This window comes from Scyliorhinus torazame, chromosome 11 (assembly GCF_047496885.1).
Source record: "Scyliorhinus torazame isolate Kashiwa2021f chromosome 11, sScyTor2.1, whole genome shotgun sequence".
Classification (NCBI taxonomy): domain Eukaryota; kingdom Metazoa; phylum Chordata; class Chondrichthyes; order Carcharhiniformes; family Scyliorhinidae; genus Scyliorhinus; species Scyliorhinus torazame.
Genome location: NC_092717.1, coordinates 893,261 through 964,684, shown reverse-complemented (window position 1 = coordinate 964,684; position 71,424 = coordinate 893,261). Strand labels below are relative to the sequence as shown.

The window sequence follows — 71,424 nt, the reverse complement described above, 5'->3', positions numbered from 1 at the left end:
ATAAAAGTTAACACACCGTACGCCTTCTTAACAACCCTCTCAACCTGGGTGGCAACGTTCAGGGATCTATGTACATCGACACTGAGATCTCTATGCTCATCCACACTGCCAAGAATCTTACCATTAGCCCAGTACTCTGTCTTCCTGTTATTCCTTCCAAAATGAATCACCTCACACTTTTCTGCATTAAACACCATTTGCCACCTCTCAGCCCAGTGCTGCAGCTTATCTATGTCCCTCTGTAACTTGTAACATCCTTCCGCACTGTCCACAACCCCACCGACTTTAGTGTCATCTGCAAATTTACTCACCCATCCTTCTACGCCATCCTCCAGGTCATTTATAAAAATGACAAACAGCAGTGGCCCCAAAACAGATCCTTGTGGTACACCACTAGAAACTGGACTCCAGTCTGAACATTTCCCATCAACCACCACCCTTTGTCTTCTTCCAGCTAGCCAATTTCTGACCCAAACTGCTAAATCACCCTGAATCCCATGCCTCTGCATTTTCTGCAGTAGCCTACCGTGGGGAACCTTATCAAACGCTTTACTGAAATCCATATACACCACATCAACTGCTTTACCTTCAGCCACCTATTTGGTCACCTTCTCAAAGAACTCAATAAGGTTTGTGAGGCACGACCTACCCTTCACAAAACCGTGTTGACTATCTCCAATCAAATTATTCCTTTCCAGATGATTATACATCCTATCTCTTATAAACCTTTCCAAGATTTTGCCCACAACAGAAGTAAGGCTCAGTGGTCTACAGTTACCTGGGTTGTCTCTACTCCCCTTCTTGAACAAGGGGACAACATTTGCTATCCTCCAGTCTTCTGGCACTATTCCTGCAGACAAAGATGACTTAAAGATCAAAGCCAAAGGTTCAGCATTCTCCTCCCTAGCTTCCCAGAGAATCCTAGGATAAATCCCATCCGGCCCAGGGGACTTATCTATTTTCACACTTTCCAGAATTGCTAACACCTCCTCCTTATGAACCTTAAACCCTTCTAGTCTAGTAGCCTGAATCTCCGTATTCTCCTCGACAACATTGTCTTTTTCCTGTGTGAATACTGACGAAAAATATTCATTTAGCACCTCTCCTATCTCCTCGGACTCCAAGCACAACTTCCCACTACTGTCCTTGACTGGCCATACTCTTACCCTCGTCATTCGTTTATTCCTGACATAACTATAGAAAGCTTTAGGGTTATCCTTGATCCTACCTGCCAAAGACTTCTCATGTCCCCTCCTGGCTCTTCGTAGCTCTCTCTTTAGGTCCTTCCTAGCTAACTTGTAACTCTTGAGCGCCCTAACTGAACCTTCATGTCTCATCTTTACATAAGCCTCCTTCTTCCTCTTGACAAGTGTTTCAACTGCTTTAGTGAACCACGGTTCCCTTGCTCGACCACCTCCTCCCTGCCTGACAGGTCCATACTTGTCAAGGACACGCAGTAGCTGTTCCTTGAACAAGCTCCACATTTCCATTGTGCCCATCCCCTGCAGTTTTCCTCTCCATCCGATGCATCCTAAGTCTTGCCTCATCGCATCATAATTGCATTTCCCCCAGATATAACTCTTGCCCTGCGGTATATACCTATCCCTTTCCATCACTAAAGTAAACGTAATTGAATTGTGGTCACTATCACCAAAGTGCTCACCTACCTCCAAATCTAACACCTGTCCTGTTAACACATTTATCTCTACTTTCATGTGGGTGGGTCAGAGTCCCAGAATCCTCAGGGTTCTGCTCCAGAGAGATGGATGGCTGAGAGGCTCGGCTCTTCCAAATGTTTTGTGTTACTATTGGGCTGCTAACATCCAAAACATTGTGCCGTGGATTAGTTGGGGGAGAATTCTTGATTAATAAGGGATCAGGGGTTATGGGGAGAAGGCAGGAGAATGGGGATGAGAAAAATATCAGCCATGATTGAATGGCGGAGCAGACTCGATGGGCCGAGTGGCCTAATTCTGCTCCTATGTCTTATGGTCTTATGGAGAATGCAGGATCGCTCGTGCCCTACCTCTACTCGGCACAATAGCACAATGGTTAGCACTGTTGCTTCACAGCGCCAGTGTCCCAGGTTCAATTCCCGGCTTGGGTCACTGTCTGTGCGGAGTCTACATGTTCTCCCCATGTCTGCGTGGGTTTCCTCCGGGTGCTCTGGTTTCCTCCCACAAGTCCCGAAAGACGTGCTGTTAGGGAATTTGGACATTCTGAATTCTCCCTCTGTGAACCCCAACAGGCGCCGGAGTGTGGCGACTGGGGGCTTTTCACAGTAACTTCATTGCAGTGTTAATGTGAACCTGCTTGTGACAATAAAGATTATTATTACTCTTCGTGCCATAATTACTGCGTCATTTAGCCACCTGGGTTGGCCACTTCCCGACTTTAAAATGGAGATCCGCTAAGAATGCTGGGAAATTCAGCCAACGCAGGAGAAACAAGCAGTTGCAAAGTTTCCTGTATTAGAACTTGCAGGAACCCAGACAGCACTGAAACTCACAGCCATCTACATGTTGATGAGCGATCCCCAGGAACAATTATAAACATTTAAGGTGAATAAGGCCAAGCCAGACTCCTCGGCGCCAGCAGGAACCAAGACAAAGGAAGGACAACGGACACTCAGGGACCGCCCAGCGATCAGGGAACGGCTCCAGTATTGGAGAAATCGATCCAAGTGATCAGAACGCAGTCCAATTACTTGGAACCAGGTACGGGGTCCGCCCCGAACGGCGCGAAGCCCCTGGGGTATATAAAATCGAGCCCCCAAGTTCAATTTGTCCTTCTTGGCAGGGTCACTCAGCAGCTCGAATCAACTTGACTGTAACCTGCCTAGTAGCTACACCAACCAAGTAAGTCTCCAGTCAACGCACGCTACGAGATAGGCGCTCCTAGCTACCAGTCGATACCAGCTTTGAAGCCTGCAGACTCAGAATCGAACGAAAGGCCATTTGTTCCCCTGACCTGGTGGGCCAGTTCCGAAGCTAAGTACAGGCCTTTTAGTGTTAGAGATAGTCTAGTAAGTAGAGTTTTATGCATGAGTAGTGATTGACTGTGTATAATAAATGTGTTTTGATTTGAAACGTACTAACTGGTGGATTGAGTTATTGATCAGCACCTGAACTTGAACCTCGTGGTGGTATCATAAAGATACCTGTCGAATCCAGAGCAAAGGTTATAGAAACAGAGCAAATTAAGTAAAGACACAACGAGCAACATTAAGAGCCACCAAAAGTTAGCAACATTTACTGGCGAACTCTGACGGGACCCGACTTAGAAGTGGCCTAACCACTCCGGGAGAACCCAAAATTTGAATTGAGAGTCCAATTGGGAACAGAAAAATTCACAAGTGTTCAAGCAGTTCTGATCAATCCTCATAATTCGGAAGTGTGTTAATGCATGCGTCACTAACAGGGCTATGAGGTAAAACTGATAGATTTTGTTGCGAAAAACTGTCAGGAGTTTGTATTCCAGAAAGTAGCGAATGCCATACCCGTGTTTACAGCACCGCCTTAGTACCCCCTCGTTCCAAATTTTAAAAGAGAGCATTCAGATAGGAAAAGTGGCAATGAAGGCAATGGAACGCCTCATGAACCCTCAAGAATTCGTGGTCGCAGTGACCAGCAGCAGAGTACGGGGAGTTTGGGGCAGCACGGTAGCCTTGTGGATAGCACAATTGCTTCACAGCTCCAGGGTCCCAGGTTCGATTCTGGCTTGGGTCACTGTCTGTGCGGAGTCTGCACATCCTCCCCGTGTGTGCGTGGGTTTCCTTCGGGTGCTCCGGTTTCCTCCCACAGTCCAAAGATGTGAAGGTTAGGTGGATTGACCATGATAAATTGCCCTTAGTGTCCAAAATTGCCCTTAGTGTTGGGTGGGGTTACTGGGTTATGGGGATAGGGTGGCGGTGTTGACCTTGGGTAGGGTGCTCTTTCCAAGAGCCGGTGCAGACTCGATGGGCTGAATGGCCTCCTTCTGCTCTGTAAATTCTATGAGTAGGTCAGTGTCCCGTTTGGGAAGTTGAGATTAGAAGGTGCCTCAAAGGGAAAGGATGGCCCCTTTGGAGTGACTTTTGTTCAAATGAGGAAACAGGTCCCGGGAGTATAGGACATACTTGGTGGGAGAACCTGAGCGAAATCCATAAGAAGAGCTTAGGGAAAGCTCACAAGCCAATGGCAATCGTGTCCTGTCTGGCACAATTGCGAAGCACAGAGGAGGCCGTTCAGACGCTCCGCCAAGAGGTAGAAGAGAGACATCGAATGAGCAAGGTCGATGTTCGTGAGATCGAGAGAGAGAATATAGAATTAAGAAGGAAGTTGGCAGCAAAGGACGGAGAGGTGGATGACGCCAAGAGGGCACACCAGTCTTGTCTAGCGCATCTGAGCAGCTTCCAAACCCAATACGATAAGGCCTATCAGGACACACAACGTGCAGTCCTGGTTAGAGAAGAGACAGAGAAACAGGGAGAGGCATTGCAAAGGCAGTGCAGCGATCTAAAAGCAGCGTTGGCACTCCATGCTGCCACCACGGAGCACAGACAAAGCTCAGTGGATCATGCAAAATGCCGGAAGCAGATTGTGGAACTGCAGTCTTTGCTTTCAGTGCAAAATGGGTTTCAAAGCACCTTTGGATCCCAATTAGATGAAGAAGACGGCCCTGATTGGCAAGCACTAAACAAAACCGCGCATAGGTATGTACAGGGAACATGTGCGCAAGGAAAGCCCCAAAGGAGAAAAGCACCCCAAACCCCACAGAGCAGATAGATCAGGCACCCATGAATCCAGTCACTACCCACCGCACAGTCACATCGGAAGGAGACGCGGAATTCCTTTACACCACCCCCTTAACCGTGACCCAATTACGGGACGCGTGCGAAAAGATCACACCGTTCCTCCCCACCTCAGACCCCCACCACTTCTTTGCTAAAGTGAAGCAGCAGGCGACCATGTACGGCCTGGATGAGCGTGAGCAAGTGAAGCTCACAGTTTTAAACTTTGACCCTTCTGTTGTAGCAGTCCTTCCCGACCCACAGAATGTAGGAGGAGGCACCCTTGCAGAGATGCACACGGCGATCCTAGATATGATCGGTAATAACGGAGTTGACCCAGTAGAAGGCCTGAATAAGTGCAGGCAGAAGAAAACAGAACACCTCACAGCGTTTGCTGGACACCTGTGGATCCATTTTACAGCCGTTTTCGGAAACTTAGACCGCGCCCATTTGTCCCCAGACAACATGGCTAAATGGACCCGCACCCTTATCTCCCATGCCACAGAGGCAGGACAAAAAGCTTGTACTAACTATGACCCCTCGGAAGAAGCGCTCAACTAAAAGTGGGTTTTAAAAATGTTGTCCCGCACCTGGGAGCAATCTGTCCACAACAAACCCGCGATTAGAAAACCCGAAGAACAGCAGGCAGAGGCAGATATTCAAGCAGTTAAAGTGCACCAGAATCCCGCATGGGTGAACGAAGGCAGGAACAGCCCCCCACAGAAACCACAGGAGTGTTACAACTGTGGACAATTAGGTCACTTTGCACGAGGGTGCAATGTCCCACGAAAGCCACAGAGAGCCCAGCAGGCAGGCACTCTGAATGGAAGCAGGACAAAGCCCATACATAGTGTGTGCACCTGTTCAGACCAGACAGACATGAACAGAACTGACTGACGGTGTTCGGGCTTCCCCACTTGGGTCTGCGACACCCTTTGGGATAGGTCCGGCCGACCAGTCGTTGCAGCGAAAGTACGGGGACAGCCCCTCGAATTTCTCTGGGACACAGGAGGGTCCCACACCACAATTAATTCCTCCACCATGTTCCAAAAAGACACGTGGCCCACTACAGCCACAATCACCCTCAGCGGCTTCACAGGCCACTCACAACAGGGACACATCACAGCCCCTGTACCCATTCAAATTGGCAACATTACAACAAAACACCCCATCGTTTTGGTCGATCTGCCCCACACAGCAGAACACATTTTGGGCATCGATTTCATGAACCCCTACAACCTGTCCTTTGACCCAGTAAATCAATGTGTCTGGAAAATGACAAAGTCAGCAACGCTCACAGTAGGTGAGTATGCGAATAAGATTAGCGCAGTCAACAATGGTTTGACCCGACCACGATTAGTGCAGACAAACAGGTTCGGGCAGTTCTTCAGAAAAACAGGACTGCGTTTGCAAGTCATAAACATGACTGCGGCAGGATAGCTGGTTCAGTTCAAATAGCAGGACCTGACCCTAGACCCCAGAAGCAATATGGGTTTCCCCAAGAGGCAGAGGGAGAAATCTCAAAAGTCATTGACAGTTTATTAGAACAAGGCGTACTTAGATCGGTAGCCTCTACTAATAATGCCTCGATTTGGCCAGTGAGAAAGCCCGATGGATCATGGCGACTGACCATCCATTACCAGGAACTCAACAAAGTCACCCCTGCAGCAGCCCCCACGGTAGCCACAAGTCCCGAGACCATGCTCAAACAGGGACTCAACTCACGATATTTTACGGTTTTGGACATCAGTAACGGATTCTGGTCCATTCCACTGGCAAAGCGTGCCAGTACAAATTTGCCTTCACTTTTAAAGGTCAGCAGTACACGTGGACATGCCTTCCACAAGGATTCCACAACTCCCCCTCCATTTTACACCGACAGATGGCCAATAGTTTATCAAAATGTTCTCGCCCCGAATGTCTGGTCCAGTATGTAGACGACCTATTACTGCAGAGCCAAGGCAGAGCACATCGCGCTTCTGTCCGAACTCCTGGAACTCCTACAGCGAATTGGATGTAAAGTGAACCCCAAGAAGGCCCAAAACAAAGAGATGGTCTAGTAAGTAGAGTTTTATGCATGAGTAGTGATTGACTGTGTATAATAAATGTGTTTTGATTTGAAACGTACTAACTGGTGTATTGAGTTATTGATCAGCACTTGAACTTGAACCTCGTGGTGGTATCATAAAGATACCTGTCGAATCCAGAGCAAAGGTTATAGAAACAGAGCAAATTAAATAAAGACACAACGAGCAACATTAAGAGCCACCAAAAGTTAGCAACAGTCACTGCCGCTCTCTTCCGCTACCTTTTCCTCAAACCCAGTGGTGATATCCTTCCTCAGGATTTGGAAACAGTTTCAGCAGCAATTTAAGCTTCTTTCCCTGTCTCCATTAGCCCCTATTTGTAACAATCACCTCTTCTTGCCTTCTGGTTAGGACCCTTCATTTAAATCTTGGAAGGCAAAGGGACTTGAGCATTTTGGGAAGCTATTTGTCGAGGGGAGATTTGCCAGTTTTAGGGAGCTAGCTGACAGATTTCACTTGCCCAATTCCAGCCTCTTAGTTTCAGATTTGTGACTTGTCCCGTAAGGATTTCCCTTCCTTTCCTATGGCCCCACCCCCCTCCTTGCTGAAGAAGGTTTTATCCTTGGCTCAACCTGGTGAGGGATCTAATTCACACCTACACGGCTATGTTCTCTCGTCAGATCCCGCCGAATTGGATGGGTTGAGGGCAAGATGGGAGAGGGAGCTGGGTCCTGTGCTTACTGATGTGACTTGGAGCGGATCTCTCCACAGGGTCAACTCGACGTGCTCCTGTGCCTGGCTGAGTTTAATCCAGGTTAAAGTGTTACACGGGATGCACTTGACCAAGATAAGGATGAGTAGGTTCTTCCCAAACGTGGAGGACAAATGATGATTGATCACTTGCCGCACGTTTGTGTCTTGCCCCAAACTTGCCAACTTCTGGGTTTTCTTTTTTAACACTATATCGGAGATTTTCTGGTTGGTTCTGGAGCCATGTCCATCGGTCGCCATATTTGGGGTCTCAGACTCACCGGCGTTTCACTCTGGGGTGGGGGCGGATGTTGTCTTTGCCTCACTGGCAGCCCAGAGGTAAATATTGCTGGAGGTCTCCGTTCTGCCCGGTGCTACTCCTGGGGAAGTTCTGAGATGATAATTGTTCATCTCCTTTTTTAAGGAGCTAGACACTGTTGGCCGTTAGAGGGGTTAGTTATCGTGTTTAGGTTTTAGTTTGTGTTTTTTATTGGGGATTAGTTTGTAACCTTTCAACTTTGTACCTTTACATCTTTCGTGGTTGATTTTTTGTTATCTTGTTATTATCTTCAATAAATATACTTGAAACAAAAATGTATGTGCATGCATTTTAGCAACTCTTTGCGTTTTAGTAGCTAATAAACTCACTTTTTTTAAAGAAAACTTGGTTAAATTGGCTCTTTTTAAAACAGAAATACATTCGGACTGAGAAAGAATTTCACAGGGAAAGAGATCCTTTTGAAGCAATCCTGATGCACCAACTGAGGGGGTTGAAGAAAGACAGGGGGCAGTTCACCTTCCCCACTGAGGTGCAACAATTTGGGAGAATCCCTTCCAAAACATAATAGATTGGGGCTTGTGCAAATATATTTCCCACAGCGGCTATGGGGTGGGTGATAAATTTGTGAACCTCACCCAGGGACCGATCAGAACACATATCATGGCTAAAAAGGGTGGGGGTTTACTTTTGTGCAAAGTATATTCAAATTGGGAGCTGAAAAAATCTTTTACACTTTGATCTACAGTGTATATTTAGGTTTGTATTTTAGGTATTTTCTCAGTTTTCGATGCCCCACGATCTAGAATCCCGACACTGGCAGGGCTGGCCGAGGGTGGAGAGTGTGACAGAGGGGACAGGCCGTGGGGCCGGGGTGACCCTCATGGGACTGAGACAGGGTCCAGGCATGGACCACCATTGCTGCAGCCCCAGTCCCATGTGGACACCCTTGGCAGCAGGCACAGGTGCCAGGGGCAGTGGCCACCAAGGGACCAGGCAGCAGGTTTTGCAGCCATTGCGGAGATCCCCTGGGTCCAGGGATGATCAATGAGATGTATGAGCACCTGCAGATGACAGGCCGATCATAAAATCAAAAAGGTTTCCACTCGATGAACATGCAGCTGGAGCATGCACGTCTGCGCCTGATACCGACAGTGCGCATAAAACCTTCACCCTGGCACACTCACGGTTCCTGGCCTCTTGAGGTGCACTCCCAACTGTCGGATTGGCTCCTAAGTGACAGGGGCTATCCGCTGCGGCCATGGCTGATTACGCCTATCTGGGGGCCACTGATCAACATGGAGACCCACTACAACGATGCCCCTGCAACAACCAGGGATGTGATCGAAAGGTGCTTTGGCCTCCTGAAGATGCGGTTCAGGTGCCTGGGCCACTCTGCAGGTGCCCTCCAGTATGGCGCTGGGAGGATAACCCACATCGTGGTGGCCTGCTGGGTCCTCCACAACATCGCACAGGAGAGGGAGAAGATGAACCCCAATCATCGTCTGATGAAGAGGATGCGTGGGAGGGTGTGGATGGGCAGGACATGGGACCTGAACAGGCACAGGAGGCCACACACCAGGTTCACCGACTTGGGGGGGGGGGGGAGAAGAGGAGAGAGGGGGATTGGCCAGGGGCACGGACATCACAACCCCTTCTGTGATACATATCTGCAGCACTACAGGATGCGGGCCCTGTGTCTGGTCTATGGGATACAGGATGATGACCCGCTCTGCGATGAGCTCTGGTGCTCCACATCGTGTGTCAACGTCTGGCCCCTGCCCACGGTAGCATTTCCCACCGTCCACCTTGGTGATTCCTGCATGCGAGCTGCTCATTCCGTCAGAGGATACCACAGGTGTTTATTGTGAAAACATATATACAGATTTGTGCCCTAGCCCCTAACACTACACTGTGTCCTGCACCCGTGCCAACTTAACTGGTGTCTAATTTTCTGGCCTTACAGGTACCAACGTCCAGGTAGATCCTCAGACAGTATATCAGGAATGGAGGCGGCCTGCTGTGATTCCCACCCTGTGACCTGGGTCCCCGGTGGCGACTGGGCCTGGATGGGCCCGGATACTGCTCTGCTGTCCCAAGAGTGCTGCCCTGTTCTTCTTTGGAATATCCCTTAAAATGTCTGCCACTGAACCTCTGTTAATCGACCCCTTAAGCAATTTGCCAGCTCAGCTTTCTAAATAGCTAATAACCAAATACTAACCTTAGAGCCACTCTTTTCTCCCTTCAGTCATGTTCCGGTAACTTGCACAGTGGCAATCGCGGGCTCATTGTCTCGCCCACACTGGGGTTCCTCAGCTTCCGTCTTGTCCAACCTTCCTCACTCAACAAAACTGGTGCGGAGAGCAGAGGGGCAAGAAATACTTCTTTTATGACTAGTTAGGGACAATTAGATGGCAAGTGGTTTAGACAACAGACAGGTGGGGTCCGTGTGAGGATGTTTTTGTTTTATATAAATTGTTACTCTGGCCCTAAGAAGTCAATTTTTTGCCCCTCAACTCATTCCCAGTAAAATTCACAGAACCATCTGAAGTTAGCTATTTAAAATCACTTCTTTTCGATGGCCCAGCCCAGTGCAGTCGTCCAGAAGATGTTAGTCCTTCTAATTTCCAAATAAATCTTGAAATCTTTTACATGGTCACTGCTACCTAGCAGTGTCTTCACCTAAGAGGTTATCAATTAATCCTGTCTCATATCACAACACCCATGTCTAATGTAGCCTTCCCCACACCACTTACCTGCTCTTCTTTTCGTTGAGAACGGTCAGTGTGACATTGACCGTCTCTGCGCCTCGCAACCACTCGAACCCGTCTCCTTCTGAACTTGCAACTTTCCACTCTCAGACCTAACCTACCACTAAGCATCAAGTCATTGTTACCAGTACTGGGTATCAGCCCTCTACAGCTTCCAACCTCACTACCAACCCTTGATGACCCATTTTTACCTCCTCCCCAAAATCCACAAACTGGACAGGTAGGCCCATCATGTCAGCATGTTCCTGCCCCACCAAACTCAATTCTTCCCATCATGACTCCATACTCTCTCCTTGTGTTCAGTCCCTTCCCACCTACATCTGCGATTCCTCTGATGTTCTACGTCATATTAACAACTTTGTTCCCCAGCCCTGACCACCACCTCTTCACCATGTCCAATATTTCCACACCTCATTCCACCGGATGCTCCGAGGGCTCTCCACTTCTTCCTGGAACAGAGGCCTGAACCATCCCCATCCACCACCACTCCTCTGTCTGGCTGAACTTGTCCTCTGAACAATTTTTCCTCTAACATGCCTTGGCATGGCTATGGGTCCCCATATGAGCCCCAGTTTTGCACCCCCCCCCCTTCTCTTCATTCTTCCTTAATCACCACTGGTGGTTAACAGGGCTCTCTACCTTGTCCATCCTACCTCCTGCACCTCTTCTCACTCCTACCTCCCAGAACCAGGATAGGATCCCCCTCGTCCTCATTTTACATCCCACCAGGCTCCACATTCAAAGGGTCATCCTTCACCAGTTCCGCCAACTCCAGCATTATGCCACCAGCAAACGCTCTCACTCCCCCATCAACATTCCATAGGGACTGTTCCATCTGGGATACCCTGGTCCACTCCTCCATCACCACCAAAAGCTCCTCCATTTTCCTACACACCTTCCCATGCAAATCGCAGAAAGTGCAACACCTGCCCCATCACATCCTCCTTGCTCACCATCCAAGGGCCTAGATTTTCAGGTGAGGCAGCGTTTCACATGCACCTCCTTCAATCTGGTCTATTGCATTTGTTGCTCCCAGCGTGGTCGACTCTACACTGGAGAGACTAAACAGAATGAACGACCGCTTTGCAGAACATCCCCGGTCCGTCTGCAACACAGGAGCAGAATTAGACCATTCGGCCCATCAAGTCTGCGCCACCATTCAATTATGAACTCTAACCCTCTACACCCCTGCTGAACGTATTGCTACTGCAATTCACCACTGTATTGTATTGATGCCCCTGTGGGCTCCGCCAGTAGCTCCACCCCTCGGAGGTGGTATATAAACCTGCAGCCTGTAGGCAGCACTCATAGAACATACCCTTCGGCCCTGGATGTTGCGCCGACCTGTGAAACTATTCTAAAGCCCATCTACACTATTCCCTTATCGTCCATATGTCTATCAAAGACCATTTGAATGCCCTTAATGTTGGTGAGTCCACTACTGTTGCAGGCAGGGCATTCCACGCCCTTACTACTCTCTGTGTAAAGAACCTACCTCTGACATCTGCCTTATATCTATCTCTCCTCAATTTAAAGCTATGTCCCCTCGTGCTAGACATCACCATCCGAGGAAAAAGGCTCTCACTGTCCACCCTATCCAATCATCTTGTATGCCTCAATTAAGTCACCTCTTAACCGTCTTCTCTCGAATGAAAACAGCCTCAAGTCCCTCAGCCTTCCCTCATAAGATCTTCCCTCCATACCAGGCAATATTCTGGTACAGCTGCAACATGACCTCATGGCTCCGAAACTCAATCCCTCTACCAATAAAAGCGAACACACCGTACGCCTTCTTAACAACCCTCTCAACCAGAGTGGCAACTTTCAGGGATCTATGTACATGGACACCGAGATCTCTCTGCTCATCCACACTGCCAAGAATCTTACCATTAGCCCAGTACTCAGTCTTCCTGTTATTCCTTCCAAAATTAATCACCTCACACTTTTCTGCATTAAACTCAATTTGCCACCTCTCAGCCCAGCTCTGCAGCTTATCTATGTCCCTCTGTAACTTGTAACAAATTTCCGCACTGTCCACAACTCCACCGACTTTAGTGTCATCTGCAAATTTACTCACCCATCCTTCTACGCCCTCCTCCAGGTCATTTATAAAAATGACAAACAGCAGTGACCCCAAAACAGATCCTTGTGGTACCCCACTAATAACTGGACTCCAGTCTGAACACTTCCCCTCAACCACCACCCTTTGTCTTCTTCCAGCTAGCCAATTTCTGATCCAAATTGCTAAATCTCCCTGAATCCCATGCTCCCGTATTTTCTGCAGTAGCCTACCATGGGGAACCTTATCAAACGCTTTACTGAAAACCTCAACTCAGTACAGAGCAGTTGCAGGCAAGCACAGATCTAGCTTATTAAAACTACTGTTCACTTCTACTAATCGTCTCGTGTGAATTGATGGTCGCATCAATCATGGCTGATATTTTTCTCATCCCCATTTTCCTGCCTGCTCTCTATAACCCCCGATCCCCTTATTGATCAAGAACCTATCTATCTCTGTCTTAAAGACTCAGTGATTTGGCCTCCACAGCCTTCTGCGGCAAGTTCCACAGATTTACCACCCTTTGGCTGAAGAAATTCATCCTCATTTCAGTTTTAAAGGATCGTCCCTTTAGTCTGAGATGGTGTACTCTGCTTCTAGTTTTTTGTACTATTGGAAACATCCTCTCCACGTCCACTCTATCCAGGCCTCGCAGTATCCTGTAAGTTTCAATAAGATGCCCCCTCATCCTTCTAAACTCCAACAAGTACAGACCCAGAGTCCTCAACCGTTCCTGATACGACAAGTTCTTCATTCCAGGGATCATTCTTGTGAACCTCCTCCGGACCCTTTCCAAGGCCAGCACATCCTTCCTTAGATACGGGGCCCAAAACTGCTCTCAATACTCCAAATGTGGTCTGACCATAGCCTTATACAGCCTCAGAAGTACATCCTGGTCTGGTATTCTAATATTGCATTTGCCTTCCTAACTGCCGACTGAGCCTGCATGTTAACCTCAAGAGAATTGTGAACAAGGACTCCCAAGTCCCTTTGTGTTTCTGATTTCCGAAGCATTTCCCCATTTCGAAAATAGTCTATGCCTAGAATCCTTCTTCTAGAGTGCATAACCTCACACTGTTCCACATTGTATCCCATTTGCCACTTCATTGCCCGCTCTCCTAGCCTGCCCAAATTCTTCTGCAGCCCCCTTGCTTCCTCAATACTACCTGTCCCTCTACAGATCTTTGTATCATCTGCAAACTTAGCAACAGTGCCTTCAGTTCCTTCTTCCAGATCATTAATGTATATTGTGAAAAGTTGTGGTCCCAGCACCGACCCCTGAGGCACACCACTAGTCACCGGCTGCTATCCTGAAAAAATATTGACATCAACCCCAAAGGCAGCTTTTCAGAGTTTAAACCTGCATGCTTGTGTCTTACTCTGTTTAATTTACAGTAATGTTCTGGATTCATCTTTCCCAGCCATTTATCAGCACACCGCATCGGCCCTGAGATTAAATTTCTGCAGTGTTTCCCATGTGCTAGTTGTGGCTCAGAGGGCAACGCTCATCTCTACATCAGACGGTGTAGGTTCACCTCCACATCTCGGCAGCGATGCTGCCCTGGTAGAAATGCCATTTTCCAGTTACCATGTTTCATGGAGGTTCTGCCTCTCATTGTGAATGTAAAATATCTCATGGGGTGACATTGAATAGGAGCAGGGAATTATCGCTGATGTCCTAACTAACATTTATCCCTCAATCAACATCACAAAAACAGGATTATCTGGGGTTTTTCACATTGCTGTTTGTGGAATCTTGCTGTGCACAAGTTGGCATTACAGCAGTGACTGGACTGCATTGGTTGAAAACTTTTATACTCAAAATGCAAATTTGTTTTCCTTAATCCAAACATTGACAACAACCTCATGGCTCTCCCCTGCACTTATGAATATATTTCTACAGTCTAGAATCAGAGTTTTACACAAAACACAGAAAGACCCTTTGGCCCACCATGGCTGTGCCGGCCAGCAAGTGGGTCCCGAAGGAATGCCAGTTGGCAATGGGTCCCGGGATATAAAAGTTTGAAACACACGGCTATAATGCAAGAACCTTGAGTGGGTTGGCCATGTTAAATTGCCCCTGAAGGTGTGCAAAATGATAGGTAGGGAAGTAGGGTTATTCTTTCCGAGAATCAGTGCAGACTTGATGGGCTGAACGGCCTTTTTCTGTACTGTAAAGATTCTATGATGCAAATCTGTGGCACATCCGAAACCCCCAAAATAGCCACCAGGGGGCCCCAACTCATTTCCACACACCTTAATTGGTGAGCCTCGAGATGACTGGCACTGCCCATTTCTCCCCACCGCCCTTTTTCCCGCCTCAATTTCTGCACCTCCCTGTCTGTGGACAGCAAGTCAAACTGCATTTGCAGTTATCGCTTCTCAGCCTTTTAGCTAAGTAGAGCGCGAGGTTAGGTGTAATGCCTGGATCTGGTATGTCTCTCTTGTGGGGACCATGAATTGGATTCAATTTGAATTGTTTTTTTGGAGCAGGCAAGGAGCTGGATTAGGGGTTTGCCCCTGTCCACACTCTGAGCACTGCCTTTGTAACTTGGTTTTTTCCTGCACTGCACGCCAAAATCTTTGGGGTTGGGTCCCTCACATACCTACGATCTACCCCCAAGATCTCATCCACCAGTTTTGATCGCTCCTCCCTCCCATCGGTGTCCAAATATGCCTTAAAACACTAGGATCTCTCCCCTGATCACCACTTTCAATGCCTCCCACACAATAGAGAGGGCAAATCCTCCCAGTTATCAATACTTTCCACATAGTCCCTCGAAATCCTTATGCAAAACCCCCAAGTCTGATAGCAGCCACTACACCGCCGCTGACTGACCAACACCAGGTCCACCCAAAGTGGGGCATGTCTGAAATAACCACCAAGTGCTCTGCCCTCCTCGCCCAACACACTGTTCATCTTATTCCCCAAAACAATTGGTGGGTGTCCCAAATCTGGAACCGTAGCCAGCAACCTTACATCATCCCAAATCGGGGCTTACACATTTTCTAGAACCACCTGCTTCCCATCTAATACCCCAACTACCACCATATACTGTCCACCCTGGTCAGCTATAATCCTTTCCACCTGGAATGCAACCACGTTATCAAAGTCAAAGCATAGTCTGATCCCGTTTCCTGCATGCAAGTCTCAAAATCACGTGAGATCCCAGTCTCCTTAAATGAGCAAACACCCTTGCCCTCTTTACTGGTCCCCCCAGGCCTTGCATGTTCCACCTTCATCACTAATTCCTAGGCCCCAGGCCTACCTCAAGATGGCTGCCTATCCCACCCAAGGGGTGAGACAAAGAAAAAAAGGCATAGTTGCTAAATTTGCTGATGATACAAGTAGGACATTTGTGAAGATCCAAGGAAGGTATAGATGGATACAGGAGTGGGACAAAGATACAGCAAATGGAGAATGTTTACACATGCCCAATAAAGACAATGGAGTCTTGTTTAGCATCTCATCTGAAGGACTGTACCTTAAACAGTGCAGCATGTTCTTAGTAATGCACAGAATGTCAGCCTTGGATTTTTGTGCTCCAGTCCTGGAATGGAATAGAGACCCAGAACCTTGTGACCAAGTCAGAGTGCTAGCCACTGAACAATGGGTGTCATGTACACATTGAGGAGTAAAGCTAGACAAATATTAGTTTGCAGCCACCATGTGACGTGTTATCAGCACAGGGATGGACAGGGGCTCAATTGGATTGAATGCAGGAAAGACAGTTCCCATGCAGGCTCTGCAGAAGACCTTGGGCAAGATATTACATTGGTGCATACTTCCACATGCAACTGAAGGGAGGCTTCAAAAGATACTGAAATTGATGCCAAGTGTTACTCAGTCCCCAAATAGAAATACAAAGGAAAATGGCAAGATATTCCATGAGTATATCAATAGGAAAATCAGGAAAAGAGTAGGACCCAACAGGGACATCTGTGGGTAGAGCCAGAGGGCATTGGGAGAGTGGGAGGGTGTTGAACGAATATTTCATATCCATCTTCACCCTAGAGAATGCGGGGGGGGGGGGGGAAAAAGGAAAAGAGAGAGAGAGAGAGAGAGAGAGAGAGAGAGAGAGAGAGAGAGAGAGAGAGAGAGAGAGAGAGAGAGAGAGAGAGAGAGAGAGAGAGAGAGAGAGAGAGAGAGAGAGAGAGAGAGAGAGAGAGAGAGAGAGAGAGAGAGAGAGAGAGAGAAAGTGGACAAATATCCAAGTCCAGATGAATTGTGTCCCAGGATGCTGGGATGCTCAATTAGTTATAGTTCGGGGGGAGGGAGGCTTTGTCAGAGGCGGGTCATGCCTAACATATTTGCTAGAATTGTGAGCATGTGACCAAGTGTGTAGATGAGGGTAGTGCAGTTGATGACGTTTACATGGATTTCTGCAAAGCCTTTGACAAGGTCCCACATGGGAGACTTAAGGCAGCAAGGGATACAGGGTAACTGATAAGGTGGATTCAATATTGGCTTAATTGTTGGAGACAGAGGATGATACCAGACAGCTCTTTTAGTTACTGGAAGCCAGTGGCATACCAGAGGAACCTGTTCTGGGGCCCCTATTTTTTGTCATTTGTATAAACAACATAAGATGACTACGAGAGAGGTAGGAAGTTTGTGGATGACAAAGATTGGCCGGGTGGTTAACAGTGAGGCGGAGTGTCTTGGGTTACAGGAAGATACAGACGGGATGGTCAAAGTGGCAGATGGAAAGGAAGGAATAATGCAACAAAGAAATAGTTAATGAATGGTCTGACTGTGAATTTCCAAGGAACAAAGGGACCTTGGCGTATTTGTGCATAGATCTCCAAAGGCAGAAGGGCAGGTTAATAGGGTGGTGAAAAATGCATACGGGACACTTGCCTTTATCAATCGAAGCATAGATTACAAAAGCAGGGAGGTCATGATGGAGTTGCAGAGAACTGGAGGACACAGCGGGAGTACTGTGCGCAATTCTGGTCGCCACATTATCGGAAGGATGTGATTGCACTGGAGGGGGTGCAGAGGTAATTCACCAGAATGTTGCCTAGGATGGAACATTGGTTATAAAGAGAGGTTGGGGTTGTTTTCTCTGGAGCAGAGAAGACGAAGTGGTGATCTGATCAAGGTGTACAAAATTGAGGGGCACAGACAGGGTGTATAGGGAGCAGCTGTTCCCTTAGTCGGTTACGAGGGGACTCAAGTTCAAGGTGAGAACAGGAGGTTCGGGGGGGGGGGGGGGGGGGGGGGAAATTGGAGGAAAAAAAAAAAAACTTTACCCAAAGGGTGGTGACAACCTGGAATGCACTGCCTGAGGGTGGGGGGGGGGGGGTTGCCTCTCTGGATGAGAACTTGTCACATCATAACATTCAAGGCTGTGGGCCAAGTGCTGGCAAATGGGATTAGAGGTCAGATGTTTTCATGCGTTGGTGCCGACTCAGCCGAAAGGCCTCTTCTGCACTCTTATTCTGTGATCTTCGATTAGTTATAGCACTGTAGCTGCTCAGGGTCAGTAAATGGAAACTTTCACTTATTCGCACACAAAAGTCACCAAAAAAAATGTGACCACCAAGGAATGACCTAACTAAGTGATGAGATTGAAATCCCGCAGGGAATTAGGTTGCTAGAAAGAAAGTGGCCACACTGTTAAGGCCAATAACATTACAGAAAACTTGGCAATCGTTGTTTCAGTTTGAAATCAGATCCACATCCATAAACCAGTATTAATAATATGGTTGAAATACCAGTCAGGTCTACAACACCTCCCTGCTACAGAATGGATACATGTGATTTGACACAATAAAATACTCTTCTCCATTTTGAAATTACTCAAAAAGAAAAAAAGGACACCACTCCCTGCATTTTCACTAATTTATTCTCTTCAACCAGTGTTTAAATCACTCCATTGTGCAGACACTTCAAATGATTGTTCAGGTGTATCAAATACATGAATGTTTTAGCATCTTTTTAGCCCTTCCTCTTCTCAGTGCATTTCCTAGAATAGAAGGAAAACAGTTCAGATTTTACAGGTGGTCTGTCAAAATCTTGACTTTTTGGAATGCACAAGTTGACCATTGGAACAAGGTTATTTGCAAAGTTTCTTTCAAGCTCAGGTATAATTATTGTAGATCCTCACTTGGCAATTATCACAATGAGTATAGATATTTTAACAAAACACATTTAAGAAAATGATCACCTTGAAATCCATGCAAACAGGATGAATCCCAAGTCTCCATTTCATTAAACTCTTGTGTGCTTCTCTTAAGAGGGGCTGGTTTGCAGGTGGCTTTGACTTTCTGTTGCTGTTTCTCTATATAAAAAAAAGAATGTTTAAACATCCTACTTTGGAACCATAGAATCCCTAGTGCAGAAGGAGGCCACTCAGCCCAGAGTCTGCACCGACCTGGTGAAAGAGCACCCAGGCCCACTCCCTCCACCCCATCTCCATAATCCTGCAACCCCATCTAATCTTTTCACACTAAATGGACAATTTAGCATGGCCAATCCACCTAACCTTCACATCTTTGGATTGTGGGAGGAAACTGGAGCACCCAGAGGAAACCCATGCAGACACTGGGAGAACATGCAAACTCCACATGACCCAAGGCTGGAATTGAACCCAGGTCCCTGGCGCTGTGAGGTAGCAGTGCTCACCATTATGCTGTCCTATGGCTATGACTTTATGACTATCACTCAAATGCCATCATCTAATCCACTAGTGCAATAATCCACGAGTGGGAACTGTTCCTCAAACCACAATGAATGGTCACACACCCAGGCATGTGGTGAGGAAAAATCAAATAGAATGCCCCCAATAGTGGAACGGCTCAAATTTTGGAAGATGTGGTAATCAAAGAGTAAAGACTAGGAGAGATCCTGGGGGGGAAAATTTGCTAATGCTCTTCGGGAGGGTTTAAACTAGTTCAGCAGGGGCTTGGGAACCTGAATTGTAGCTCCAGTATACAGGAGGTTGAGAGTAGTGAGGTCAGGAGTAGGGTTTCAAAGTTGCAGGAGTGTACCGGCAGGCAGGAAGGTGGTTTAAAGTGTGTCTACTTCAATGCCAGGAGCATCCGGAATAAGGTGGGTGAACTTGCGGCATGGGTTGGTACCTGGGACTTCGATGTTGTGGCCATTTCAGAGACATGGATAGCGCAGGGACAGGAATGGTTGTTGCAGGTGCCGGGGTTTAGATATTTCAGTAAGCTCAGGGAGGGTGGTAAAAGAGGGGGAGGGGTGGCAGTTAGTCAAGGACAGTATTACGGTGGCAGAAAGGACGTTTGATGAGGACTCATCTACTGAGGTAGTATAGGCTGAGGTTAGAAACAGGAAAGGAGAGGTCACCCTGTTAGGGGCTTTCTATAGGCCTCCGAAAAGTTCCAGAGATGTAGAGGAACGGATTGCAAAGATGATTCTGGATAGGAGCGAAAGTAACAGGGCAGTTATGGGGGACTTTTACTTTCCAAATATTGACTGGAAACACTATAGTTCGAGTGCTTTAGATGGGTCTGTTTTTGTCCAATGTGTGCAGGAGGGTTTCCTGACACAGTATGTAGATAGGTCAACGAGCGGAGAGGCCATATTGGATTTGGTACTGGGTAATGAACCAGGACAGGTGCTAGATTTGGAGGTAGGTGAGCACTTTGGTGAGTGCGACCACAATTCGATTAAGTTTACTTTAGTGATGGAAAGGGATAGGTATATACACAGGGCAAGAGTTATAGCTGGGGGAAAAGGCAATTATGATGTGATGAGGCAGGATACATCGGATGGAGAGGAAAACTGCAAGAGATGGGCACAATGGAAATGTGGAGCTTGTTCAAGGAACAGCTACTGTATGTCCTTGATAAGTATGTACCGGTCAGGCAGGGAGAAAGTGGTCGAGCAAGGGAACAGTGGTTTACTAAAGTAGTTGAATCACTTGTCAAGAGGAAGAAGGAGGCTTATGCAAAGAGGAGATGTGAAGGTTCAATTTGGGCGCTCGAGAGTTACAAGTTAGCTAGGAAGGACCTAAAGAGAGCCAAGAAGAGCCAGGAGGGGATATGAGAAGTCTTTGTCAGGTAGGATCAAGGATAATCCTAAAGCTTTCTATAGATATGTCAGGAATAAAAGAATGACTAGGGTAAGAGTAGGGCCAGTCAAGGACAGTAGTGGGAAGTTGTGCGTGGAGTCAGAGGAGACAGGAGGTGCTGAATGAATATTTTGTCAGTATTCACACAGGAAAAAGACAATGTTGTCGAGGAGAATACTGAGATTCAGGCTACTAGACTAGAAGGGCTTGAGGTTCAGAAGGAGGTGGTGTTAGCAATTCTGGAAAGTGTGAAAATAGATAAGTCCCCTGGGCCAGATGGGATTTATCCTAGGATTCTCTGGGAAGCTAGGGAGGAGATTGCTGAGCCTTTGGCCTTGATCTTTAAGTCATCTTTGTCTACAGGAATAGTTCCAGAAGACTGGAGGATAGCAAATGTTGTACCCTTGTTCAAGGAGGGGAGTAGAGACAACCCCAGTAACTATAGACCAGTGAGCCTTACTTCTGTTGTGGGCAAAGTCTTGGAAAGGTTTATAAGAGATAGGATGTATAATCACCTGGAAAGGAATAATTTGATTAGAGATAGTCACTGTTTTGTGAAGAGTAGGTCGTGCCTCACTAACCTTATTGAGTTCTTTGAATAGGTGACCAAACAGGTGGATGAGGGTAAAGCAGTTGATGTGGTGTATATGGATTTCAGTAAAGCGTTTGATAAGGTTCCCCACGGCAGGCTACTGCAGAAAATACGGAGGCATGGGATTCAGGGTGATTGAGCAGTTTGGATCAGAAATTGGCTAGCTGGAAGAATGTTCAGCCTGGAGTCCAGTTACTAGTAGTGTACCACAAGGATCTGTTTTGGGGCCACTGCTGTTTGTCATTTTTATAAATGACCTGGAGGAGGGCGTAGAAGGATGGGTGAGTAAATTTGCAGATGACACTAAAGTCGGTGGAGTTTGGACATTGCAAAAGGATGTTACAAGTTACAGAGGGACATAGATAAGCTGCAGAGCTGGGCTGAGAGGTGGCAAATGGAGTTTAATGCAGAAAAGTGTGAGGTGATTAATTTGGGAGGGAATAACAGGAAGACTGAGTACTGGGCTAATGGTAAGATTCTTGGTAGTATGGATGAGCAGAGAGATCTCGGTGCCCATGTACATAGATCCCTGAAAGTTGCCACTCAGGTTGAGAGGGTTGTTAAGAAGGCGTACGGTGTGTTAGCTTTTATTGGTAGAGAGATTGAGTTTCGGAGCCATGAGGTCATGTTGCAGCTGTACAAAACTGTGGTGCGGCCGCATTTGGAGTATTGCGTGCAATTCTGGTTGACGCATTATAGGAAGGGTGTGGAAGCATTGGAAAGGGTGCAGAGGAGATTTACCAGAATGTTGCCTGGTATGGAGGGAAGATCTTATGAGGAAAGGCTGAGGGACTTGAGGCTGTTTTCGTTAGCGAGAAGAAGGTTAAGAGGTGACTTAATTGAGGCATACAAGATGACCAGAGGATTGGATAGGGTGGACAGTGAGAGCCTTTTTCCTCGGATGGTGATGTCTAGCACGAGGGGACATAGCTTTAAATTGAGGAGAGATAGATATAAGGCAGATGTCAGAGGTAGGTTCTTTACACAGAGAGTAGTAAGGGCGTGGAATGCCCTGCCTGCAACAGTAGTGGACTCGCCAACATTAAGGACATTCAAATGGTCATTGGATAGACATATGGATGATAAGGGAATAGTGTAGATGGGCTTTAGAGTGGTGCAACATAGAGGGCTGAAGGGCCTGTAATGCTCTATGTTCTAGAATGCAAAAGTGGGTCTGGAGAATAAGGAAAATAAGGAGAAGGCAGAAGAACAGATATTCTGCATCAGTCTTCAGCATAAAAGGATACCAGTAACTTTGCAGAAATAGTTAGGGAGGGAATCAGGAATTGGAAAGGAGTGAAGGAAAATGCACCAAGGGTGATACGGAGGAGCAACCTAGAGTCTTAAAAGAGGTGGCTAGTGAAATAGTTGGTGTTGGTTTTAATTTCCAAACTTCCTTCGATTTGGGAAAGTGCCATTAGATTGGAAGATAGCAAAAATTTAACTCCATTATTCAAAAACAGAGGAAGATAATCAGAAAACTATAGGCCAGTTAGCTTCGCATCAGGAAAACATTAGAAGCCATTAAAGACATTAGCAGGACACTTGGAAAATTCAAGGTAATCAGGAGTCAAGAAGATTTTGAGGGAATTCATGTTTAATCAATTTATTGCAGTTATTTGAAATAACGTGCTGTGGATAAAGCAGACCCAGGCAACGTATTGTACTTGAATTTCCAGAAGGCATTTGACAAGGTGTCACATCAAAGGTTATGGTGGAAAATAGAAGTTCTTGGCCTGGTAATATTAGCATGGAAAGATTAGCCAACAGGAAAAGGGGGCACAAATGGGTCATTGATGCAACATCTACTTCGCCACATGGGTCAGTGCTGGGGCACCAACATTTTACAAATCATTTGGATAAAGGGTCAAAAGACATGGTTGCAAAATTTTCTGATGACTCCATAGGGAGAAAGTTGTGAAGAGGACATAGTTATTGTGTCTCTGGAGTAGCCCCTCCTCAAGATTTTTAAAAACAATCATCTAACTGGTGAGGGATTGCAGAGCAATTGGGTCCCTTGTGCACCAATCACAGTATTTAGAATGTAGGTACAATTAGGAAAGTTAGTGGAATGTTACCATCTTTCTTTCTCCTCTCCCCCTCCCCCCCCCCCCCCCCACCCACCAAGACAGAATTGAAAACAAAAAAATAGGGAGGCTACGCTTCAGTTATACAGGGTATTGATGAGGCCACATCTGGAGTAATCAGTCTCCTTCAGGAAGGATATAAACACTTTGGAAGTTGTTCAGAGTGGTTTTCTAGACCAATATCCAAAATTGATGGTCGCCTTAGGAGGAAAGATTGGGCAGGCGAAGTTTACACCCACTGGGTTTTAGAAGAGTGAGTGGCGACTTGATTGAAACACGATCCCAAGACAGAGTGGATGTGGAAAGGAGGTTCCTCTTGTGGGGGAATCCAGAATTTGGGATCAGTGTTTAAAAATAAGGGACAGTCCATTTAAGACAGATGGAGAATATTACTCGAGTCACAAGTCATGAAACGTTTCCTCAAGTAGCAGTGGAAGTAGTATTTTGAGTATTTTTAAGGCAGAAGTAGATAGATTCTTGCTAAATAAGGGTAAGGGGATTGATAGCATGCAACCTCTACTCCACAATCAGGTCAGACATTTAGGACAGATAAGGAGAAATGTCTTCACCGGGGACTTCCGGGTGCAGCAATGACCAGCTGAGTCGCACGTTTCGGCATCTCCCGTTGGAACGGACTGTTGGGCTCTTAAAAAAAAAAAAAAAAAAAAAAGGAGCCCCAACGGCAATTTAAACGGCCAAAAACACTGTGCGGTAAACCAGAAGGGAATCCCCCCGGACACGCATGGAAAAGGGAGAGGATAGCGGCCGGATTACGGAGGATCCTCTGGAGCAGCGGCAAGGACGGGAAGCTCAAGATGGCGTCGGAAGGTGGCCGTTTGTTATGGGGCCCGGAGCAACAAGAGTTCCTGCGGCGCTGTGTGGAAAAGCTGAAGAAGGAGTTGAAGGAGGAAGTATTGGCCCCGATATTACAGGCGATTGAAGGGCTAAAGGAGGAGCAGAGGACCCAAGAGCTGGAGCTTCGGGTCGTGAAGGCAAAGACTGCTGAAAACGAGGATGAAATACAGGGCCTGGTGGTGAAGGCAGAAACGCACGAGGCACAGCACAAAAGGTGTGGAGAGGTTGGAAGCACTGGAGAATAACTCGAGGAGGAAGAATTTAAGAATCCTAGGTCTTCCCGAAGGCACAGAAGGGGCGGACGTCAGGACATGTGAGCATGATGCTTCACTCGCTAATGGGATCGGAGGCCCCGACGGGCCCTTTGGAGGTGGAGGGAGCCTATCGAGTTCTGGTGCGAAGACCAAAGGCTGGAGAAATACCTCGAGCTATAGTGGTGAGGTTTCTCCGCTACAATGACAGAGAGATGGTCCTCAGATGGGCGAAGAAAACTCGGAGCTGTAGGTGGAATTTTTCAATTTGTTAATTCTGTGATCCTGTAGCTTTTCTCTCTTCCCCATGTTGTGGGGGGGGGGGGGGGGGAAAGAGGGAGTATGAGGAACTGTGGGCGCCGGTGGGACAGAAAGGAGAAGGAGAAGGGAAATGCACCATTAGGGGCGGGGCCGAGTGGGAAACGCAGGCTTTGTTCCCGCGCTATGGTAATTGTGGCGGGAACGGGGACGCAGGAAGGAGGGGGCCTCGCACAGTGGGGGCCGAGGACAAGGGGGGGAAGCCGAGGTCAGCCAGAGTTCGCTGACTTCTGGGAGCAACATGGGGGGGGTGCAACTACGCTAGAGGGGGAGGGGGTTAACTGGGTTGCTGCTGCTAAGGAGAGGGGGGGGAAGCGGTTATGGGATGGGGTGGTCGAGGCGAGAGGGCACCGTCTGTGGGATATACGGGTACGTGGGAACCGGGTGAGGAGCTGGGTTAAAAAAGGGGATGGCTAGTCGACAAGGGGGGGGGGGTAAAGAGCCCCCCAACCCGGCTGATCACGTGGAACGTGAGGGGGCTGAACGGGCCGATTAAAAGGGCACGGGTACTCGCACACCTAAAGAAATTAAGGGCAGATGTGGTCATGTTGCAGGAGACACACCTGAAACTGATAGACCAGGTCAGACTACGTAAAGGATGGGTGGGGCAGGTGTTCCATTCGGGTTTAGATGCAAAGAATAGGGGGGTGGCTATCTTAGTGGGGAAACGGGTACTGTTTGAGGCAAAGACCATAGTGGCGGATAGTGGGGGTAGATATGTGATGGTGAGTGGCAGATTGCAAGGGGAGGCAGTGGTTCTGGTGAACGTATATGCCCCGAACTGGGATGATGCAAATTTTATGAGGAGAATGTTGGGATGTATCCCGGACCTGGAGGCGGGAAAGTTGGTAATGGGGGGAGACTTTAATACGGTGCTGGACCCAGGGCTGGACAGATCGAGGTCCAGGACCGGGAGGAGGCCGGCAGCAGCCAGGGTGCTCAAGGACTTCATGGAGCAGATGGGAGGAGTAGATCCCTGGAGATTTAGTAGGCCCAGGAGTAAGGAGTTCTCATTTTTCTCCCATGTTCACAAAGTATACTCACGGATAGACTTTGTCTTGGGAAGGGCACTGATTCCGAAGGTGACAGGGACAGAGCATACAGCCATAGCCATTTCGGACCACGCTCCACATTGGGTAGACCTGGAGGTAGGAGAGGAAAAGGAGCAGCACCCACTCTGGAGAATGGCTATGGGGTTGTTGGCGGATGAGGGGGTATGTCTAAGGGTGAGGGGGTGTATCGAAAGGTACTTGGAGCTTAATGACAACGGAGAGGTTCAGGTGGGAGTGGTCTGGGAGGCGTTGAAGGCGGTGGTCAGAGGGGAACTGCTATCCATAAGGGCACATAAAGGGAGCAATTGTTGAAAGAACTTCTGAGGGTGGACAGGCAATATGCAGAGGCACCGGAGGAGGGACTGTACAGGGAAAGACAAAGGTTACATGTGGAATTTTACCTGCTGACCACGGGTAAGGCAGAGGCACAGTGGAGGAGGGCACAGGGAGTACAGTATGTGTATGGAGAGAACGCGAGTCGGCTATTGGCCCACCAATTGAGGAAGAGGGGAGCAGCGAGGGAGATAGGTGGGGTGAGAGATGAGGAGGGAGAGATGGAACGGGGAGTGGAGAGAGTGAACGGGGTGTTCAAGGCATTCTATGAGAGGTTATATAAGGCTCAGCCCTCGGAAGGGAAGGAGGGAATGATGTGTTTCCTGGATCAGCTGGAATTCCCGAAGGTGGAGGAGCAGGAGAGAACAGGGCTGGGAGCACAGATGGAGATGGAGGTGGTGGTAAAAAGGGATTGGGAGCATGCAGGCGGGGAAGGCCCCAGGACTGGACGGATTCCCGGTGGAACTTTATAGGAAATATATGGACCTACTGGCCCCGCTTTTGAAGAGAACCTTTAATGAGGCCAGGGAAAGGGGTAAGTTGCCCCCGACTATGTCGGAGGCGACGATATCGCTCCTTTTGAAGGAGGAAAAAGACCCGCTGCAGTCTGGGTCCTACAGGCCCATTTCCCTTTTAAATGTAGATGCTAAGCTCCTGGCCAAGGTGATGGCGACAAGGATAGAGGACTGTGTCCCAGGGGTGGTCCACGAGGATCAAACTGGGTTAGTTAAGGGGAGACAGCTGAACACGAACATACGGAGACTGCTGGGGTGATGATGATGCCCCCACCAGAGGGGGACGCGGAGATAGTGGTGGCGATGGACGCCGAGAAAGCATTTGACAGAGTGGAGGGGGACTATCTGTGGGAAGTGCTGAGGAGATTTGGTTTTGGAGAAGGGTTTATTGGATGGGTACAGCTGCTGTATAGGGCCCCGGTGGAGAGTGTGGTCACGAACAGGCAGAGGTCGGACTACTTCCGTCTTTATAGAGGGACGAGGCAGGGGTGTCCCCTGTCTCCGCTACTGTTTGCATTGGCGATTGAGCCCCTGGCCATAGCACTGAGGGGCTCCAGGAAGTGGAGGGGAGTGCTTAGGGGAGGAGAAGAACACCGGGTATCATTGTATGCAGATGATTTATTGCTGTATGTTGCAGACCCAGTGGAGGGGATGCCCGAGATAATGCAGACACTCTGAGTTTGGGGAATTCTCAGGGTACAAATTGAATACGGGGAAGAGTGAGTTGTTTGTGGTGCATCCGGGGGAGCAGAGCAGGGGAATAGAGGATTTACCGCTGAGGAGGGTAACAAGAGATTTCCGGTACTTAGGGATTCAGATAGCCAGGAGTTGGGGAACCTTACATAGGCTTAATTTAACACGATTGGTGGAACAGATGGAGGAGGATTTTAAGAGATGGGACATGGTGTCCCTGTCACTGGTGGGCAGGGTGCAGGCAGTCAAAATGGTAGTCCTCCAGAGATTCCTTTTTGTGTTTCAGTGCCTCCCGTTGATGGTCACAAAGGCTTTTTTCAAGAAAATCGAGAAAAGTGTCATGTGTTGTGTGGGCTGGGAAGACCGAGAGTGAGGAGGGGGTTCTTGCAGCATAGCAGGGATAGGGGGGGGGGGGGGGACTGGCACTACCGAGCTTAAGTGATTATTATTGGGCCGCCAATATCTCAATGCTGTGTAAGTGGATGGGAGAAGGGGAGGGAGCGGCGTGGAAGAGAATGGAGAGGGCGTCCTGTAAGGGGACCAGCCTACAAGCATTGGCGACGGCGCCGTTGCCGTTCTCCCCGAAGAAATACACCACAAGTCCAGTGGTGGTGGCAACACTGAAAATTTGGGGGCAGTGGAGACGGCATAGGGGAAGGATGGGAGCCTCGGTGCGGTCCCCGATAAGAAATAATCATAGGTTTGTCCCAGGGAGAATAGATGGGGGATTTGGAGCATGGCAGAGAGCTGGGATTGTGCAACTGAGGGATCTGTAAGACGGGACGTTTGAGAGTCTGGGAGCGCTGACGGAAAAATATGGGTTGCCCCAAGGGAATGCATTTCGGTACATGCAACTGAGGGCTTTTGCGAGGCAACAGGTGAGGGAATTCCCGCAGCTCCCGACGCAGGAGATTCAAGATAGAGTGATCTCAGGGACATGGATGGGGGATGGTAGGGTGTCGGATATATACAGGGAAATGAGGGACGAGGGGAGATCATGGTGGATGAGCTGAAGGGAAAATGGGAAGAAGAGCTGGGGGCAAGAGATTGAGGAGGGGCTGTGGGCTGATGCCCTACGTAGGGTAAACTAGTCATCCTCGTGTGCCAGGCTAAGCCTGATACAATTCAAGGTTTTGCACAGGGCACATATGACCAGAGCAAGGCTCAATAAATTTTCCAGGGTAGAGGATAGGTGTGGGAGATGCTCGAGAAGCCCAGCAAACCACACCCACATGTTTGGGTCATGCCCAGCACTGCAGGGGTTCCGGGTGGGGGTGGAAAAGGTGCTTTCGAAGGTGGTGGGGGTCCGGGTCGAGCCAGGCTGGGGGTTGGCTATATTTGGGGTTGCAGAAGAGCCGGGAGTGCAGGAGGAGAGAGAGGCTGATGTTTTGGCCTTTGCGTCCCTAGTAGCCCGGCGAAGGATATTGTTAATGTGGAAGGAAGCCAAACCCCCGGGCGTGGAGACCTGGATAAATGACATGGCAGGGTTTATAAAACTAGAACGGATAAAGCTCGCACTAAGAGGTTCGGCTCAAGGGTTCACCAGGCGGTGGCAACCGTTCATTAACTACCTCGCAGAACGATAAAGGAAATGGGAAGGTAACAGCAGCAACCCGGGGGGGGGGGGGGGGGGGGGGGTGTATAGATATTTGTACTTGGTTATGTACATGGGATTGTTTGATCTTATTATCTGGAGTTATTATTTTTGTTATGGCAGTTGCCATTTAGTTTATATATTATTTATTTACTTGTTAAAACGGTCACTGTTATTTAGATTGTTTTATTGTTGTAAAAAGGGAAAACCTTTGTATTGTTTTGTTTGGCCGAAAAATTGAATAAAATATATATTTTTTAAAAAATGAAATGTCTTCACCCAGAGGATTGCGAATTTATATATATATTTTTTAAAAAGAACGCTAGATGGTTGTAGACACCTTAGAAGGTATTCAGGGCCAATTTCATTTAGTTTTTATTTTACTCCCAAGGGAATCAAGCAGGAGGGTGGGAAGTAAAGCCAACATTGAAGATTATCCAGGAACTTGGAACAGCAGAGAGGCTTTTATAAGATGGAAAGTTCGGGGAATTCTATTGCTGCCCATGCGGTGAATAATCTCACCGAGAGATATACAACTGACCAGAGTTCGCTCTCTACTAAATCCCAGTACACACTGGAGCTATTCTGAAACCAGCTACTTTGAGCAGAACCTGCACGACCAGGCAATTTCAGATCATGATCAATTGCCAGCTAAAAATCAGCACAATCTTACTGGCACAACACGTTTTCACATTTTGGCCCATGTAATTTTCAATATAGCTCAAGTGCTATATACACCACAGGTGGTCCGAGAGCAGTGTGCAGTTAAGTGGGTCAAAATCCTGAACTCTCCCCAACAGCACTGTGGGTGTATGGATTCCACAGACTGCAGTGCAATAAATGCTGACGTAACCAGCAATGCCTACATCCAATGAATGAATAAAATCTTATATAATTTCATTGCATAACACTCAGGTGCATAAAGTCTCCAATATATTCCAAATGTTCTTTCCTGCTGCTAGTGCAGCTCCAAATCTGCATTGCATGCTTAAAGTTCTAACCGAGAACATATCGGGTTATATTCGGGACTGGAGTCAGAGAGCTTTATAGCGCAGAAAGAGGCCCTTCAGCCATCATGTCTGCACTGGCCAGTGGTTAGCACCGTTGCTTCACAGCACCAGGGACCCAGGTTCGATTCCCGGCTTGGGTCACTGTCTGTGCAGAGTCTGCATGTTCTCCCAGTGTCTGCGTGGGTTTCCTCCGGGTGCTCTGGTTTCCTCCCACAAGTCCCGAAAGACATGCTGTTAGATGAATTGGACATTCAGAATTCTCCCTCGGTGTATCCGAACAGGCGCCGGAATGCAGTGACTAGGGGATTTTCACAGTAACTTCATTGCAGTGTTAATGCAAGTCTACTTGTGGCAATAAAGATTAAAATTAGAAGCACTTATCTATTCCAATCCCATTTTCCAGCACTTTGAGACCTTATGCTTTGGTATTTCAAGCACTCTAAATGCTTCTTGATTTTTTTGTTTAAATTATTGAATTATGAGCAGTGTAGAACTCAAAACCTGTTGATGAATTTTCATCTCATGCATACATTTAATTTGTATTAAAATGTGAACATATTCTTACCATGTTCTGCATCACCATGTGATGGAGTGGCCGACTTGGGCTTTGCACCTACTTTATTCCAGTATTCATCCACAGACTCTTCACTTTCATTTTGCACTTTACCAAAACAAGAGACAAAAATCATAGAATCATAGCCATCTTGTCCATGCCAGCCATCGGACACCCAGGTGTCCCTTCTAACCCCACCTTCCTGCATCCAGTCCGTAGACTTGTAGCTTAGAGCAAACTACAGGCCCAGGTACTTTTAAAGACGTTGAGGGTTGCTGCCTCCACCACCAACTCTGGCAGCAAACTCCAGACTCCCACTACCCTCTGGATAAGAAGGTTCTTCCTCATGTCCCCTCTGTACATGGGTGGCACAGTAGCTTCACAGACCAGAGTTCAATTCCCGGCTTGCGTGTGTGCGGAGTCTGCACGCTCTCCCAGTGTCTGCGTGGGTTTCCTCCGGGTGCTCCGGTTTCCTCCCGCAGGTCCCGAAAGATATGGTTAGCGAATTGGACATTCAAAATTCCCCGTGTACCCCAAACAGGTGCCATAGTGTGGCGACTGGGGCTCCTCACAGCAACTTCATTGCAGTTTTAATGTCAGCCTACTGGTGACACTAATAATAATCTTTATTACTCTTCTGCCTCTTATCTTGAATCTATGTGTCCTGGTTCTAGAATTCTCCACCAAGTGAAACAATTTTATCCTGTCCACCCCATCTCTTCCACTCAAATTTTGTATTCCTCAAGTAAGTCATCCCTCAGCCTTCTTTGTTCCAAGGACTCAGCCTTCTTGGTTCCAAGGAAAATCATCTATCTATCCAATCTATCCACATAGCCACACATTTCACACCCTAGCAATTGTCTTGTAAACCTCCTCTGCACTCTCTCCAGAGCAATTACATCCTTCCTGTCATGTGGTGACCAGAACTGCATGGAATACTCCAGTTGTGGCCTCCAGTGTTTTAGTCAATTCCAACATTATATCCTTACTTTCATACTCTATACCTCTGCCAATGAAGGAGAGGATCCCTATGCTGTCTTTAGGAATCCATGCACTTGTACGCCAAGATCTCTCACTTCATCTACCCCCTAGTATATTCCCATTTATTGTGTATTCCTTATAACTGTTTGACTCCCTAAATGCATAACCTCACCTGGTGTTAATTTCCATCTGCCACTTTATCGCTCACTCCACCAATCCATGTGTATCTTGGAGATTATAGCCATCCTCTACACTATCCACCACTTGGCCAATCTTGGTGTCATTTGCAAATTTCCCAATTATGCTCCGCACATTCACATCCAAATCGTTAATATACAACACAAACAGTAAAAGGTCCCAACAACAGAGCCCTGTGGAATTATTTCCCATTACTTTTTAGGCATTGGGAGGAACTGTTGATTTATAACCAGCTTCTAATCTAGAGGAACAACAAAACGTCCAAAATACAAGATGGGCTGGGTTCAGATGTTCATGCTCCTTTTAGTGCATCCCAGACTATCCACCCGTTGTTATATACAAATTTTTTTTTTGTGAATTTAGAGTATCTAATTTTTTCATTCCAGTAAAGGAGCAATTCCACTACCCTGCACATATTCTGGGTTTTGAGAGTGAACCCATGCAGACATGGGGAGAAGTGTCCCGGGCCAGGATCGAACCAGGGTCCTCGGCGCCACCACCGTGCCATTATATATAAATTCTACTTTATGTAACTCATTCCAAGCAAAATTCAACATTTAAAAAGATGGAATTGTTGTCCACGATTCCAAAAACTTCCCAAAGCAAGTCAAATTATAAATCCAAAGAGATAAAATAATAAATTGAAAAAGCCCCAAATGGGTGGCACAGTGGTTAGCATTGCTGCCTCAACGATGATGACCCGGTTCGATCCCAGCCCACTGTCAGTGTGGAGTTTGCACATACTCCCCGTGCCTGCATGGGTCTCACCCCCACAACCCAAAAAAATGTGCAGGGTAGGTGAATTGCCCAAATTGAAAAAAAGAGTTGGGTGTTCTAAAAGAAAACGTCTATTTTGAAGGAATGAGAATTTTACTACAGAAGATACCGTGGTGGGAATTCCCTTTTGAAAAACAGTAATCGGTGTATAGAGTTCAAAAAATATCCCTTTAAATAGGGGAAGCTAATCAATAGCGGCACACCATGCATAGTGAATAGATGTCCAGGTAAAAAGGAACGGGCAGAGGTTAGAAAGGCATAATTTTATCAAAGATAAAAGTATTTACAGATAAAGAGAATCAGGACAGAGGACCACGAAGTCGATGCAAATTAACCTCAAGTGAAATGTCAATAACAGATAGTTACTTTGCCTATTATTTACCTTAAAGACAGATAAAGGTAGCAGGGCACAAGAAAGAAAATAGGCAAAATAGAATGCGGGATATGATAAGAGTCAAACATTAGGATAAAACCCTTTGATGGATGGCATCTATGTACGTTTAAAAAAAGTTGTGTTACTGTATAACAATTCATTAGAAAAGAGGATAATATCACGAGGTTTCACATGAGCTGTCAGTGAGACCCAATATTTTAAAAAAGGGAGACAAGAGTTAGCCTAACGTCAATGCTAGGAGACAATGGAATCCTTATTCAGAAAATTAGAAAATTTAGTGAGCACTATTCCCAAAAGGAAAGGTCACGGTTCAACCTTAATGAATTCGGAAATAGATGGTAGATAGCCGTTAGCACTTGATGCAACATTTTGATTTTCATGAAGCACAGGTTAGTACTGCTGCTTCACAGTGCCAGGGGCTCTGGTTCAACTCTGGCCTTGGGCGACAGCATGGACATTCTCCAAGTTTCTGCGCAGGTTTCCTCCGGGTGCTCCGGTTTTCTCCCACAGTCCAAGAATGTGTAGGTTAGGTGCAGTTAATGGAGCTGAGAAGGGGACTGGGCTTAGGTAGGGTGCTCTTTCAGAGGGTTGGTGCAGACTCAATGGGCCGAATGTCCTACGTTGTAGGGATTCTATGAAGGACTGCATTAAAAGATATTGCATAGTAAACCCAGACTGGTGACCAAGGGACACAAACAGACTACAATGCAGAAAAGCAGTAGTTAAGGGCAACTACAGGACAAGCAGAAAGCAAGAAATGGGACCCCTGCACAATTACAAATGAACCAGACTCTGGAATTGGAAGCAAAATCTCAGATAAGTGACATTACGGTTAATTAACTTGCAGAATGGATGTTTAATTGGCAGCAGTTAAGGGAGATGTTGCATGTTCATAAGACAGAGGCTATGTAGTTTTTGGAGAAATGGCATTTTTAAAATAGGGTAGGGAAGCAAAGGAATCCTGGATTACAGATACAGAAAGTCAGAAAGTAGTGACCGACGCAAGCCAAGCAACAAAGCCAATTTTCACAGCTATTGAATTGGCAAAAACCAGGGGACATTACAGTGTGGTGCAGAGTCCTGGTCTCCTGATAATAGAGAAAGTTTAAAGACTGCAAGACATGGGAGCGGACCAAGGCCATTTGGCCCCATCAGGTCGGCTCTGCTATTCAACAAGATCGTGACTGATGGTGAGGAGATAATCCACAACTTCATTTACCCACCTTATCCCATAACCCTTTATCCCCTTACTGATTAGAAATCGGTCTTAGCCTTGAACAGATGTAGGTTAATAGTAAATGTACTGCTGCTATTTTTTTTTTTTTTAAAAAGGAGAAATCAGAATTACAGACCGGTTAGTCTAACATTAGTAGATTCAATAAGAGGACACTTAGAAAATATCAATGTGATTACACAAAGTCAATACGGATTTATGAAAGGGAAATAATGTTTGACGAACCTACAGATATTTTTTAGGATGTAACTAGTAGACTAGATAACGGTGAACGGTTGAATATGGGGTATTTGGATTTTCAGAATACTTAGTTCCTCCGAGGTGGTCAAAATTAAAGCACATGGGATTGGGGTACTATATAGGCATGGATTGAGAATTAGTTAGCAGATAAGAAACAGTAGCAATAAATGGGTCTTCTTCAAAATGGCAGGTGGCGATTTTTAGGGGTCAGTAATGATTTGGATGAGGGAACCAAAAGTAATATTTCCAAGTTTGGTGTGAATACAAGAGTGAGGAGAATGTGAAGAAGCTTTAAAATTCAGATAAACAGTGGGTAAATACAAGGCAGATGCAGTGGCAAGTGTGAAGTTATCCACTTCAGACAGAGAAACAGAATGGCAGAGTATTATTTAAATGGTGATAGATTGGGATATGTTGACATGCAAAAAAGGGACCTGGGTGTCTTAGTACACCAGTCACTGAAAGCAAGCATAAAGGTACAGCAAACTGTTCGGAAGGCAAATGGAGTGTTGACCTTCATTGCAACAGGACTGGAGCACAGGAGCAAGGGTGTCTTACTGCAACTGTTGAGCCTCGGTGAGACCACACCTTAAGAGTAATGTGCAGCTTTAGTCTCCTCATCAAAGAAAGGATATACTTGCCTTAGGGAGAATACCATAAATGAAGTGCAGTGAAAGTTATGGCAGGATTCCTTACCTTGCAGGTCAGCTGGGAGCGGGAGAGAGAGAGAGCCGGGACATTGAAAACAGCGCAGGAGATTTAAAAAGCGCGGGAGCTGCGAGTCAGAGCGGAGAGTTTAAAAGTTTGCGGCCTGGGTGAGGTAAGTACGGTTTAAAAACTTCCTTACCTTGCAGGTCAGCTGTTAGTTTCGGGAGAACAGTTTCGGGAGCAGGCCTATTGGCTGACTGTAAATCAGGAAGGATACAAAAGGTGTGGCTGAAGTGCCTTTAGAAACCGAGTGCTGGAAGCAGAGTGTATCGGAGTTTGGGTAAGGCTGAGTTCGGGTAAGAGGTGAGTGAGGGCTGTGTTTTTTGAAGTTTGGTGTTTGGGGTTGAGTTTCCCCCCCCAAAAAAACCAATTAATTAAGTAAATTAATTAACTAGTTAAGGGAATTTGGTGTTCATCTTAAGGAGGTGCAGAGAAGCAGAACTGTGAGGGAGTCTCGGGAGCAATTACATCACAGCCAGCAGGTAAGTGATTGGCTTGTGACTGGTAAGTGATTTTTCTCTCTTTGACTTTCTCTTAGCGGTGTAGTGTAGTTCAAATTTACCTTCAGGTTTAAGTCATGGCAGGAGAGCTCAGACCCGTGTCATGCTCCTCTTGTGAGATGTGGCAAGTCAGGGACCCTTCTGGTGTCCCTGACTCCTTCATCTGCAAGAAGTGTGTCCAACTGCAGCTCCTGTTAGACCGCTTGACGGCTCTGGAGCTGCGGATGGATTCACTTTGGAGCATCCGCGATGCTGAGGAAGTTGTGGATAGCGCATTCAGTGAGTTGGTCACACCGCAGATTAAAATTACTGAGGCAGATAGGGAATGGGTGACCAACAGACAGAGGAAGAGTAGGAAGGCAGTGCAGGGATCCCCTGCGGTCATCTCCCTCCAAAACAGATTTACCGTTTTGGAAACTGTTGGGGGAGATGGCTCACCAGGGGAAGGTGGCAGCAGCCAGGTTCATGGCACCGTGGCTGGCTCTGCTGCACAGAAGGGCGGGAAAAAGAGTGGCAGAGCTATAGTGATAGGGGATTCAATTGTAAGGGGAATAGACAGGCGTTTCTGCGGACGCAAACTAGAATCCAGGTTGGTATGTTGCCTCCCTGGTGCAAGGGTCAAGGATGTCTCGGAGCAGCTGCAGGGCATTCTGGAGGGGGAGGGTGAACAGCCAGCTGTCGTGGTGTATATAGGCACCAACGATATAGGTAAGAAACGGGATGAGGTCCTACAAGCTGAATTTAGGGAGTTAGGAGTTAAACTAAAAAGTAGGACCTCAAAAAGGTAGTAATCTCAGGATTGCTACCAGTGCCACGTGATAGTCAGAGTAGGAATGACAGGATAGCTAGGATGAATACGTGGCTTGAGAAATGGTGCAAGAGGGAGGGTTTCAAATTCCTGGGACATTGGGACCGGTTCTGGGGGAGGTGGGACCTGTACAAATCGGACAGTCTGCATCTGGGTGGGACCGGAACCAATGTTCTCGGGGGTGTGTTTGCTAGTGCAGTTGGGGAGGGTTTAAACTAATGTGGCAGGGGGATGGGAACCGATGTAGGAAGTCAGTGGGGACGGAAACAAAAGGCAGGAAGGGAGAGTGTGTAAAGCATGACCAGAGAAAGCAGGGCAGAGAGCAAGGAAAGTCTACATTAAACTGCATTTATTTCAATGCAAGGGGCCTGACGGGCAAAGCAGATGAATTCAGGGCATGGATGGGCACATGGGACTGGGATATTATAGCTATGACTGAAACATGGCTAAGGGAGGGGCAGGACTGGCAGCTCAATGTTCCGGGGTACAGATGCTATAGAAAGGATAGAACAGGAGGTAAGAGAGGAGGGGGAGTGGCGTTTTTGATTAGGGAGAACATCACAGCAGTACTTAGAGGGGATATATCCAAGGGTTCGCCCACTGAGTCTATATGGGTGGAACTGAAAAATAAGAAGGGAGAGATCACCTTGATAGGACTGTACTACAGGCCCCCAAATAGTCAGCGGGAAATTGAGGAGCAAATATGTAAGGAGATTTACAGATAGCTGCAAGAAAAATAGGGTGGTAATAGTAGGGGACTTTAACTTTCCCAACATTGACTGAGACAGCCATAGCATTAGGGGCTTGGATGGAGGGAAATTTGTTATGTATTCAGGAGGAATTTCTGATTCAGTATGTGGATGGACAGACTAGAGAGGGGGCAAAACTTGACCTCGTCTTGGGAAATAAGGAAGGGCAAGTGACAGAAATGTTAGTGAGGGATCACTTTGGGACAAGTGACCATAACTCCATTAGTTTTAAGATAGCTATGGAGAATGATAGGTCTGGCCCAAGAGCTAAAATTCTTAATTGGGGCAAGGCCAATTTTGATGGTATCAGACAGGAACTTTCAGAGGTAGATTGGGGGGGGGACTGTTGGCAGGCAAAGGGACGGCTGGTAAATGGGAGGCTTTTAAAAATGTGTTAACCAGGGTTCAGGGTAAGCACATTCCCTTTAGAGTGAAGGGCAAGGCTGGTAGAAGTAGGGAACCCTGGATGACTCGAGATATTGAGACTCTGGTCAAAAAGAAGGAGGCATATGACGTACATAAACAACTGGGATCAAGTGGATCCCTTGAAGAGTATCGAGATTGTCGAAATAGAGTGAAGAGGGAAATCAGGAGGGCAAAAAGGGGACATGAAATTGCTTTGGCAAATAATGCAAAGGAGAATCCAAAGAGCTTCTACAGATACATAAAGGGAAAAAGAGTAACTAGGGACAGAGTAGGGCCTCTTAAGGATCAACAAGGACATCTACGTGCAGAGCCACAAGAGTTGGGTGAGATCCTGAATGAATATTTCTCATCGGTATTCACGGTGGAGAAAGGCATGGATGTTAGGAAACTAAGGGAAATAAATAGTGATGTCTTGAGAAGTGTGCATATTACAGAGGAGGAGGCGCTGGAAGTCTTAAAGCGCATCAAGGTAGATAAATCCCCGGGACCTGATGAAATGTATCCCAGGATGTTGTGGGAGGCTAGGGAGGAAATTGAGGGTCCCCTAACAGAGATATTTGAATCATCGGCAGCCACAGGTGAGGTGCCTGAAGATTGGAGAGTGGCGAATGTTGTGCCCTTGTTTAAGAAGGGCAGCAGGGAAAAGCCTGGGAACTACAGACCGGTGAGCCCAACATCTGTAGTAGGTAAGTTGCTAGAAGGTATTCTGAGAGACAGGATCTACAAGCATTTAGAGAGGCAAGGACTGATTCGGGGCAGTCAGCATGGCTTTGTGCATGGAAAATCATGTCTCACAAATTTGATTGAGTTTTTTGAGGGGGTGACCAAGAAGGTAGATGAGGGTAGTGCAGTAGACGTTGTCTACATGGACTTTAGCAAAGCCTTTGACAAGGTACCGCATGGTAGGTTGTTGCAGAAGGTTAAAGCTCACGGGATCCAGGGTGAGGTTGCCAATTGGATTTAAAATTGGCTGGACGACAGAAGACAGAGGGTGGTTGTAGAGGGTTGCTTTTCCAAACTGGAGGCCTGTGACCAGTGGTGTGCCTCAGGGATCGGTGCTGGGTCCACTGTTATTTGTGATTTATATTAATGATTTGGATGAGAATTTAGGAGGCATGGTTAGTAAGTTTGCAGATGACACCAAGATTGGTGGCACAGTGGATAGTGAAGAAGGTTATCTAGGATTGCAACGGGATCTTGATCAATTAGGCCAGTGGGCCGACGAATGGCAGATGGAGTTTAATTTAGATAAATGTGAGGTGATGCATTTTGGCAGATCGAATCAGGCCAGGACCTACTCAGTTAATGGTATGGCGTTGGGGAGAGTTACAAAGAGATCTAGGAGTACAGGTTCATAGCTCCTTGAAGGTGGAGTCGCAGGTGGACAGGGTGGTGAAGGCGGCATTTGGCATGCTTGGTTTCATTGGTCAGAACATTGAATATAGGAGTTGGGACGTCTTGTTGAAGTTGTACAAGACATTGGTACGGCCACACTTGGAATACTGTGTGCAGTTCTGGTCACCCTATTATAGAAAGGATATTATTAAACTAGAAAGAGTGCAGAAAAGATTTACTAGGATGTTGCCGGAACTTGATGGTTTGAGTTATAAGGAGAGGCTGGATAGACTGGGACTTTTTTCCCTGGAGCGTAGGAGGCTTAGGGGTGATCTTATAGAGGTCTATAAAATAATGAGGGGCATAGATAAGGTAGATAGTCAACATCTTTTCCCAAAGGTAGGGGAGTCTAAAACTAGAGGGCATAGGTTTAAGGTGAGAGGGGAGAGATTCAGAAGGGCCCAGAGGGTCAATTTCTTCACTCAGAGGGTAGTGAGTGTCTGGAATGGGCTGCCAGAGGTAGTAGTAGAGGCGGGTACAATTGTGTCTTTTAAAAAGCATTTAGATAGTTACATGGGTAAGATGGGTATAGAGGGTTTATGGGCCAAGTGCGGGCAACTGGGACTAGCTTAAATGGTAAAAACTGGGCGGCATGGACTGGTTGGGCCAAAGGGCCTGTTTCCATGCTGTAAACTTCTATGATGGTTGTTAGAGGAAAGATTAGGTCACCTGGCGCAGGTATTCACTCAAATTTAGAAGGACGAGAGGGGATCTAATTTGAAAAGCATAAAATTCTGACAGGGTTAGATGCAGGATGTTTCTTCCTCTGGCCAGGGGTCTCTAACAAGGTCATTTGAGATGGCAATTCAGGACTGAGATGAGAAACGTCTTTACTCAAGGTGGTGAACCTGTGGAGTTCTCGACCACAGAAGGCCATGGAGGCTAAGCCAGTGACTATATTTAAGAAGGGAATAGATGGATTGAGGCATCAGGGGTCTGGAGAGTGAGGGAGTACATTACGGACAGAGAGAGAACAGAATGGCCTCTGCAAGGTATGACTCACTGGAGCAACTTCTTGTAAGAGGCCAATCACCCGAGTCTCCTGCATGAGTTCCTCGCCTAACCACAAGACATCGGAGCAGAAGTAGGCCATTCAGCTCATCAAGTCTTCTCCGCCATTCAGTGCAATAGTGGCTGATCTGATACAATAATCCTCAACTAAACTTAATCCCCCAACCCAATTCCCTTTCCGATTAAACATCCGTTTACCTCAACCTTGAACATACTTGACCACCTAGCCTCTACAACTCTTTGATAAAGAATTCCACAGATTCACTACCTTCTAGGAGAAGAAATTCCTCTTAAATGGCGACCCTTTAACTGAGATCCTGCCCTCTGGTCCTAGACTCTCACAAGAGGAAACAACCTCTCGGCATCGACCCTGTCAAACCCCAAGAATCCGTTATGTCTCAATAAAAGGTCATACCTCATTCTACTAAACTCCAAAGAATACAATCCAACCACTACCTCATAAGAAAATCCTTCTTTCAGGGATCAACCTCAGGAACATTTCCTGGACTGCTTCAAATGCCAGGATATCTTTCCTTAGATAGGGGGACCAAACTGCTCACAGTATTCCATGTGTGGTCTAACTAGTGCTTTGTATAATTTTATCAAGATTTCACTATTCTACACTCCATTCTCTTTGAATGGGAAGGCCAACGTCTATTTGCCTTCCTCATTACCACACTTGCATGTTGACTTTCTTAATAATTTAGGGTACCCAATTATTTTTTCCCAAATAAGGGGTAATTTAGCATGGTTAATCCATCTACCCTGCACATCTTTGGGTTGTGGGGGCGAAACCCACACAAACAGGAGAATGTGCAAACTCCACACGGACAGTGACCCAGAGCCAGGATTGAACCTGGGACCTCGGTCAGTGCAGCGAGACAGCAGTACAAACCACTTTGCCACCGTGCTACCCCATGTTAGTTTTTTGTGATTTATGTTAGAGGATCCCCAAATCCGTGCTCCAGCCTCAATTTCAATATTCTGCTCCTACCAAAGTATAACTTCACATTTTCCTACATTGTATTCCATCTACCAAACTGGTCTATTTTACCTCTGTAGACTTTGTATCATCCTCACCACTTGTCTTCCCACCCATTTCGGTATCACCCTCAAAATTTAAATGTTGATACAGAATGGAGGTTGTAACTGTCATTGAAAGATTAAAACAAGATAGAGATTAGAAAAGGGTAGACTTAAGAGAATATGTTTTCCCTCGTGCCAAGTGTCTGCAGGCTCATTAAATAAATATAACTGGGAATTCTTTTTCACCACATTTTAGTTTAAGTGTTATCCCAAAAAGCAATTGAGGCAAATAGAGCAGATGTACTTGGGAGAGGGCAGAAGGGCTAAACTTACATGGGAACTTGTGCAGAACATAAGAGAATTTAGCCAAGTTCAGGGCACCATACAAAGGAGATGTAGACTTTAGAGATTTGTTGTTGGGGTTACCAGTGATGGGTGATGAGGAATGAGTGGTGAGGCCAGCAGTTTTTAAAAATGTTTTTTTCGAGTAACCAATTATTATTATTTTCCAATTAAGGGGCAATTTAACATAGCCAATCCACGTAACCAGCAAATCTTTAGGGTTGTGGGGGTGAAACCCAGGCAGACACGGGGAGAATGTGCAAACTCCACATGGACAGTGACCCGGGTCGGGATTCAAACCCGGGGCCTCAGCACTGTAGTCTCACTAGGCCAGCAGTTTTGTCCTTCCTGGTGCTAAGAGAGAAGACCCTCAAATATATGTAAGGAGGCTGTGGTATTATGCATTGTCACTGGACTGGTAACACTGGGACCCAGGTTTGAATCCTGCCATGGCACATATTGGAAATGGAATCTAATAAACATCTGGAATTAAAAGTCTAATGATGGCGCAGTGATTAGCACTGCTGCCTCATGGTACCAAGGACCCGGGTTAGATCCCGGCTCACTGTGCGTGAGTTTGTACATTCTCCCAGTGTCTGCATGGGTCTCACCCCCACAACACAAATGTGCAGGGTAGCTGGATTGGCCACGTTAAATTGCCCCTCAATGGGGGGGGAGAATTGGGTACTCAATTTTTTTTTTTTTTTTTTTTTTTTAAAAAGTTGAATGACGATCGTGAAAACATTGTATACGGTCATAAAAAGCTCGGATTGTTCACCAATATCCTTCTGGAAAAGAATCTTTAGCTTTCATGTGACTCCAGATCTACAGCAATGGTCAACTCTGCCCTCTGAAATGATCCACCAAGCCCCTCAGTTGTATAAAACCACTAAATTGGACCACCCAACATAGATCTTGGCACTGGAAACTACAACAGCAAACACTTTACCCTGCAAAGTCCTCTTTACTAACATCTGGGGGTTTGTGCAAAAATTGGGAGCATTCTCAAACTAGTTAAGAAATAGCCCGACATACCCGTACTCATGGAATCATACCTTCCAGATAACATCCAAGACTCAACGATCACCACCCCTGGGTATGTCCTACCCCACTGGCAGGGTAATGCCAGCAGAGGTTGCAGCAGTGGCATACAGTCCTAGGAGTCCTCAACATAAACTTGGACCCCATGAAGTCTCATGGCATCAGGTGATGGGCACATACCGTCAATGTCAGCTGATGAATCAGTGCACCTGCATGTTGAACATCACTTGGAGGAAGCACCGAGTGTGGAAAGAATGTACTCTGGGTGGGGGACTTAAATGTCCCCCACCCAGAGTACCCACTCTACTGGCCAAGTCCCAAAAAGGACATACTGATAGACTGGGTCTGAGACAGGTGTGACGGAACCAACGAGCGAGAGAAAACCATATTTGATCTCATCCTAAGCAACCGGGGGCGACTACTCCCACAGGAATCCTTAGAAACTAGCAGTCCCGCCTTCACATTGAGGATACCATCAATCATGTTGTGTGGCACTACGATTGTGCTAAACTGGACATCCATGAAGCACTGTGGGCCACCTCAGGTCGGACATATCCCCCACACTTGGTGGTAATGGCACAGTATGGGAGGCAATGCCAGAATCAGCACAGGGCATATTGAAAATGTGTCAATTTGGGTGTACCACACAGGACCAATTTTTAAACTTTAAAAAATAAACGTATATGGCCAATCCATTTCCCCTGCACATCTGTGTTGTGGTGGTGAGAACCCCACGCAGACACTGGGACAATGTGGAAACCACATGGACAGTAACCAGGGGCCGGGATTGAACCCGGGTCACAGCATTGTGAAGCAGCAGTGCTAACAGGACTTCTCAAATGATCCCACAACCAACAGATCAGATCCAAGCTCTGCAGTCTTGCCACATCTAATCAGGAATGATGGTGGATAATTAAACAGCTAACTGGAGAAGGCTCCACCAATATACCCACTCTCAACAGACAAGGCTGAAGCATTTGCAATAATCTCCAGCCAGAATTGGAGTGCCACATGAATGATCTATCACCTCGAGAGGTACCCAGTCCTCAGCCAATTTGATTCACCTTACAGGATATCAGAAATGGCTGAATGGGTACTGCAAAAGGGCCCTAACCTATTCCAGATCTAGTACTGGACTGGTGCTCCAAAACTTGCTGCACCCCAAGCCAAGCTGTTCCAGTACAGCGACAACATGGGCATCACCCCAGCAGTCCTGTAAACAAAGCAGGACAGATCCAACCTGGACAATTTGATAAAGTTTCCCATGGCAGGTTGATGGAAAAAGTGAAGTGGTATAAGAGCATAATAAGAACATAAGAACTAGGAGCAGGAATAGGCCATTTGGCCCCTTGAGCCTGCTCCACCATTCAATGAGACCATGGCTGATCTTTTGTGGACTCCGCTCCACTTTCCGGCCCGAACACCATAACCCTTAATCCCTCAAAAAACTATCTTTATCTTAAAAACATTTAACGAAGGAGCCTCTACTGCTTCACTGGGCAAGGAATTCCATAGATTCACAACCCTTTGGGTGAAGAAGTTTCTCCTAAACTCGGTCCTAAATCTGCTTCCCCTTATTTTGAGGCTATGCCCCCTAGTTCTGCTTTCACCCGCCAGTGGAAACAACCTGCCCACATCTATCCTATCTATTCCCTTCATAATTTTATATGTTTGTATAAGATCCCCCCTCATCCTTCTAAATTCCAACGAGTACAGTCCCAGCCTACTCAACCTCTCCTTGTAATCAAACCCCTTCAGCTCTGGGATTAACCTAGACTGAACACAATACTCCAGGTGTGGCCTCACTAACACCTTGTACAGTTGCAGCATAACCTCCCTAGTCTTAAACTCCATCCCTCTAGCAATGAAGGACAAAATTCCATTTGCCGTCTTAATCACTTGTTGCACCTGAAAACCAACCTTTTGCGACTCATGCACTGGCACACCCAGGTCTCCCTGCACAGCAGCACGTTTTAATATTTTATTTAAATAATAATCCGTTTTGCTGTTATTCCTACCAAAATGGATAACCTCATTTGTCAACATTGTATTCCATCTGCCAGACCCGCGCCCATTCACTTAGCCGATCCAAATCCCTCTGCAGACTTCCAGTATCCTCTGCACTTTTTGCTTTACCACTTATCCTTAGTGTCGTCTGCAAACTTGGACACATTGCCCTTGGTCCCCAACTCCAAATCATCCATGTAAATTGTGAACAGTTGTGGGCCCAACACTGATCAGAGGGACACCACTAGCTATTGATTGCCAACCAGAGAAACACCCATTAATCCCCACTCTTTGCTTTCCATTAATTAACCAATCCTCTATCCATGCTACTACTTTCCCCTTAATGCCATGCATCTTTATCTTATGCAGCAACCTTGTGTGACACCTTGTCAAAGGCTTTCTGGAAATCCAGATATACCACATCCATTGGCTCCCCGTTATCTACCGCACTGTTAATGTCCTCAAAACATTCCACTAAATTAGTTAGGCATGACCTGCCCTTTATGAACCCATGCTGCGTCTGCCCAATGGGACAATTTCCATCCAGATGCCTCGCTATTTCTTCCTTGATGATAGATTCCAGCATCTTCCCTACTACCGTAGTTAAGCTCACTGGCCTATAATTACCCGCTTTCTGCCTACCTCCTTTTTTTTTTTTTTTTATAAAAACAGTGGTGTCACGTTTGCCAATTTCCAATCCGCCGGGACCACCCCAGAGTCTAGTGAATTTTAGTAAATTATCACTAGTGCATTTGCAATTTCCCTAGCCATCTCTTTTAGCACTCTGGGATGCATTCAGTCAGGTCCAGGAGACTTGTCTACCTTTAGCCCCATTCGCTTGCCCATCACTACCTCCTTGGTGATAACAATCCTCTCAAGGTCCTCACCTGTCATAGCCTCATTTCCATCAGTCACTGGCATGCGATTTGGGTCTTCCACTGTGAAGTCCGACCCAAAAAACCTGTTCAGTTCCTCAGCCATTTCCTCATCGCCCATTATTAAATCTCCCCTCAGGTCCTCTAAAGGACCAATATTTACCTTAGCCACTCTTTTTTGTTTTATGTATTTGTAGAAACTTTTACTATCTTTTTGATATTCTGAGCAAGTTTACTCTCATAATCTATCTTACTCTTCTTTATAGCTTTTTTAGTAGCTTTCTGTTGCCCCCTAAAGATTTCCCAGTCCTCTAGCCTCCCACTGATCTTTGCTACTTTGGATGTTTTTTCCTTCAATTTGATACTCTCCCTTATTTCCTTAGATATCCATGGTCGATTTTCCCTCTTTTTACCATCCTTCCTTTTTGTTGGTATAAACCTTTGCTGAGCACTGAAAAATCACTTGGAAGGTTCTCCACTGTTAACCATAAAGTCTTTGCTCCCAGTCTACCTTAGCTAGTTCTTCTCTCATCCCATTGTAATCTCCTTTGTTTAAGCACAAAACACTAGTGCTTGATTTTACCTTCTCACCCTCCATCTGTATTTTAAATTCCACCATAGTGTGATTGCTCCTTCCGAGAGGATCCCGAACTATGAGATCCTGAATCAATCCGGTCTCATTACACAGGACCAGATCTAGGACCGCTTGTTCCCGCGTAGGTTCCATTACATACTGTTCTAGGAAACTATCGCGGATACATTCTATAAACTCCTCCTCAAGGCTGCCTTGACCGACCTGGTTAAACCAATCGACATGGGGGATTTTAATCTACATGATAACTGCTGTACCATTTCTACATGCATCAGTTATTTCTTTGTTTATTGCCTGCCCCACCATAGTGTTACTATTTGGTGGCCTATAGACTACTCCTATCAGTGACTTTTTCGCCTTACTATTCCCGATTTCCACCCAAATGGATTCAACCTTATCCGCCATAGCACCGATGTCATCCCTTACTGTTGCCCGGATGTCATCCTTAAATAACAGCACTACACCACCTCCCTTACCATCCACTCTGTCCTTCCGAAAAGTTTGATACCCTCGGATATTTAACTCCCAGTCGTGACCATCCTTTAACCATGTTTCAGTAATGGCCACTAAATCATAGTCATTCACGATGATTTGCGCCATCAACTCATTTACCTTATTCAGAATACTACGAGCATTCAGGTAAAGTACACTTATGTTGGCTTTTTTACCTCTGTTCTGAATCTTAACACCTCGATCAGTAACCTCTCCTAAGTTATATTTCCTCTTAACCTTTCTCCTAATTTTCCTTGTCGTTGAACCCATATCTTCATGTAACAACCTGCCGCGTCGCTTACCATTAATGTTTCCACTTCCCGTTTTATTCCTTTTAGTATTCCTGGTCCTATTCACTGAGCTCCCCTCAGTCGCTGTACCTTGTACTGTCGGCCTTTTTGATTTTTGACTATGGCTTCTCTACCTTACACTTTCCCCTTACTGCCTTTTATTACTGTCCCTGTTTTACTACCTTCCAACTTCCTGCATCAGTTCCCATCCCCCTGCCACATTAGTTTAAACTCTCCCCAACAGCTCTAGCAAACACCCCCCCTAGGACATCAGTTCCAGTCCTGCCCAGGTGCAGACCTTCCGGTTTGTACTGGTCCCACCTCCCCCAGAACCGCTCCAATGTCCCAGGAATTTGAATCCTCTTGCACCACCTCTCGAGCCACGCATTCATCCTCTCTATCCTGACATTCCTACTCTTGACTAGCTCGTGGCACTGGTAGCAATCCCAAGATTACTACCTTTGAGGTCCTACTTTTTAGTTTAACTCCTAGCTCCTTAAATTCCGCTTGTAGGACCTAGTCCCGATTCTTACCTATATCGTTGGTGCCTATGTGCACCACGACAACTGGCTGTTCACACCCCCCCCCCCCCCCCGCCCCCAGAATGCCCTGCAGCCACTCAGAGACATCCTCGACCCTTGCACCAGGGAGGCAACATACCATCCTGGAGTCTTGATTGCGTCCGCAGAATCGCCTGTCTATTCCCCTTACAATTGAGTCCCCTATCACTATAGCCCTGCCATTCTTCTTCCTGCCCAGCTGTGCAGCAGAGCCAGCCATGGTGCCATGAACCTGGCTGCTGCTGCCTTCCCCTGGTGAGCCATCTCCCTCAACAGTATCCAAAGCGGTAGATCTGTTTTGCAGGGAGATGACCGCAGGGGACACCTGCACTGCCTTCCTACTCTTGTTCTGTCTTTTGGTCACCCATTTTCTATCTCCCTCAGTACCTTTCACTTGCGGTGTGACCAACTCGCTAAACGTGCTATCCACAACGTCCTCAGCATCGCGGATGCTCCAAAGTGAGTCCATCCGCAGCTCCAGAGCCGTCAAGCGGTCTAACAGGAGCTGCAACTAGACACACTTCTTGCACGTGAAGGAGCCAGGGACAGTGGACGTGTCCCTGAGCTCCCACATCGCAAACGAGGAACATGACACGGGGTTCAGGGTGTACTAGCTAGATGGATAAAGAACTGGCTGGGCAACAGGAGACAAGAGAGTAGTGGTGGAAGGGAGTGTCTCAAAATGGAGAAAGGGGACTAGTGGTGTTCCACAGGAATCCGTACTCAGACCACTGTTGTTTGTGATATACATAAATGATCTGGTCGAAGGTATAGGTGGTCTGATTAGCAAGTTTGCAGATGATACTAAGATTGGTGGAGTTGCAGATCGCGAGGAGGACTGTCAGAGAATACAGCAAAATATAGATAGATTGGAGAGTTGGGCCAAGAAATGGCAGATGGAGTTCAATCCAGGCAAATGCGAGGTGATGCATTTTGGAAGATTTAATTCAAGAGCGGACTATACGGTCAATGGAAGAGTCCTGGGGAAAATTGATGTACAGAGAGATCTGGGAGTTCAGGTCCATTGTACCCTGAAGGTGGCAACGCAGGTCGATAGAGTGGTCAAGAAGGCATACAGCATGCTTGCCTTCATTGGACGGGGTATTGAGTACAAGAGTCGGCAGGTCATGTTACAGTTGTATAGGACTTATGGTCAGGCCACATTTGGAATACTGTGTGCAGTTCTGGTCGCCACATTACCAGTAGGATGTGGATGCTTTAGAGGGTGCAGAGGAGGTTCACCAGGATGTTGCCTGGTATGGAGGGTGCTAGCTATGAAGAAAGGTTCAGTAGATTAGGATTGTTTTCGTTGGAAAGACGGAGGTTGGGGGGGGGGGGGGGGGGGAAAACCTGATTGAGGTCTACAAAATTATGAGAGGTATGGACAGGATGGATAGCAACAAGCTTTTTCCCAAGAGTGGCGGTGTCAATTACAAGGGGGGTCACGATTTCAAGGAGGGGGAAAGTTTAAGGGCGATTTGCATGGAAAGTTTTTTTACGCAGAGGGTGGTGGGTGCCTGAAACACATGCCAGCGGAGGTGGTAGAGGCGGGCACAATAGCATCATTTAAGATGCATCTAGACAGATATGAACGGGCGGGGAACAGAGGGAAGTAGATCCTTGGAAAATAGGCGACAGGTTTAGATAAAGGATCTGGATCGGTGCAGGCTGGGAGGGCCGAAGGGCCTGTTCCTGTGCTGTAATTTTCTTTGTTCTTCGTTCTAATTTACTGCCCTACTCTCAATCAGTAAGTGACGGAAGGGATCATCAACATGGCTATAAAACAGTACTTACTGAATGTCAACTTGGGATTCGCTGGAGAGGGTGGGGTGGAAACCAAACACAAAGATGGTTGTGGTAGGTCAGTGTCAGGCATCTCAGTCCTCCTGGGATATCACTCAGGGGTTCCACATGGTAGTGTCCTCGACCCAACCTTCAGCTGCTTTTAATGACCTCCCTCCTGATGCAAAGGTGTTTGTGGATATTGCACAACTCGCAAATCCTCAGACACTGAAGTAGTAAATATAGCAAGGCCTGGCAAGTGCAAGTGCCAGGTACAATGGCCATTGCCAACAAGAGAATCACCATTGCCATCACCATCACAGAATTCCCCCACTATCAACATCCTGGCAGTTACCAATGACTAGATACCGAACTGGACTAGTCACAAATACTGTGGCTACAAGAGCGGGTCAGAGGCTGGGAATCCTGTGACAAGTAACTCGCCCGATTGCCCAAAGCCTGTCCACAATAATAAAAGAAATTCAACGTCATCCAGGACAAAGCACTCAACTGGATTGCTCCCCTTCCACAAACGCGCCCCCGTCCACAAACTTTCAGTCCCCTCCACCGACGCACAGTAACATCCATCCACAAGATGCACTGCAGTAACTCACCCAGGCTGTTCAAGCAGCACCTTCCAAACCCAGAACCACTGCCATCTAGAAGGACAGAGCAGCAGACAGCTGGGAACCCCACCACCTGGAGGTTCCCCTCCAAGTCACTCACGACCCTAACTTAATCACCCCTTCACTGTCCCTGGGTCAAAATCCTGGAACACTTCTGGGTCTACCCCCCCCTCTCTCAAAAACATTTAGGGATGGGCAACAAATGCTGACCTAACCAGGGACGCCCACATATCCAGGTCCTATCCCAAGCAGCACAAGGCGGCCTGAATCTTACCGTTCAAAGCCTCCCGTGGACACTTCCGTCTCTTTCCCTCTTTACGTTTTCGTTCTGGGTTTGCGGTTAGCCCCGGTTTCTGGCGCTCCGCGCACTCGGTCCCCGCCCCGTTTTGCTCTCTCTGGTGAGCTGGATGTTTAGTCGGGTCCAATGTCCTCTTCCCTCTGCGTTTGTCTTGTGGGCGATTGGCCAGCTGCAAAGTGGAGCTTTTGGCTGGCCTGGGAAGTATTTTCTTGCGGGAGAATCCAGGCGCGTGGACTTTTCCCGAGACACCGGCCCTGGAATTCCTGTCCTGATCCCGGGAAGGCGGCTCCGAATCAGAGGAAAGGCCAGTTTTGTGGTTGGTGTTAGAGTTGCTCGATTCTGGGGAGATTTTGCGGCATTTGCGCCGCCCGCCGCCCACACCATTCCCAATTAACGGAGATTTCCTGGGATGCTCCCGCTGCGTTTTACAGACGGGTTTCTCGCTCTTGGATTTGGTTGGTTTTTGACAGGCGCTGCAAAGTTTATCAGGAAGAGCGCGATTTTCCTTGCTGCTGCCGAGGGGAGTGGCGGGCGGAGAGGCGGAGCGGCGGGCGGGCGGCGCGGCGGAGCGGCGGGCGGGGCGGCGGGCGGGCGGAGCGGCAGAATCGCACATCAGGTGAGTGTAGGACACTTGCTTCCTCGCTGGCATCGCGTCGAAAAAATCAAAGGACGATTCCTCGTCTTTGGGAGAGATTTCTTCAAAGGAGCCATTCAGGATTGCTGCTCCACCCGGGATGGGTTGGGAAAGACTGTTTTTCCAGCGGTAACCTCGCGCCTGGCTCTGTAACCAAACCAGCACATTGGCCGAGGGAACATATTCTTCCACAGACTCCAGAGAATCATCACTCTTGGACATGTCACACTCTGAAACCTGGCGCCTCTCTGCAATGTGTCCATTCCCCTGCCTCCTGCTCCCATCCACTCCAATCCCAATGGGATTAACAATCCCACACGAGCTCCTTTGCCGGGACGCTTCATGGAGGAATGTTTTTGGAAGTTTGTGGTTCTCAGTTTTACTGGGCGAGGTTTGCCCCTCACCCGGCGGGGCTTTAAATTCCGGAGCCTTTTCTGAACACTTGGAATCCACCAACATCTCTGCGGGGCCAGGAATGGGAAACTGGGCAGTGCCAGGAATCACTTTGTCCGCCTCAAAGGACCCATAGAAGGGAACTGCAGCCTCGCAGGCACTCACTGACCACACTTCGCACTGAATCCTATCCTCTGCTGTGTTGGGGGCAGGATTATATATCGGAACCGTGGCTTCAAAGGACCGCCACACGTTTATTGACGGGGCTCCTTCACTACACTCGATCCGGATTTTTTCCTTCTGGAATGAGTAGCCAGCAGATTTGCCACTTTTAGCCGCCAATGCGGCGCTGCCTTCAGTCTCGCCTGGTTCACCGCGAATTCCTTGGTGAGCAACTCTTTCTTGAGCAAGAGCAGTCGCACTTACCGAACTAGTTTCAATACCGGAAGACTTGGGCACTCTTTTCTCCGCAGCTTGGCTTTTACACGGCACCGTTTCGGTCATATCTGCCCCTTTCGATCGATCCGAATTGGTTTCGATGTCGGTCTGTACTTCCGTATGAGTGACATTTTTGCGAAAGGGGTAGTGTCGGAATCGTGCAGAATGATAGAACGTCGGGCGAGCGACCAGAGGGGAATTAAAAAAAGGTCTTCTATAGTTGGTGTGGTGTATTGGTGATTGAGGGGCATAGTTCCTTGGATATGGCATAGGACACATAGGATAATATAAACCGCCACCAATTTCTAATAGAAAGAAAGACACTCGTCACAAAGGCATTTGAACAAAATCTAGTGGCTCGCATGACAATAATATCCCTTTTAAATTGTTTTAACAGTTTTACTTTATAATCCACTAAAGAGATGGCGAGTGACAAGGGCAGTCCAGACCCAGCCCATAGTTCCCTCCGGCTCAAACGGTCAGATTGGGGGCAGGAAACATTCAGACTACAGCAGATTCGCTCAATAAATTGGAAAGGTGTCAGTTTAGAGGTTTTTCACAAGCATGGATTTTGCAGGGCAATCGCCCTTTGCCAGATTTAAATATTGTAAAGGAAAACAGGTTTCAATATTAAACTCCACCAGAGCAGCCTGTACAGGGAGTGCCCAGGCCTGGAGCAGGGAGTTCCCCCTCCCTCCTGGGGCAGAGATTCCCCAGGCCAGCAGTTCCCCCGCCTCCCCCCTCCTGGGGCAGGGATTCCCCAGGCCAGCAGTTCCCCCGCCTCCCCCCTCCTGGGGCAGGGAGTTCCCAGGCCTGGAGCAGGGAGTTACCAGGGCCAGAGGCTCCCCCACCTCCTGGAGCAGTGATTACCCAGACCAGTTCCCCCTCCTCCAATTAATGTCAGGAGTTAACCAGAGACCAGACTAACCGGGCGCACAGGACATTCACTAACAAGAGACGAGTTATCACCAACAAGAGTTAAAGGCACAAACCATGCGACCTACAAACACAAGTAAAAGTCCATCAATCAGATGCTACCCAGACGCAACTACTGACTGACCTCTTTGTGCATCTGGAATGGAGAATGGTATCGCCGCTTACCTACTGTTGGGTAGAAGTACGGATGGACGGCAGGAGGGTGCATGAAGTGGGGTACAGGAGGTGTAAACATATGTGGTGATGGCATTGGTTGGAAAAAGAAAGGCCTGTTGTGATTATGTGCGTGACCATCTTCTACCCTGTGTCCGGCTGCTGAAGAATTCATCGCGATTGGCAACAAGCAAAGAAAGAAGTTAAAAATACAGCTGGCTGGTATCGGTGGCAGATTCATCGGAGCTCCAACTGCAAAACAAACACAACATTTACAAAGCTCGCAAAACCCCCGCATAAACACATCACCATGCCCACTTTAAATTACTTTGACTCAGGGCAGTTGTCTACCCTTTGTAAAAAAAAAAAAAAAATTGAAATCGTCTCGCAAGAGGTAACTTACCTAAACTACAAAATCCCTATTTAACCCAAAAGCCGGAAAATAAAGAACCATGAACTTTGAAACTTTCCATCAGCCGACTCTTTCCATTGACGCTACACCCTGAGTGAAACCAGCTGCCTGCTCTCTCAGCTCCCCCACTAACCATCCATTTATCAATTAAACACGAACGGCCAGCCACTCAGAATGAGCCGCTAATTTCAAACCGACTGCCCTCCGGGCTGGGGTTTGGCAAGTTTTGTAACACCCGCCACAGCAGGAAAAATGTATTGGTCAAAAATATTCACCATTTTATGAGATTAAAACATTTCTCGTCTATGTATAGACAAAACTAAATGCATTGGGCACTTGAAATTCCTTGTGATCAAAGTTTAACAATGGTGATTAAATCAAAATAGGAATCATTAAACACACTGTGATGTTTACATCGCCCTCAGTGCTGGCTTGACAGCTGCTATCCTTGTTTTCTGCTTACACAGTGGTGTCTGTTTTTGGTGGAGAATGTTTTAGGGTTAGTTTTTGGTGGAGAATGTTCTAGGATCTGTTGTTGGTGGAGAATGTTCTAGGGTCTGTTTTTGGTGGAAAATGTTTTAGGGTCTGTTTTTGGTAGAGAATGTTCTAGGATCTGTTTTTGGTGGAGAATGTTTTAGGGTCTGTTTTTGGTGGAGAATGTTCTAGGGTCTGTTTTTGGTAGAGAATGTTTTAGGGTCTGTTTTTGGTGGAGAATGTTTTAGGGTCTGTTTTTGGTGGAGAATGTTCTCGGGTCTGTTTTTGGTGGAGAATGTTTGAGGGTCTGTTTTTGGTAGACAATGTTTTAGGGTCTGTTTTTGGTGGAGAATGTTTTAGGGTCTGTTTTTGGTGGAGAATGTTTTAGGGTCTGTTTTTGGTGGAGAATGTTTTAGGGTCTGTTTTTGGTGGAGAATGTTTTAGGGTCTGTTTTTGGTGGAGAATGTTTTAGGGTCTGTTTTTGGTGGAGAATGTTTTAGGGTCTGTTTTTGGTGGAGAATGTTCTAGGGTCTGTTTTTGGTGGAGAATGTTTTAGGGTCTGTTTTTGGTAGAGAATGTTTTAGGGTCTGTTTTTGGTGGAGAATGTTCTAGGGTCTGTTTTTGGTGGAAAATGTTTTAGGGTCTGTTTTTGGTAGAGAATGTCTTAGGGTCTGTTTTTGGTGGAGAATGTTTTAGGGTCTGTTTTTGGTGGAGAATGTTTTAGGGTCTGTTTTTGGTAGAGAATGTTCTAGGGTCTGTTTTTGGTGGAGAATGTTCGAGGGTCTGTTTTTGGTGGAGAATGTTTTAGGGTCTGTTTTTGGTGGAGAATGTTTTAGGGTCTGTTTTTGGCGGAGAATGTTCTCGGGTCTGTTTTTGGTGGAGAATGTTTTAGGGTCTGTTTTTGGTGGAGAATGTTTTAGGGTCTGTTTTTGGTGGAGAATGTTTTAGGGTCTGTTTTTGGTGGAGAATGTTTTAGGGTCTGTTTTTGGTGGAGAATGTTTTAGGGTCTGTTTTTGGTGGAGAATGTTCTAGGGTCTGTTTTTGGTGGAGAATGTTTTAGGGTCTGTTTTTGGTAGAGAATGTTTTAGGGTCTGTTTTTGGTGGAGAATGTTCTAGGGTCTGTTTTTGGTGGAAAATGTTTTAGGGTCTGTTTTTGGTAGAGAATGTCTTAGGGTCTGTTTTTGGTGGAGAATGTTTTAGGGTCTGTTTTTGGTGGAGAATGTTTTAGGGTCTGTTTTTGGTAGAGAATGTTCTAGGGTCTGTTTTTGGTGGAGAATGTTCGAGGGTCTGTTTTTGGTGGAGAATGTTTTAGGGTCTGTTTTTGGTGGAGAATGTTTTAGGGTCTGTTTTTGGTGGAGAATGTTTTAGGGTCTGTTTTTGGTAGAGAATGTTTTAGGGTCTGTTTTTGGTGGAGAATGTTCTAGGGTCTGTTTTTGGTGGAGAATGTTTTAGGGTCTGTTTTTGGTGGAGAATGTTTTAGGGTCTGTGTTTGGTAGAGAATGTTTTAGGGTCTGTTTTTGGTGTAGAATGTTTTAGGGTCTGTTTTTGGTAGAGAATGTTTTAGGATCTGTTTTTGGTAGAGAATGTTTTAGGATCTGTTTTTGGTGGAGAATGTTCTAGGGTCTGTTTTTGGCGGAGAATGTTTTCGGGTCTGTTTTTGGTGGAGAATGTTTTCGGGTCTGTTTTTGGTGGAGAATGTTTTAGGGTCTGTTTTTGGTGGAGAATGTTTTAGGGTCTGTGTTTGGTAGAGAATGTTTTAGGGTCTGTTTTTGGTGTAGAATGTTTTAGGGTCTGTTTTTGGTAGAGAGTGTTTTAGGATCTGTTTTTGGTAGAGAATGTTTTAGGATCTGTTTTTGGTGGAGAATGTTCTAGGGTCTGTTTTTGGCGGAGAATGTTCTCGGGTCTGTTTTTGGTGGAGAATGTTTTAGGGTCTGTTTTTGGTGGAGAATGTTTTAGGGTCTGTTTTTGGTGGAGAATGTTTTAGGGTCTGTGTTTGGTAGAGAATGTTTTAGGGTCTGTTTTTGGTGTAGAATGTTTTAGGGTCTGTTTTTTGTAGAGAATGTTTTAGGATCTGTTTTTGGTAGAGAATGTTTTAGGATCTGTTTTTGGTGGAGAATGTTCTAGGGTCTGTTTTTGGCGGAGAATGTTCTCGGGTCTGTTTTTGGTGGAGAATGTTTTAGGGTCTGTTTTTGGTGGAGAATGTTTTAGGGTCTGTTTTTGGTGGAGAATGTTCTAAGGTCTGTTTTTGGCGGAGAATGTTTTAGGGTCTGTTTTTGGTGGAGAATGTTTTAGGGTCTGTTTTTGGTGGAGAATGTTCTCGGGTCTGTTTTTGGTGGAGAATGTTTTAGGGTCTGTTTTTGGTAGACAATGTTTTAGGGTCTGTTTTTGGTGGAGAATGTTTTAGGGTCTGTTTTTGGTGGAGAATGTTTTAGGGTCTGTTTTTGGTGGAGAATGTTTTAGGGTCTGTTTTTGGTGGAGAATGTTTTAGGGTCTGTTTTTGGTAGAGAATGTTTTAGGGTCTGTTTTTGGTAGAGAATGTTCTCGGGTCTGTTTTTGGTGGAGAATGTTTTAGGGTCTGTTTTTGGTGGAGAATGTTTTAGGGTCTGTTTTTGGCGGAGAATGTTCTCGGGTCTGTTTTTGGTGGAGAATGTTTTAGGGTCTGTTTTTGGTGGAGAATGTTTTAGGGTCTGTTTTTGGTGGAGAATGTTTTAGGGTCTGTTTTTGGTGGAGAATGTTTTAGGGTCTGTTTTTGGTGGAGAATGTTTTAGGGTCTGTTTTTGGTGGAGAATGTTCTAGGGTCTGTTTTTGGTGGAGAATGTTTTAGGGTCTGTTTTTGGTAGAGAATGTTTTAGGGTCTGTTTTTGGTGGAGAATGTTCTAGGGTCTGTTTTTGGTGGAAAATGTTTTAGGGTCTGTTTTTGGTAGAGAATGTCTTAGGGTCTGTTTTTGGTGGAGAATGTTTTAGGGTCTGTTTTTGGTGGAGAATGTTTTAGGGTCTGTTTTTGGTAGAGAATGTTCTAGGGTCTGTTTTTGGTGGAGAATGTTCGAGGGTCTGTTTTTGGTGGAGAATGTTTTAGGGTCTGTTTTTGGTGGAGAATGTTTTAGGGTCTGTTTTTGGTGGAGAATGTTTTAGGGTCTGTTTTTGGTAGAGAATGTTTTAGGGTCTGTTTTTGGTGGAGAATGTTCTAGGGTCTGTTTTTGGTGGAGAATGTTTTAGGGTCTGTTTTTGGTGGAGAATGTTTTAGGGTCTGTGTTTGGTAGAGAATGTTTTAGGGTCTGTTTTTGGTGTAGAATGTTTTAGGGTCTGTTTTTGGTAGAGAATGTTTTAGGATCTGTTTTTGGTAGAGAATGTTTTAGGATCTGTTTTTGGTGGAGAATGTTCTAGGGTCTGTTTTTGGCGGAGAATGTTTTCGGGTCTGTTTTTGGTGGAGAATGTTTTCGGGTCTGTTTTTGGTGGAGAATGTTTTAGGGTCTGTTTTTGGTGGAGAATGTTTTAGGGTCTGTGTTTGGTAGAGAATGTTTTAGGGTCTGTTTTTGGTGTAGAATGTTTTAGGGTCTGTTTTTGGTAGAGAGTGTTTTAGGATCTGTTTTTGGTAGAGAATGTTTTAGGATCTGTTTTTGGTGGAGAATGTTCTAGGGTCTGTTTTTGGCGGAGAATGTTCTCGGGTCTGTTTTTGGTGGAGAATGTTTTAGGGTCTGTTTTTGGTGGAGAATGTTTTAGGGTCTGTTTTTGGTGGAGAATGTTTTAGGGTCTGTGTTTGGTAGAGAATGTTTTAGGGTCTGTTTTTGGTGTAGAATGTTTTAGGGTCTGTTTTTTGTAGAGAATGTTTTAGGATCTGTTTTTGGTAGAGAATGTTTTAGGATCTGTTTTTGGTGGAGAATGTTCTAGGGTCTGTTTTTGGCGGAGAATGTTCTCGGGTCTGTTTTTGGTGGAGAATGTTTTAGGGTCTGTTTTTGGTGGAGAATGTTTTAGGGTCTGTTTTTGGTGGAGAATGTTCTAAGGTCTGTTTTTGGCGGAGAATGTTTTAGGGTCTGTTTTTGGTGGAGAATGTTTTAGGGTCTGTTTTTGGTGGAGAATGTTCTCGGGTCTGTTTTTGGTGGAGAATGTTTTAGGGTCTGTTTTTGGTAGACAATGTTTTAGGGTCTGTTTTTGGTGGAGAATGTTTTAGGGTCTGTTTTTGGTGGAGAATGTTTTAGGGTCTGTTTTTGGTGGAGAATGTTTTAGGGTCTGTTTTTGGTGGAGAATGTTTTAGGGTCTGTTTTTGGTAGAGAATGTTTTAGGGTCTGTTTTTGGTAGAGAATGTTCTCGGGTCTGTTTTTGGTGGAGAATGTTTTAGGGTCTGTTTTTGGTAGAGAATGTTTTAGGGTCTGTTTTTGGTGGAGAATGTTCTAGGGTCTGTTTTTGGTGGAAAATGTTTTAGGGTCTGTTTTTGGTAGAGAATGTCTTAGGGTCTGTTTTTGGTGGAGAATGTTTTAGGGTCTGTTTTTGGTGGAGAATGTTTTAGGGTCTGTTTTTGGTAGAGAATGGTCTAGGGTCTGTTTTTGGTGGAGAATGTTCGAGGGTCTGTTTTTGGTGGAGAATGTTTTAGGGTCTGTTTTTGGTGGAGAATGTTTTAGGGTCTGTGTTTGGTAGAGAATGTTTTAGGGTCTGTTTTTGGTGTAGAATGTTTTAGGGTCTGTTTTTGGTAGAGAATGTTTTAGGATCTGTTTTTGGTAGAGAATGTTTTAGGATCTGTTTTTGGTGGAGAATGTTCTAGGGTCTGTTTTTGGTGGAGAATGTTTTAGGATCTGTTTTTGGTAGAGAATGTTTTAGGGTCTGTTTTTGGTGGAGAATGTTTTAGGGTCTGTTTTTGGTGGAGAATGTTTTAGGGTCTGTTTTTGGTGGAGAATGTTCTAGGGTCTGTTTTTGGTGGAGAATGTTCTAGGATCTGTTTTTGGTAGAGAATGTTCTAGGGTCTGTTTTTGGTAGAGAATGTTTTAGGGTCTGTTTTTGGTGGAGAATGTTTTAGGGTCTGTTTTTGGTGGAGAATGTTCTAGGGTCTGTTTTTGGTAGACAATGTTTTAGGGTCTGTTTTTGGTGGAGAATGTTTTAGGGTCTGTTTTTGGTAGAGAATGTTCTAGGGTCTGTTTTTGGTAGAGAATGTTTTCGGGTCTGTTTTTGGTAGAGAATGTTTTAGGGTCTGTTTTTGGTAGAGAATGTTCTAGGATTTGTTTTAGGTGGAGAATGTTTTAGGGTCTGTTTTTGGTGGAGAATATTTTAGGGTCTGTTTTTGGTGGAGGATGTTCTAGGGTCTGTTTTTGGTAGAGAATGTTCTAGGATCTGTTTTTGGTGGAGAATGTTTTAGGGTCTGTTTTTGATGGAGAATGTTCTAGGGTCTGTTTTTGGTGGAGAATGTTCTAGGGTACGTTTTTGGTAGAGAATGTTCTAGGATTTGTTTTTGGTGGAGAATGTTTTAGGGTCTGTTTTTGGTGGAGAATGTTTTAGGGTCTGTTTTTGGTGGAGAATGTTTTAGGGTCTGTTTTTGGTGGAGAATGTTTTAGGGTCTGTTTTTGGTAGAGAATGTTCTAGGATTTGTTTTTGGTGGAGAATGTTTTAGGGTCTGTTTTTGGTGGAGAATGTTTTAGGGTCTGTTTTTGGTGGAGAATGTTCTAGGGTCTGTTTTTGGTGGAGAATGTTTTAGGGTCTGTTTTTGGTGGAGAATGTTTTAGGGTCTGTGTTTGGTAGAGAATGTTTTAGGGTCTGTTTTTGGTGTAGAATGTTTTAGGGTCTGTTTTTGGTAGAGAATGTTTTAGGATCTGTTTTTGGTAGAGAATGTTTTAGGATCTGTTTTTGGTGGAGAATGTTCTAGGGTCTGTTTTTGGTGGAGAATGTTTTAGGATCTGTTTTTGGTAGAGAATGTTTTAGGGTCTGTTTTTGGTGGAGAATGTTTTAGGGTCTGTTTTTGGTGGAGAATGTTCTAGGGTCTGTTTTTGGTAGAGAATGTTTTAGGGTCTGTTTTTGGTGGAGAATGTTTTAGGGTCTGTTTTTGGTGGAGAATGTTCTCGGGTCTGTTTTTGGTGGAGAATGTTTGAGGGTCTGTTTTTGGTAGACAATGTTTTAGGGTCTGTTTTTGGTGGAGAATGTTTTAGGGTCTGTTTTTGGTGGAGAATGTTTTAGGGTCTGTTTTTGGTGGAGAATGTTTTAGGGTCTGTTTTTGGTGGAGAATGTTTTAGGGTCTGTTTTTGGTGGAGAATGTTTTAGGGTCTGTTTTTGGTGGAGAATGTTTTAGGGTCTGTTTTTGGTGGAGAATGTTCTAGGGTCTGTTTTTGGTGGAGAATGTTTTAGGGTCTGTTTTTGGTAGAGAATGTTTTAGGGTCTGTTTTTGGTGGAGAATGTTCTAGGGTCTGTTTTTGGTGGAAAATGTTTTAGGGTCTGTTTTTGGTAGAGAATGTCTTAGGGTCTGTTTTTGGTGGAGAATGTTTTAGGGTCTGTTTTTGGTGGAGAATGTTTTAGGGTCTGTTTTTGGTAGAGAATGTTCTAGGGTCTGTTTTTGGTGGAGAATGTTCGAGGGTCTGTTTTTGGTGGAGAATGTTTTAGGGTCTGTTTTTGGTGGAGAATGTTTTAGGGTCTGTTTTTGGCGGAGAATGTTCTCGGGTCTGTTTTTGGTGGAGAATGTTTTAGGGTCTGTTTTTGGTGGAGAATGTTTTAGGGTCTGTTTTTGGTGGAGAATGTTTTAGGGTCTGTTTTTGGTGGAGAATGTTTTAGGGTCTGTTTTTGGTGGAGAATGTTTTAGGGTCTGTTTTTGGTGGAGAATGTTCTAGGGTCTGTTTTTGGTGGAGAATGTTTTAGGGTCTGTTTTTGGTAGAGAATGTTTTAGGGTCTGTTTTTGGTGGAGAATGTTCTAGGGTCTGTTTTTGGTGGAAAATGTTTTAGGGTCTGTTTTTGGTAGAGAATGTCTTAGGGTCTGTTTTTGGTGGAGAATGTTTTAGGGTCTGTTTTTGGTGGAGAATGTTTTAGGGTCTGTTTTTGGTAGAGAATGTTCTAGGGTCTGTTTTTGGTGGAGAATGTTCGAGGGTCTGTTTTTGGTGGAGAATGTTTTAGGGTCTGTTTTTGGTAGAGAATGTTTTAGGGTCTGTTTTTGGTGGAGAATGTTCTAGGGTCTGTTTTTGGTGGAGAATGTTTTAGGGTCTGTTTTTGGTGGAGAATGTTTTAGGGTCTGTGTTTGGTAGAGAATGTTTTAGGGTCTGTTTTTGGTGTAGAATGTTTTAGGGTCTGTTTTTGGTAGAGAATGTTTTAGGATCTGTTTTTGGTAGAGAATGTTTTAGGATCTGTTTTTGGTGGAGAATGTTCTAGGGTCTGTTTTTGGCGGAGAATGTTTTCGGGTCTGTTTTTGGTGGAGAATGTTTTCGGGTCTGTTTTTGGTGGAGAATGTTTTAGGGTCTGTTTTTGGTGGAGAATGTTTTAGGGTCTGTGTTTGGTAGAGAATGTTTTAGGGTCTGTTTTTGGTGTAGAATGTTTTAGGGTCTGTTTTTGGTAGAGAGTGTTTTAGGATCTGTTTTTGGTAGAGAATGTTTTAGGATCTGTTTTTGGTGGAGAATGTTCTAGGGTCTGTTTTTGGCGGAGAATGTTCTCGGGTCTGTTTTTGGTGGAGAATGTTTTAGGGTCTGTTTTTGGTGGAGAATGTTTTAGGGTCTGTTTTTGGTGGAGAATGTTTTAGGGTCTGTGTTTGGTAGAGAATGTTTTAGGGTCTGTTTTTGGTGTAGAATGTTTTAGGGTCTGTTTTTGGTAGAGAATGTTTTAGGATCTGTTTTTGGTAGAGAATGTTTTAGGATCTGTTTTTGGTGGAGAATGTTCTAGGGTCTGTTTTTGGCGGAGAATGTTCTCGGGTCTGTTTTTGGTGGAGAATGTTTTAGGGTCTGTTTTTGGTGGAGAATGTTTTAGGGTCTGTTTTTGGTGGAGAATGTTCTAAGGTCTGTTTTTGGCGGAGAATGTTTTAGGGTCTGTTTTTGGTGGAGAATGTTTTAGGGTCTGTTTTTGGTGGAGAATGTTCTCGGGTCTGTTTTTGGTGGAGAATGTTTTAGGGTCTGTTTTTGGTAGACAATGTTTTAGGGTCTGTTTTTGGTGGAGAATGTTTTAGGGTCTGTTTTTGGTGGAGAATGTTTTAGGGTCTGTTTTTGGTGGAGAATGTTTTAGGGTCTGTTTTTGGTGGAGAATGTTTTAGGGTCTGTTTTTGGTAGAGAATGTTTTAGGGTCTGTTTTTGGTAGAGAATGTTCTCGGGTCTGTTTTTGGTGGAGAATGTTTTAGGGTCTGTTTTTGGTAGAGAATGTTTTAGGGTCTGTTTTTGGTGGAGAATGTTCTAGGGTCTGTTTTTGGTGGAAAATGTTTTAGGGTCTGTTTTTGGTAGAGAATGTCTTAGGGTCTGTTTTTGGTGGAGAATGTTTTAGGGTCTGTTTTTGGTGGAGAATGTTTTAGGGTCTGTTTTTGGTAGAGAATGGTCTAGGGTCTGTTTTTGGTGGAGAATGTTCGAGGGTCTGTTTTTGGTGGAGAATGTTTTAGGGTCTGTTTTTGGTGGAGAATGTTTTAGGGTCTGTGTTTGGTAGAGAATGTTTTAGGGTCTGTTTTTGGTGTAGAATGTTTTAGGGTCTGTTTTTGGTAGAGAATGTTTTAGGATCTGTTTTTGGTAGAGAATGTTTTAGGATCTGTTTTTGGTGGAGAATGTTCTAGGGTCTGTTTTTGGTGGAGAATGTTTTAGGATCTGTTTTTGGTAGAGAATGTTTTAGGGTCTGTTTTTGGTGGAGAATGTTTTAGGGTCTGTTTTTGGTGGAGAATGTTTTAGGGTCTGTTTTTGGTGGAGAATGTTCTAGGGTCTGTTTTTGGTGGAGAATGTTCTAGGATCTGTTTTTGGTAGAGAATGTTCTAGGGTCTGTTTTTGGTAGAGAATGTTTTAGGGTCTGTTTTTGGTGGAGAATGTTTTAGGGTCTGTTTTTGGTGGAGAATGTTCTAGGGTCTGTTTTTGGTAGACAATGTTTTAGGGTCTGTTTTTGGTGGAGAATGTTTTAGGGTCTGTTTTTGGTAGAGAATGTTCTAGGGTCTGTTTTTGGTAGAGAATGTTTTCGGGTCTGTTTTTGGTAGAGAATGTTTTAGGGTCTGTTTTTGGTAGAGAATGTTCTAGGATTTGTTTTAGGTGGAGAATGTTTTAGGGTCTGTTTTTGGTGGAGAATATTTTAGGGTCTGTTTTTGGTGGAGGATGTTCTAGGGTCTGTTTTTGGTAGAGAATGTTCTAGGATCTGTTTTTGGTGGAGAATGTTTTAGGGTCTGTTTTTGATGGAGAATGTTCTAGGGTCTGTTTTTGGTGGAGAATGTTCTAGGGTACGTTTTTGGTAGAGAATGTTCTAGGATTTGTTTTTGGTGGAGAATGTTTTAGGGTCTGTTTTTGGTGGAGAATGTTTTAGGGTCTGTTTTTGGTGGAGAATGTTTTAGGGTCTGTTTTTGGTGGAGAATGTTTTAGGGTCTGTTTTTGGTAGAGAATGTTCTAGGATTTGTTTTTGGTGGAGAATGTTTTAGGGTCTGTTTTTGGTGGAGAATGTTTTAGGGTCTGTTTTTGGTGGAGAATGTTCTAGGGTCTGTTTTTGGTGGAGAATGTTTTAGGGTCTGTTTTTGGTGGAGAATGTTTTAGGGTCTGTGTTTGGTAGAGAATGTTTTAGGGTCTGTTTTTGGTGTAGAATGTTTTAGGGTCTGTTTTTGGTAGAGAATGTTTTAGGATCTGTTTTTGGTAGAGAATGTTTTAGGATCTGTTTTTGGTGGAGAATGTTCTAGGGTCTGTTTTTGGTGGAGAATGTTTTAGGATCTGTTTTTGGTAGAGAATGTTTTAGGGTCTGTTTTTGGTGGAGAATGTTTTAGGGTCTGTTTTTGGTGGAGAATGTTTTAGGGTCTGTTTTTGGTGGAGAATGTTCTAGGGTCTGTTTTTGGTGGAGAATGTTCTAGGATCTGTTTTTGGTAGAGAATGTTCTAGGGTCTGTTTTTGGTAGAGAATGTTTTAGGGTCTGTTTTTGGTGGAGAATGTTTTAGGGTCTGTTTTTGGTGGAGAATGTTCTAGGGTCTGTTTTTGGTAGACAATGTTTTAGGGTCTGTTTTTGGTGGAGAATGTTTTAGGGTCTGTTTTTGGTAGAGAATGTTCTAGGGTCTGTTTTTGGTAGAGAATGTTTTCGGGTCTGTTTTTGGTAGAGAATGTTTTAGGGTCTGTTTTTGGTAGAGAATGTTCTAGGATCTGTTTTTGGTGGAGAATATTTTAGGGTCTGTTTTTGATGGAGAATGTTCTAGGGTCTGTTTTTGGTAGAGAATGTTCTCAGATTTGTTTTTGGTGGAGAATGTTCTAGGATCTGTTTTTGGTGGAGAATATTTTAGGGTGTTTTTGGTGTAGAATGTTCTAGGGTCTGTTTTTGGTGGAGAATGTTTTAGGGTCTGTTTTTGGTGGAGAATGTTTTAGGGTCTGTTTTTGGTGGAGAATGTTTTAGGGTCTGTTTTTGGTGGAGAATGTTTTAGGGTCTGTTTTTGGTGGAGAATGTTTTAGGGTCTGTTTTGGTGGAGAATGTTTTAGGGTCTGTTTTTGGTGGAGAATGTTCTAGGGTCTGTTTTTGGTAGAGAATGTTTTAGAATCTGTTTTTGGTGGAGAATGTTTTAGGGTCTGTTTTTGCTAGAGAATGTTCTAGGGTCTGTTTTTGGTAGAGAATGTTTTAGGGTCTGTTTTTGGTAGAGAATGTTTTAGGGTCTGTTTTTGGTGGAGAATGTTTTAGGGTCTGTTTTTGGTGGAGAATGTTCTCGGGTCTGTTTTTGGTAGACAATGTTTTAGGGTCTGTTTTTGGTGGAGAATGTTTTAGGGTCTGTTTTTGGTAGAGAATGTTCTTGGGTCTGTTTTTGGTAGAGAATGTTTTCGGGTCTGTTTTTGGTAGAGAATGTTCTAGGATTTGTTTTAGGTGGAGAATGTTTTAGGGTCTGTTTTTGGTGGAGAATGTTTTAGGGTCTGTTTTTGGTGGAGAATGTTCTAGGGTCTGTTTTTGGTAGAGAATGTTCTCGGATCTGTTTTTGGTGGAGAATGTTTTAGGGTCTGTTTTTGGTGGAGAATGTTCTAGGGTCTGTTTTTGGTAGAGAATGTTTTAGGGTCTGTTTTTGGTAGAGAATGTTTTAGGGTCTGTTTTTGGGAGAGTATGTTCTAGGATTTGTTTTAGGTGGAGAATGTTTTAGGGTCTGTTTTTGGTGGAGAATGTTTTAGGGTCTGTTTTTGGTGGAGAATGTTCTAGGGTCTGTTTTTGGTGGAGAATGTTTTAGGGTCTGTTTTTGGTGGAGAATGTTTTAGGGTCTGTTTTTGGTGGAGAATGTTTTAGGGTCTGTTTTTGGTAGAGAATGTTCTAGGATTTGTTTTTGGTGGAGAATGTTTTAGGGTCTGTTTTTGGTGGAGAATGTTTTAGGGTCTGTTTTTGGTGGAGAATGTTCTAGGGTCTGTTTTTGGTGGAGAATGTTTTAGGGTCTGTTTTTGGTAGAGAATGTTCTAGGATCTGTTCTTGGTGGATAATATTTTAGGGTCTGTTTTTGGTGGAGAGTGTTCTAGGGTCTGTTTTTGGTAGAGAATGTTCTTGGATCTGTTTTTGGTGGAGAATATTTTAGGGTCTGTTTTTGGTAGAGAATGTTTTAGGGTCTGTTTTTGGTGGAGAATGTTTAAGGGTCTGTTTTTGGTGGAGAATGTTCTAGGGTCTGTTTTTGGTGGAGAATGTTCTAGGGTCTGTTTTTGGTGGAGAATGTTTTAGGATCTGTTTTTGGTGGAGAATGTTTTAGGGTCTGTTTTTGGTGGAGAATGTTCTAGGGTCTGTTTTTGGTGGAGAATGTTCTAGGGTCTGTTTTTGGTGGAGAATGTTTTAGGATCTGTTTTTGGTGGAGAATGTTTTAGGGTCTGTTTTTGGTGGAGAATGTTCTAGGGTCTGTTTTTGGTGGAGAATATTTTAGGGTCTGTTTTTGGTGGAGAATGTTCTAGGGTCTGTTTTTGGTGGAGAATGTTTTAGGGTCTGTTTTTGGTAGAGAATGTTCTAGGGTCTGTTTTTGGTGGAGAATGTTTTAGGGTCTGTTTTTGGTGGAGAATGTTTTAGGGTCTGTTTTTGGTGTAGAATGTTCTAGGATCTGTTTTTGGTGGAGAATATTTTAGGGTCTGTTTTTGGTAGAGAATGTTCTAGGGTCTGTTTTTGGTGGAGAATGTTCTAGGGTCTGTTTTTGGTGTAGAATGTTCTAGGGTCTGTTTTTGGTGTAGAATGTTCTCGGGTCTGTTTTTGGATGTTTTTCACTTTTGCTGATTGTTTTGTCTTCAGTTCTTTTGTATTATGGAGTTGGATGAACTAAAATATCTCCAAACCCTCAGTTTGGTTTTCATTCTCTTCTAAGGTGCATCTTTAGCTCAAACGCTTTATGAGTTGCCAACTTCAAATTTGCAAAACTCAATTTTGATAAAACGGCCAAATCCCGACCCTGATTTTCTGTTTGTGACATTGCAATTATCCGCCTGATCTCAGCTGCTCTGAGGATGATTTTCCAATCCTCACTAGACACAGCAAAGGTACCAGAGGGCTAAAAAGGATTAAAGGAAATGGCGAACAATTATAGGCCAGTTAGTCTTACATCAGTGGTGGGCAAATTAGTAGAATCAATCCTGAGAGATAGGATTAACTGTCACATAGAAAGGCATGGACTAGTCAGGGATAGTCAGCATGGATTTGTTAAAGGAAGGTCTTGCCTCACATAGTTATAACCTGCCTGCTTACCACTGGCTGGGGACTAATGGCAATACCCTATAAATATAATATATATATGTTATTGTAAATAAATGTTATTTCTTTCTATCCTTCAACTCGTGCTGGATTCTTCGTGGCCCTCACAAAACAAATGTGATCAAATTCTTTGAGGAAGTGACAAGAAGGGCTGATGAATAGTGGATCACTAATGTCCATTGATTGATTTATTGTCACATGTACCGAAGTACAGTGAAAAGGATTTTTCTGCAGCCCAAGAGAACATACAGTGCATACACAGTGGACAAAAAGAATAATCGACAAAGTAAATCGACAAATAGTGATTGCTTACAGCACAGAACAAGGGCCAAACAAAGCAAATACATGAGCAAGAGCCATGATGTGCAGATGCCGGCGTTGGACTAGGGTGAGCACAGTAAGAAGTCTTACAACACCAGGTTAAAGTCCAACAGGTTTGTTTCAAATCACTAGCTTTCAGAGCACTGCTCCTTCCTCAGGTGAATGATTCTTACTATCAGCAAGAGCAGCATAGGGCGTCGTGAATAGTGTGCTTACAGGGAACAGATCAGTCCGAGGGGGAGTTGTTGAGGAGTCTAGTAGCTGTGGGGAAGAAGCTGTTCCTATGTCTGGATGTGCGGGTCTTCAGACTTCTGTACCTTCTGCCTGATGGAAGGGTCTGGAAGAAGGCAATGCCTGGGTGGGAGGGGTCTCTGATAATGCTGTCTGCCTTCCTGAGGCAGCATGAGGTGTAGACAGAATCAATGTGGGGGTGACAAGCTTGTGTGATGCGTTGGGCTGAGTTCGCTACACTCTGCAGTTTCTTGCGATCTTGGTCCAAGCAGTTGTCATACCAGGCGGTGATGCAGCCGGATAGGATGCCCTCTATGGCTCATCTATAGAAGTTTGTGAGCGTCGATGTAGACATGCCAAATTTCTTTAGCTTCCGCAGGAAGTAGAGACACTGTTGGGCTTTCTTGACTGTTGCATCAACGTGAGTGGACCAGGACAGACTGTTGGTGATGGTGACCCCCAGGAACTTAAAGCTAACGACCATCTCCACTTCGGAGCCATTGATGTAGACGGTGGGGGGGGGGGGGGTGCGTGTTACGCTCCCTGAAGTTGAGGATCAGTTCCTTGGTTTTGCAGACATTTATAGAGGTTGTTTTCGGTACACCATGCAGCCAAGTGATCTATCTCCCTTCTGTAGTCTGATTCGTTGTTGTTTGAGAAACGACCCACCACAGTCATATCATCCGCAAACATTTAGATCGAATTGGAGTTAAATGTTGCCACACAGTCCCGTGTGTAGGGAGTACAGTAGAGGACTGAGCACACATCCTTGCGGGGCTCCGGTGTTGAGGACTATTGTGGAGGAGGTGCTTTTAACTATCCTGATCTTTATGGTCTGTTGGTGAGGAAGTCAAGGCTTCAGCTGCTCCGGGAGGGGTCAAGTCCAAGATTGCAGAGTTTGGTTATTAGTCTTGTTGGGATAATGGTGTTGGAGGCGGAGCTGCAGTCTATGAACAGCAGTCTGACGTAAGTGTCCTTGTTGTTGAGGTGTTCGAGTGTTGATTGTAGAGCCTGGGAGCTAGCATCTGCTGTGGACCGATTGCACCGATAGGCGAACTGCAGTGGAACAAGACCGTCTGGGAGGCTGGCATTGATCCGTCTCGTCACTAGCCACTTGAAGCATTTCATGATAATAGATGTCAGGGCCACCGGTCAGCAGTCGTTGAGACAGGCTACCTTGTTGTTCTTTGTTACTGGTATTATGGTGGTCTGCTTGAAGGAGGTGGGGACCTCCGAGCGGAGAAATGAGATGTTGAAGATGTCTGCGAATGCACTCGGCAGCTGGTCTGTGCAGGCTCTGAGTGCTCACCCAGGGACTCCTTCGGGGCCCGTCGCTTTCCACAGGTTTACTTTCAAGAAGGCAGCTCTTACCTCTGAGGCTGTTATAGTGGGTATGGGTGTGTCCAGGGCTATTGGGGTGGGTGGCACTGATGTATTGGCTGTTTGTTCAAAGTGGGCATCAAACTTGTTCAGTTCACCGGGAAGGGATGCTCCAGCCCCAGAGATTCCGCCTGGCCTTGCTTTATAGCCTGTGATCTTGTGTAGGCCCTGCCCACACAACCCACATTCTGGGTTTGTGTCATGGGCATCTAGTTTGATCCGGTATTGTCTTTTGGCGTCCCTAGTGGTCCTCCGTACGTCGTACCTGGATTTCCTTTCTAGGTCAGGGTCGTCAGACTTGAACACCTGCGCCTGGGACTTCAGCAGGGAGTGAACCTTTCAGTTAAGTCAGGGTTTCCGATTGGGGAACACCATATTGTCTTCTTTGGTACATAGTCCTCGACATACTTACTGATGAAGTCTGTGACGGTGGCTGCGTACTCATCCAAGTTAGCTGCCGCGGCCTTGAATATGGACCAGTCCACAGACTCCAAGCAGTCACGGAGGATATCCTCTGATGCCTCGGACCAGCACTGCACAGTTTTCTTGACTGGCTCAGCACGCTTGTGTTGCTATCATCCTTACCTGGTCTCAGCTACATGTGACTCCATGCCCACAGCAATGTGGTTGACTCTTAAATGCTCTCTGAAGTATCCTAGCAAGCCACTCGGTTGTATTCAACTGCCAGGAAAACACAAAAAAGGAACGAAACCGGATGGACCACCCGGCATCGAACAAGACATCGGAAAGGACAACGGCTGGGGGTTTGTGCCAAAGTTGGGAGAGCTGTCTCACAGACTAGCCAAGCAAAAGCCTGACATAGTCATACTCACAGAATCATACCTTACGGACAATGTCCCAGACACCACTATCACCATTCCTGGGTATGTCCTGTCTCACCGGCAGGACAAACCCAGCAGAGGTGGCAGCACAGTGGGATACAGTCGGGAGGGAGTTACCCTGGGAGTCCTCTGGTTTCAGGTTAAACATGGGCAAGGAAACCTCCTGCTGATTACCACGTACCGGCCACCATCAGCTGATGAATCCGTACTCTGCCATGTTGAACACCACTTGGAGGAAGCACTGAGGGTGGCGAGGGGGCAGAATGGGCTCTGGGTGGGGGACTTCACTGTCCGTCACCAAGAGTGTCTCGGTAATACCACCACAGACCGAGCTGGCCGGGGCCTGAAGGACAGAGCTGCTAGACTGGGACTGCAGCAGGTGGTGAGGGAACCAACAAGAGGGAAAAATATACTTGACCTCATCCTCACAAACCTGCCTGCTGCAGGTGTATCTGTCCATGACAGTATCGGTCGGAGTGACCACCGCACAGTCCTTGTGGTGACAAAGTCCCGTCTTCACATTGAGGATACCCTCCATCGTGTTGCGTGGCACTATCACCGTGCTAAATGAGATAGATTTTGAACAGATCTAGCAACTCAAGACTGTGATCCATGAGCACAATGGGCCATTAGCAGCAGAATTGTATCAACAACAATCTGTAACCTCATGGCCCGGCGTATCCCCCACTCTACCATTACCACCCAGCCAGGGGATCGACCCTGGTTCAATGAAGACTGCAGGAGAGCGTGCCTGGAGCAACATCAGGCAAACCGAAAAATGAGGTGTCAACCTGGTGAAACTACAACACAGGACCGATTGTGTGTCAAACAGCATAAGTAGCAAGTATTTGACAAAGCTAGTGATTCCACAATGAATGCATTAGCTCTAAGCTCTATAGTCTGCCATTCCAGCCATGAATGGTGGTGGACAATTAAACAACTCACTAGAGGAGGAGACTCTACAAATATCCCCATCCTCAATGATGGAGGAGCCCAGCACATTTGTGCAAAAGGTCAAGGCTGAGGCATTCGCAACAATCTTCAGCCAAAAGTGCCGAGTGGATGATCCATCTCGGTCTCCTCCGGAGGTCCCCAGCATCACAGATGTCAGTCTTCAGCCAATACGATTCATTCCGCATGATATCAAGAAACTGCTGAAGACACTGGATACTGCAAAGGCTATCGACCCTGACAATATCCCGGCAATAGTACTGAAGATTTATGTTCCAGAACTTGCTGCACCCCTAGCCACCTTTGACTCCACTTTCAAGGAGCTATGAACTTGTATTCCCTGATAGAATCATAGAATCATAGAAGTTTACAGCATGGAAACAGGCCCTTCGGCCCAACCAGTCCATGCCGCCCAGTTTTTTACCATTAAGCTAGTCCCAGTTGCCCGCACTTGGCCCATAACCCTCTATACCCATCTTACCCATGTAACCATCTAAATGCTTTTTGAAAGACACAATTGTACCCGCTTCTACTACTACCTCTGGCAGCCCATTCCAGACACTCACTACCCTCTGAGTGAAGAAATTGCCCCTCTGGGTCCTTCTGAATCTCTCCCCTCTCACCTTAAACCTATGCCCTCTAGTTTTAGACTCCCCTACCTTTGGGAAAAGATGTTGACTATCTACCTTATCTATGCCCCTCATTATTTTATAGACCTCTATAAGATCACCCCTAAGCCTCCTACGCTCCAGGGAAAAAAGTCCCAGTCTATCCAGCCTCTCCTTATAACTCAAACCATCAAGTTCCGGCAACATCCTAGTAAATCTTTTCTGCACTCTTTCTAGTTTAATAATATCCTTTCTATAATAGGGTGACCAGAACTGCACACAGTATTCCAAGTGTGGCCGTACCAATGTCTTGTACAACTTCAACAAGACGTCCCAACTCCTATATTCAATGTTCTGACCAATGAAACCAAGCATGCCGAATGCCTTCTTCACCACCCTGTCCACCTGCGACTCCACCTTCAAGGAGCTATGAACCTGTACTCCTAGATCTCTTTGTTCTATAACTCTCCCCAACGCCATACCATTAACTGAGTAGGTCCTGGCCTGATTCGATCTGCCAAAATGCATCACCTCACATTTATCTAAATTAAACTCCATCTGCCATTCGTCGGCCCACTGGCCTAATTGATCAAGATCCCGTTGCAATCCTAGATAACCTTCTTCACTATCCACTGTGCCACCAATCTTGGTGTCATCTGCAAACTTACTAACCATGCCTCCTAAATTCTCATCCAAATCATTAATATAAATCACAAATAACAGTGGACCCAGCACCGATCCCTGAGGCACACCACTGGTCACAGGCCTCCAGTTTGAAAAACAACCCTCTACAACCACCCTCTGCCTTCTGTCGTCCAGCCAATTTTGAATCCAATTGGCAACCTCACCCTGGATCCCGTGAGCTTTAACCTTCTGCAACAACCTACCATGCGGTACCTTGTCAAAGACTTTGCTAAAGTCCATGTAGACAACGTCTACTGCACTACCCTCATCTAC

At 45.8% G+C, this 71,424-nt stretch overlaps 1 protein-coding gene across 1 annotated transcript; it reads right to left on the bottom strand.

Moving 5' to 3' along the window:
* Positions 1–18,512: 18,512 nt before the first annotated feature.
* Positions 18,513–53,014, bottom strand: LOC140385048 (uncharacterized). The gene is made up of 6 exons (XM_072466840.1): positions 52,863–53,014; positions 52,472–52,711; positions 49,882–51,675; positions 30,566–30,661; positions 18,829–18,942; positions 18,513–18,627 (listed from the first exon to the last, which is right to left on the bottom strand). The coding sequence occupies exons 2-6, from the start codon at positions 52,698–52,700 to the stop codon at positions 18,572–18,574; spliced, it is 2,289 nt and encodes a 762-aa protein (XP_072322941.1). The 5' UTR covers positions 52,701–52,711; positions 52,863–53,014; the 3' UTR covers positions 18,513–18,571.
* Between the last annotated feature and the right edge of the window lie 18,410 nt (positions 53,015–71,424).

Coding starts and splice junctions, on each gene's coding strand:
- LOC140385048 (XM_072466840.1), bottom strand. CDS start 52,700: ATGAATCTGCCACCGATACCAGCCAGCTGTATTTTTAACTTCTTTCTT. Junction 30,662..49,881: donor TCCACGGGAGGCTTTGAACG/GTAAGATTCAGG, acceptor GTTTTGGTAAAG/TGCAAAATGAAAGTGAAGAG. Junction 18,628..18,828: donor CTGTTTGCATGGATTTCAAG/GTGATCATTTTC, acceptor CTTCTATTCTAG/GAAATGCACTGAGAAGAGGA.